Source organism: Apium graveolens, chromosome 7 (assembly GCF_009905375.1).
Source record: "Apium graveolens cultivar Ventura chromosome 7, ASM990537v1, whole genome shotgun sequence".
NCBI classification, from domain to species: Eukaryota; Viridiplantae; Streptophyta; class Magnoliopsida; order Apiales; family Apiaceae; genus Apium; species Apium graveolens.
This window is the reverse complement of record NC_133653.1, coordinates 261,094,790-261,165,330: the sequence shown is the minus strand read 5'-3', so window position 1 is coordinate 261,165,330 and position 70,541 is coordinate 261,094,790. Positions and strand designations below refer to the sequence as shown.

General features: G+C 35.7%; 7 protein-coding genes across 14 annotated transcripts; 2 read left to right on the top strand and 5 right to left on the bottom strand.

Annotated features, from left to right (window-relative positions):
* Nucleotides 1-18,464: 18,464 nt before the first annotated feature.
* On the bottom strand, nucleotides 18,465-19,846 carry LOC141675119 (GDSL esterase/lipase At4g10955-like). Its single transcript, XM_074481837.1, has 2 exons — nucleotides 19,689-19,846; nucleotides 18,465-19,554 (listed from the first exon to the last, which is right to left on the bottom strand). The coding sequence occupies exons 1-2, from the start codon at nucleotides 19,748-19,750 to the stop codon at nucleotides 18,597-18,599; spliced, it is 1,020 nt and encodes a 339-aa protein (XP_074337938.1). The 5' UTR covers nucleotides 19,751-19,846; the 3' UTR covers nucleotides 18,465-18,596.
* Nucleotides 19,847-23,727: 3,881 nt separating this feature from the next.
* Nucleotides 23,728-25,038, top strand: LOC141672441 (receptor like protein 27-like). Its single transcript, XM_074479045.1, has one exon. The coding sequence runs from the start codon at nucleotides 23,795-23,797 to the stop codon at nucleotides 24,875-24,877; it is 1,083 nt and encodes a 360-aa protein (XP_074335146.1). The 5' UTR covers nucleotides 23,728-23,794; the 3' UTR covers nucleotides 24,878-25,038.
* Nucleotides 25,039-29,035: 3,997 nt separating this feature from the next.
* On the top strand, nucleotides 29,036-33,832 carry LOC141671426 (putative polygalacturonase). The gene is made up of 5 exons (XM_074477673.1): nucleotides 29,036-29,842; nucleotides 30,720-30,840; nucleotides 31,880-32,054; nucleotides 32,579-32,649; nucleotides 32,765-33,832. The coding sequence occupies exons 1-5, from the start codon at nucleotides 29,393-29,395 to the stop codon at nucleotides 33,388-33,390; spliced, it is 1,443 nt and encodes a 480-aa protein (XP_074333774.1). The 5' UTR covers nucleotides 29,036-29,392; the 3' UTR covers nucleotides 33,391-33,832.
* Nucleotides 33,833-34,132: 300 nt separating this feature from the next.
* On the bottom strand, nucleotides 34,133-35,031 carry LOC141671427 (photosystem I reaction center subunit N, chloroplastic-like). Of its 2 annotated transcripts, none has more exons than XM_074477675.1 (3): nucleotides 34,634-35,031; nucleotides 34,398-34,523; nucleotides 34,133-34,301 (listed from the first exon to the last, which is right to left on the bottom strand). In XM_074477675.1, the coding sequence occupies exons 1-3, from the start codon at nucleotides 34,925-34,927 to the stop codon at nucleotides 34,197-34,199; spliced, it is 525 nt and encodes a 174-aa protein (XP_074333776.1). In that variant the 5' UTR covers nucleotides 34,928-35,031; the 3' UTR covers nucleotides 34,133-34,196. The 2 variants fall into 2 exon arrangements, with proteins under 2 accessions (XP_074333776.1, XP_074333775.1); XM_074477674.1 differs by having other exon boundaries at nucleotides 34,133-34,305; nucleotides 34,634-35,027.
* An 890-nt stretch (nucleotides 35,032-35,921) lies between these two features.
* On the bottom strand, nucleotides 35,922-40,950 carry LOC141671425 (uncharacterized). The gene is made up of 6 exons (XM_074477672.1): nucleotides 40,736-40,950; nucleotides 38,661-39,006; nucleotides 37,505-38,156; nucleotides 37,229-37,432; nucleotides 36,911-37,151; nucleotides 35,922-36,810 (listed from the first exon to the last, which is right to left on the bottom strand). The coding sequence occupies exons 2-6, from the start codon at nucleotides 38,939-38,941 to the stop codon at nucleotides 36,026-36,028; spliced, it is 2,163 nt and encodes a 720-aa protein (XP_074333773.1). The 5' UTR covers nucleotides 38,942-39,006; nucleotides 40,736-40,950; the 3' UTR covers nucleotides 35,922-36,025.
* Nucleotides 40,951-50,882: 9,932 nt separating this feature from the next.
* Nucleotides 50,883-57,041, bottom strand: LOC141673056 (GDP-mannose transporter GONST1-like). 5 transcript variants are annotated; one of them, XM_074479790.1, is made up of 9 exons: nucleotides 56,393-57,041; nucleotides 55,654-55,940; nucleotides 55,421-55,560; nucleotides 55,135-55,264; nucleotides 54,224-54,322; nucleotides 53,541-53,695; nucleotides 52,552-52,668; nucleotides 51,426-51,523; nucleotides 50,887-51,331 (listed from the first exon to the last, which is right to left on the bottom strand). In XM_074479790.1, exons 2-9 carry the CDS (start codon nucleotides 55,870-55,872, stop codon nucleotides 51,273-51,275), a joined length of 1,017 nt encoding a protein of 338 aa, XP_074335891.1. In that variant the 5' UTR covers nucleotides 55,873-55,940; nucleotides 56,393-57,041; the 3' UTR covers nucleotides 50,887-51,272. The 5 variants fall into 5 exon arrangements, with proteins under 5 accessions (XP_074335893.1, XP_074335891.1, XP_074335892.1 ...); XM_074479791.1 differs by having other exon boundaries at nucleotides 55,654-55,915; XM_074479792.1 differs by having other exon boundaries at nucleotides 50,883-51,331; nucleotides 53,561-53,695; nucleotides 55,654-57,041.
* Nucleotides 57,042-57,194: 153 nt separating this feature from the next.
* Nucleotides 57,195-62,838, bottom strand: LOC141673054 (mitogen-activated protein kinase kinase kinase 3-like). 3 transcript variants are annotated; one of them, XM_074479788.1, is made up of 11 exons: nucleotides 62,294-62,835; nucleotides 60,817-61,131; nucleotides 60,531-60,618; nucleotides 60,340-60,402; nucleotides 60,022-60,182; nucleotides 59,856-59,931; nucleotides 59,438-59,497; nucleotides 59,182-59,289; nucleotides 58,841-59,077; nucleotides 57,896-58,038; nucleotides 57,195-57,782 (listed from the first exon to the last, which is right to left on the bottom strand). In XM_074479788.1, the coding sequence occupies exons 1-11, from the start codon at nucleotides 62,671-62,673 to the stop codon at nucleotides 57,527-57,529; spliced, it is 1,887 nt and encodes a 628-aa protein (XP_074335889.1). In that variant the 5' UTR covers nucleotides 62,674-62,835; the 3' UTR covers nucleotides 57,195-57,526. The 3 variants fall into 3 exon arrangements, with proteins under 3 accessions (XP_074335889.1, XP_074335888.1, XP_074335890.1); XM_074479787.1 differs by having other exon boundaries at nucleotides 60,817-61,134; nucleotides 62,294-62,834; XM_074479789.1 differs by lacking the exon at nucleotides 57,195-57,782 and having other exon boundaries at nucleotides 58,822-59,077; nucleotides 60,817-61,134; nucleotides 62,294-62,838.
* Between the last annotated feature and the right edge of the window lie 7,703 nt (nucleotides 62,839-70,541).

Here is a 70,541-nt window from a genome sequence, read left to right as displayed (position 1 = left end):
CCCTTATATAGATGTGGGAGTCCTTGAATTGGACTTGGTATAGGAGACTTGGTGGTCAAGTCTCTGAATTAGGATAGACTTAGGAGTCCTAGGGAGTAGGAAGCTGATTCCTTATCCCATGAGGTTCCTTGGAGGCCAATCTACAAGGATTTATATCCTCACTAGGACTTATCTTAATAGTTGTTTATTAATTACGAAATTAATAAATAATCAGGGTTTTTTGGCCTTCTTTGTTCCATCAGGCCTGATCAACATGTTAACCTTTCTGGTCTGAATGTCATACATCTTCTTATTGGGCCTTGCAGCCCAAACTGTAATATTTAATTATGTAATCAGGATTTATTTATCCCTATCATTTGCCCCCCAACTTTTGGGAAACATTGATTAGGTTTCGCAGAAGTTAAGTCTATTCATTCCCTTACAGGGTTTCGTTTTTGCGTAAAGTGTGGAGCGACCTACACGTTTACAACGATTGTTCCTTTTATTCAGGAATTATCTTAATTTCCAGGAATTTTTCCCTTAATTCCAGGATTTTTCCCTAATTTTCTGGATTTTTCACTTAATTTCTAGGATTTATCCTTAATTTTCTGGATTTTTCCCTTAATTTTTGGGATTTATCCTTATTTTTCTGGATTTTTCCCTTAATTTTCTGGGATTTATCCTTATTTTTCTGGATTTTTTCCCTTAATTTCTGGGATTTATCCTTATTTTACTGGATTTTTCCCTTAATTTCTGGGATTTATCCTTATTTTTCTGGATTTATTCCTTATTTCTGAAAATATTAGCATTTTTCAGAAAATATTTTAAGAAATTTCCTTATCTTTCAGTAATTTTTCAGGAATTTTTCCTTCTTTTTCTTCCCCCTTTTTCCTTTTTTCTTTTTCTCTCTTTTTTTTATACAGATTTCGACCAGGAATCCTGTTCGACCAGGATCCTGGTCGAATTAACCTCTGTTGTGCCTTGGTCGAAGGCTTTTCGAGGAGGATGCATTCGATCAGGAATCCTGGTCGAATTTCGGCCAGGATTTTTCCCCCCTTTTCTTTTTTTTTCTTTTTTTTGTCGACTAGGAATTTTTCGACTAGGATTTTCGTCCCTTTCGGTCAGGATTCTTGTGTTTCTAATCGAAATAACCATCTTTCTTGCCTTGGTCGAAGCTATTTCGAGCAGGATTGGTTCGACCAGGATTTTCTTTTGATTTCTAGTCGAATGAGTCTAAATTCTGGTCGAATTAAGCTTATTTTTCAACCTTGATCGATAAAACTTTGACCTTAGGAACTTCGATCAGGATTCCTTCGTGTTTCTTGGTCGAATGGATCTTCTTTCTGGTCGAATTAAGGCTGTTTTTTAGCCTTGATCGACAGGGTTTCGACCTCAAGCCATTCGACCAGGATTTCTTTATGTTTTCTGGTCGAATGGGTCAGGAATATTTACATAATGATTTTTTGCATATACTTTAGATTTGGGCCCTTAAATCTGGGCTAAATTTTCTTGGGCCAACCCTTCTAATGGGTTTTTCTTTTTTACCCCTAAAATCACTTGGGCCTAATACAGAGGCCTTTTTACCTGGGCTTTTTAAATACTTAGGCCCTTAACTGGGCTTGACTTTTTCAAGGTTTTTCTAGAATTGGGCCTCATTTCTGAGCCCAAATTCCAAACTCTTCTAGGATTCTTCCAGATTCTTCCAGAATCTCCTAAAAACTTAATTTTTTCTTTTTTGTTTTTTATTGGAATTCTCTGGATAATTCCATAACCTTCTAGTTTTTGGGCCCAAATGGGCTTTTTTAAGGCCCATTATCCCCCTTCCTTGGCTATATAAAGGTGGGGTGAGAGTTTGATTTCTCCACACCTCTCATTTCACCTCTCTACTCATTTCATAACTTCTCCTCGTCCTTCCCCCTTCCTTCTAACCTTTCCTCTCTCAAATCCCCTCCCTTAGTTTTCCAACTTCAGGCTTTTTCCAGCTTACTAATGGCTGACAAGGGTTCCGAGAGGGCGGCAAAGATAGCCTCGGCTTCAAAACGAGGTAAGGATATCGAGATCCGTTCTTCGTATATGTATTTAATCAATATGATTAACACTAGGGGGGATGAATATCCCTCTACTGCACATCTCGATTCTTTTAATCATTGTAATACTTGGCACAACAAAGATTTTGATAAACTAAATGCACGTTATAATGTCCTTCCTCCTCTTAGATTAGTTCCAGTCTCTGGTGGTGACCGTACTTGCCATTGGAGACCCGACACTCTCTTTATTTACACAGATGCCCTTAATGATGGGTTTAGGTTTCCTTTTCACCCTTTTATTCCTCATCATTTAGCTGATTTACAAATCAACCCGTGTCAGCTTCCTCCAAACGCTTGGAGGAACATTTTATGTTTTATGGTCTGCTGCCTTAGGGAGGGTTTTCCCCTTTCCGTAGCTGTTTTTAGGAAAGTCTCTCAGTGCTATAATAGCTCTTCCAGTATTTGTGGTTGGGTCTATATTAAGCAAAGGCCCAAAAGGAAACATATCTTTAAGAGCGCCTCCATTCCTGACAACAACCAAAATTGGAGGAATAGTTTTGTTGGGTTACGTTGGGAGAATGGTGACTGGGGCACACTCTTCCGATCTTCCTTCGGGAAGGTCAGTGATGGTAGCCTCAAATTCATTCACTTAACTCCTGAGGAAACTATTATTTATAATGGGCTTACTCTGGACAACGGCACTACTACCAGCTGGACTCTCTTAGAGGAGTTCTCCCTCATTCACGTGGGACTATCCTCTGTTTCTCAACAGGGTATTTTTCTTCCCTTATCATCTTTATTTCATTTCATGCATTATTAACATCACTTATTTTGTTTTTTGCCTTGTTTTGCAGCTGCTAAGGAGATTAACGAGGACAATGTTCCTCCTGTTGAAGAGACTGCTAGGATGAAGAAAGCTCGGCTCGCAGGCCTAGACACCCGGGGAAAGGCGACAGAGCCTATCTTCTTGAGAAAGCACAAGGAGCCTATGGGGGAGGCTTCAACTGAAGGAGCTGAGGGCCATAATGCTCCTATCACTGCTGCTGCCCCTGCTGCTGCTACAGGCGCCTTTCAGCCTCTCTGGGGATTCCGTCGAGGGGATACCGTGGTTGGTTCCACGAAGCATGCTTGGGATTGGTCCTACCATAGCATGATTCCCAAGGACTTTACTGACGTGGTGGCCACCCCTGACCTTGAGAGGATTAAGCTCATGGAAGCTTAGTCTCTGGCTTCGGTATGCCTCTTCTTTTTTGAACTTATCTTTCATTCTTGTAGCATTTTCTTGCCTTATACTTTGCTGATTGCTTTGTTTCAGTCTAACGCCTATTTTCAAGGCGCTGTGAGGCAAGCCGAGTCATGCAAGCGGGCTTCTAATAAGGCCGATAATGCCCTTAGGAGGCAACAGAAGAAGTATGATACCCTGGAGAAGAAGCTCAAGCGCAAGGAGGAAGAACTCGGAGAGTCTAACGCCGAGCTGGTGGTACTTTGGGCGGAGAAGGATAAAGCTATAGACAACTATCTGGACTCGGAGGAGTTTGCCCAATCCATAAGGATTAGGGATGATTCAGTCTTTCCCGGGTTTTTTAGGACTGGTTGGGACACGGCCCTTGGGACCGTGAATGAGGCTTGTCCTGATATTAACCCGGCGGACTATGTCTGCCCTGATGACGAGGCTTTGCTACAGAGGTTTCGTACCCGAGTAGTTGTCTCGGATCATGTTCCTCAGGATCCACTCCTTCCTCCTCCCGAGTCTTCTTCCAGACCTGTTGAGGACGATAGATCTTCCTCCTCCGAGATGACAGAGACATCCAGCGAGAGCGGAGAGGACGATGATATGGATGCCGAGGGTACCTCAGCTCCTTAGAGCTTTTTCAGCCCTGCGTGGCTTGTCTTATTTTCGAGACTTTATTTATCGAACTTCTTGTAATATTTATCCGATCTATTTTATTTATCACCTTTTATGCTTGCATCCATGCATTTGGTTTTTACTTGTTAGGCCATAAACATACTTTGAAGAACTAATGAATTTCCATACATTGTCTGGGATTCGTCCCTTACACAAGTCTTAATAAACTTCAAAATAAAACTAGAACATATAAATCCTAAGCAAGCAAAGCTTCAAGGTGCTTTTCAACCTACTCGCCATCTTGACAAGTGAGAATCGTATCCAACTGCCTTACACATAGTAAACCTTCAGGTTTTGTGCATGCCAAGTTCTCGGGACTTCAAAACCATCCATAGTCTCTAGCTTGTAGGTTCCTCTACCTTGAACACTCTTGACTCTGTACGGCCCTTCCCAATTCGGGGCAAGCTTCCCATTCTGTCCTACACCAGAAGCTTCTATCTTCCTCAAGACCAGGTCACCTTGTTTGAAAAATCTTTCTTTAACCCTTAGGTTATAGTAGAATGAAGCCTTCTTCTGATACTCTACTATCTTTGCATGTGCCCCATCTCGCACTTCGTCGATTAAGTCCAGAGCTAACCTTTGCCCTTCCTCATTTTCCTCAGCATTGAAAGCCTGAATCCTTGGAGAGGAATGTGATATCTCCACAGGAACTACTGTCTCTGCCCCATATGCCAACATGAAGGGAGTTGCTCCGGTCGTGACCCTACAGGTAGTCCTATAGGCCCATAATATTGGAAGTATCTCATCCACCCAATTATTTCTTGACTTCTCGATCCTCTTTTTTAGTCCATCCAGGATTATTCGATTTGCTACCTCAGCTTGCCCATTGGCTTGTGGGTGAGCCACAGAGGTGAACCATAACTGAATCTCATTTTCTTCATAGTACTTCTTGAATTCCTCGTTGTTGAATTGTGTTCCATTGTCGGTGACTAGGATACGGGGAATTCCATATCGGCACATAATATTTTCCCACAGGAATTGTGCAACCTGCTTAGTTGTGATCTTGGCCAAGGGTTTGGCTTCAATCCACTTGGTGAAATAATCAATCGCTACAATCAGAAACTTCCTTTGTGCCGTGGCCATGGGGAAAGGCCCTAAAATATCCATTCCCCACATAGCAAAGGGAATGGGCGAGTTGATAGAGGTAAGCATCTCGGGGGGTTGTTTAACAACAGGTGCATGCTTCTGACAGCGGTCACACTTCTTCACATATTCTTTGGCATCAGCCATCATTTCTGGCCAGTAAAAGCCTAAACGAGTTATCTTATGAGCCAAAGCCCTGCCCCCCAAGTGTTGTCCACAAATACCTTCATGCACTTCTTCAAGAGCCAAGCGGGCCTCATCGGGCCTGAGACACCTTAAATAAGGAACCACGAAAGATCTTTTATACAGAATCCCATCTATCAAAGAGTACCTTAGTGCCCGAACAATTAACTTCCGTGCTTCAGTTGCATCGCTTGGCAACCAACCGGTTTGAATGTGAGCCTTAATGGGATCAATCCATGATGTCCCCAGGCCTATAGGAGCCACAAGCTTAACATCTATGCTTCGTGTCTTCAAAACACAAAAGTACACACTTCCTGAACTTTCTTCTATCTCGGATGAAGCAAACTTTGATAATGCATCTGCCTTAGCATTTTCCTCCCTTGGAATGTGCTCAACATGACATTCATTAAATTGGGTCATTACAGCTCTTACTAGGCGGACATACTTAGCCATTGTATCATCCCTTGCCTCAAATTCTCCCTTTACCTGGGATATGATCAGCTTCGAGTCTCCACGAACCCTTAAGTTTTTGACTCTAAGTGTTCCAGCTAGGACGAGACCAGCTATCAGAGCTTCATATTCTGCCTCATTATTTGTGGTTGGGAAGTCTAGCTTCATGGCATACTCAATCAAGAACCCGTCAGGGCTTTGTAAAACCAATCCTGCTCCACTGGAGTTTGTTTTTGATGCTCCATCAAAATAGAGAACCCAATATTCTTTCTCCTTATCATCCTTCTTTTTGTCCCCATTATCGACTCCTTTGTCTTGAGGTATGGTATCTTCCTGCCCCCCGACTTCTTGGTTGGGTATGGTACATTCCACCATGAAGTCAGCTAGTGCCTGGGCTTTTATTGTCGTATGTGGCTTATACTTGAGATCGAACTCTCCCAGCTCTATTGCCCATTTAATCAATCTCCCACTTGCCTTGGGATTGTGAATGATATTTCTCAGGGGCTGATTTGTTAGCACCTCAATCTGATGAGCCTGAAAATAAGGACGCAGCTTTCTCGAAGTCATTACCAAGGCTAAAGCGAATTTCTCAATAGTTGAATAATTCAACTCAGCACCATACAGAATTTTGCTGACATAGTATACGGGTTTCTGGACTTTCAGTTCCTCCTTAACCAACATCGCGCTCAAGGAACTTTCTGAAACAGCCAAGTACAAGAATAAAACTTCACTCAGAACTGGCTTGGCCAACAACGTGGCCTGGGCCATATACTTCTTTAACTCTTCGAATGCCTTCTGGTTTTCCTCATTCCATACAAAGTCCTTGATGTTCTTTAGTGACTTGAAGAATGATAAACACTTGTCTCCTGACTTGGAGATGAATCGTCCTAGCGCAGCAACCCTTCCTGTGAGCTTCTGAACATCCTTGACGGTTTTTGGTGGTTCCATGTCTAGGATTGCCTTTATTTTGTCGGGGTTAGCCTCTATCCCTCTCTTGGAGACCATCAATCCCAAAAAATTTCCAGATCCTACTCCGAAAGCACATTTTTTAGGATTTAACATCATCTTGTGGTACCTCAGGACCTCAAAAGCTTCCCTCAAATGGGTTATATGATCAGTCTTTCCTAGACTCTTGACTAACATGTCATCAACATAGACTTTCATAGTCTTACCAATAAGATCCTTAAAAATTTTATTTACCAGCCTTTGATAGGTGGCTCCTGCATTCTGAAGACCAAATGCCATAACAAGATAACAATAAACACCAAAGTCAGTGACGAATGATACCTTTGGAATGTCATCTTTATGCATCTTGATCTGATTGTATCCGCCAAATCCATCCATGAAACTCAGCATCTCATGCCCAGCAGTGGCATCAATCAAAGTATCAATCCTTGGCAACGGAAAACAGACTTTAGGGCATGCATCATTCAGATCAGTAAAGTCTATACACATCCTCCACTTTCCATTAGCCTTCTTCACCATTACAGGGTTTGCTAACCATTCCGGAAATTGAATCTCCTCAATGAAACCAGCCTCTAAGAGCTTCTCTACTTCCTGCTTTATAGCTTCTTGTCTTTCTGGGGCAAAGTTTCTTTTCTTTTGTTTCACTATCTTCCTATTTGGATCCACGTTTAATTTGTGAGTAATCAGCTCCGGGTCTATGCCTGACATATCAGCTGCTGACCATGCGAACACATCACTATTTTCTTACAAAAATTTCACCAACTTCCCTCTAAGGGGCTCCTCTAATGTGGCTCCAATGAAAGTCATCCTCTCAGGATTCTTGGGGTCTAAAGGAATCGAAACCAAGTTTTCTGTTGGCTTTCCTCTCTTCCCATCATTTTCTCGGACATCCATATCTTCAATAGGAAGAACCTGCCCCCCGACTCCATCTGCCCTCAAAGAGGCCACGTAACAGCTTCTAGCCATTTTTTGATCTCCTCTCTCCTCTCCAATCCCATTCCGGGTGGGAAACTTCATAACTGAATGGTAGGAAGAGGGGACTTCCTTGAAGGCATGTATCCATGTTCTCCCCATGATAGCATTATAAGTTGAACTAGCCTTTACCACCACAAAATCCAACATCTGCGTTGCTTGCCTTGGTTCCGTACCTATGGTGGTTGGCAATTTGATTATCCCTTCCACAGGATATTCTACTCCATCAAATCCATATATCGGCATGTCGGTTGGTGTCAACTGGGAGTCGTTATACCCCATCCTTAGAAAGGCGTCGTGGAGCAAGATATCCACAGAAGCACCATTATCCACATGGACCCTCTTAATCGGGCTATTTCCTATTACTGGTGTTATGACCAGCGGGTCGTCATGAGGAAACTTCACACCCTCTAGGTCAGAATCATCAAAAGCCAATGTTACTTCTGTCCTGGCCCTCTTCGGGGCTTCTCCAACAATATGCATAACATCTCTAGTATATGCCTTTCTGGAATTTTTGGACAATCCAGCAGCAGTTGGACCTCCAAAGATCGTGTTTATCACAGGCCCTCGAGGTTGCAACCCAAAGATCGTGTTTATCACAGGCCCTCGAGGTCGCGGCCCTCCAAAAATTACATTTATAACCGGGCCTCTAGGCTGGGGGTTTCACCCCTGATCGTTTTGGTCCCTCCTACGATCCTCAAAGTTCTTCCTTCCATTATTATTCCTGTCCCCTCCTTCTCCAGTGTATTTGTTCAATCTTCCTTTTCGAATGAGGAACTCAATTTCTTTTTTCAGCTGCCTACACTCATCGGTGTCATGACCAACATCTTTGTGAAATCTGCAATATTTGCTTTTGTCTAGCTTGGTAGGATCAGCCTTCAGGGGCTTAGGCCAATGAATATCTCGATCTTTCTCGATTTCCATCAAGATATGGCTTCTAGGAGCATTCAGCTTAGCGTATTCGGTGAACTTTTGCCCAGGTCCTCCCTTCTTGGGGGTTGAATCAGGGTTTTGCTCGGTTCTAGGATACTTGTCCTTAGCGATATATTCCAGATCAGTTTTTCGCTTTTTGCCTCCAGTGGGCTCATTACTTACTACGGTCTTCCTCATGCTTTCTTCAACTTTGATATACTTCTCTGCCCTCTCCTGAAGCTGCAACATGCTTTCAGGGGGGCGTTTGGCCAAGGACATCTTAAAAAACTTATCCCTAGTTCCTTGTTGCAGCGCTATCATGGCTACCTTATCATCAAGGTCTGGGACTTTTAAAGCCTTCTTTGTGAAACGATTCAGGTAATCTCTCAAGGATTCCTTTGCCCCCTGGACAATGCTCATAAGAGATGCAGAACTTTTCTCATGAACTCTTCCACTGATGAATTACTTAATAAAAGCCTGGCTTAATTCTCTAAACGACCCAATAGAGTTTGGGGGCAAGCGACTATACCATTTTTGAGCCATACCCGACAGGGTTTGAGGGAAGGCCCGACACTTTATAGCATCATTCACGGGTTGCAACAGCAATGCATTAGAGAATGTCCTAACATGATAAGCGGGGTCTCCCGTGCCATCATAGGCTTTGATAGTGGGCATCTTGAATTTTCTTGAGATATGGGCATTCATTATCTCTTCAGTGAAGGGCGGAGTTGGATCATCAGGATCTCTAAGGGGCAGGAGATTGCTTGGATCAGTTCTTGGGACAACAGCCCTTCTCCGTACCGGACCATCCAGGTCTATGATAGGAGGAGGATTTCTCCCCCTAGGAGGTATCTGGGGTCTGGTGGCCTGGTGAGCCTCCAAGTCACGCCTCAGCCTTTGGATCTCGGCCTCATGAGCCCTGATCCTTTCCTGCACTTTTTGGGGATTCGCCCATTGGGTGCTTTGAGGGCGTTGCCTTCCATCAGCCATCTGCTCTTTGCCAGGATGCCTCCTTCTTGGGGCCACTTCATCATCCGAAGATTCGGAGTCTCTCTCAGTATAAGGACCAGAAAATTCTCGATCCTCGGGGATAGGAGCCAATCCTCGTATATAGGGGGGCGATTGCCCTCGTGCTTCACTTCGCCCAGCATGTCCACTTCCTCCAACCTTGGGGTAAAGGGGCATCCCATAAGGGGGGTTAGTAGTAACAACAGTTGAATATTCATACCCGACGGGTCGAGAAGTCACAGGTACATGTACTTGTTGAACTTGAGGATTCGTACCTTGAATAGTCGGGGGAGTCGTCCCTTGTGGCTGAGGTTGAGTTTCCCCTATCTGGGCTTCCCCTTGAGTAGATGCATAAGTTGAGTGGGGAGGAATCTCCACGGTTGACGAAATCACCTGGGTTGTCCCTGATGGTGTTCCTTCCTCCAGAGCTCTAATTGTTCTCCGTGTTCTCGCCATGGTTGTTGTTGTGCCTTCCCACAGATGGCGCCAAATGTTATGGATTAAAAACTAATATATATAATTGTTGTATTTAGTACTAAGGAACGTGAGCTTCAAGGCTCGTTTTGACTTCTCTTGTGTTTCGTAACTCAATCTGCCTTAACAAGATGCCTACGTACCTTGCTGATTGCCAAGGATCAAGTCAAAAAATGTAGTTCTGATTTGTGGGGTGAGACCCCTTATATAGATGTGGGAGTCCTTGAATTGGACTTGGTATAGGAGACTTGGTGGTCAAGTCTCTGAATTAGGATAGACTTGGGAGTCCTAGGGAGTAGGAAGCTGATTCCTTATCCCATGAGGTTCCTTGGAGGCCAATCTACAAGGATTTATATCCTCACTAGGACTTATCTTAATAGCTATTTTTCTCCCTTATTTATTAATTACGAAATTAATAAATAATCAGGGTTTTTGGGCCTTCTTTGTTCCATCAGGCCTGATCTGGTCCATCAGGCCTGATCAACATGTTAACCTTTCTGGTCTGAATGTCATACATCTTCTTATTGGGCCTTGCAGCCCAAACTGTAATATTTAATTATGTAATCAGGATTTATTTATCCCTATCAAAACTGTAGACATATCAAGTTATAGAGGAGTGATTGGATCTTTGCTTTACTTAACTGCAAGTAGACCAGACATCATGTTTTCCAAATGTTTGTATGCTAGATTTCAAGAAAATCCTAAAAAATCACACTTAATGGTTGTTAAGAAAATTTTCAGATATTTGAAGGGAACACCAAACTTGGGATTGTGGTATCCTAAGGAAAATGGTTTTGAAGCTATTGAATACCCAGATGTAGATCTTGCTGGATGCAGGGTAGACAGAAAAAGTACAAGTGGAAGCTGTCAATTCCTTGGTCAAAGGCTTGTGTCTTGGTATAGTAAGAAACAACAATCTGTATCAAATTCTATAGCTGAAGCTGAATATATAGCAGCAGGAAGTTGATGTGCTTAAGTGCTTTGGATTAGAAATCAACTAATGGATTATGGTCTAGTGTTACAAAAGATTTCAATCATGTATGACCATACTAGTACAATATCCAGTGTTGCTAGTCCAGTTAATCAATCTAGAACTAAGCACATTGAGGTAAGGTACCATTTTATTAGAGAATATGCTGTAAATGGTACTACTGAGTTTATTTTTGTTCCAAGAGAAAAACAGTTAGCTGACATTTTCACTAAACCTTTGGATGAAGAAACTTTCACTAGACTTCTAAATAAGATTGGTATGCTAAATTCTTCATCCTAAAGGCAAAAACTCAGATAACATGTTGTAGCAGATTAATTCCTAATAAATCAAAATTAATTTAATTTAATTAGGAATTAACTGGAATATGATCTATAAATATTTCAGATCTACCTGTATATTTGTTTCTCAAAAATAAAATCTCAACTTGGAATTTTCTAATTCTGAGAGCAACTGTCTCACTGTTGGTTCATGTCATTAATATATGAAATTAATGTAAGACATATACAAGGTAGATCAAAAGTATATAAAGATATGAGTTCTCGATAAGTCAAAATGACTTGTCGATATGTTATTTTGTGACTTCTCAATAGAGTTATCAAAAATTCTCCCTTATAACTTCTCGATGGACATCTTGATAAGTCATTTTATGACTTATCGACAAGCTTTGTAAAGATTTCGATATACTTATCAGTATGGAGTTATCTATAAGTTCAAATAGCAGACTTATCAATAACTCAGAACTGAAACTATTTAATTCAGTAAATAATTTCAGTTAAATACTTTTGATATAAAATAATTCTAATTTTATGTTAATTTTTTCAATATAAATTGAAAATATTTAGTCAATAAGGACAAACTGGGTATTTGTACAACATCTCGATAAGTCACTATCTAGTTCTCGATAAGAGTCAAGAAATGGATATCTCGACATGAGTTCTCTATAGGTTATGTGACTTCTCTACAAGCAAATATCAGCCGTTCATTCTTTACTTGTCGACAAATATATATATATATATATATATATATATATATATATAATATACTAGGAAGCATCGACTCCCGGTTTAGAAAATGTTCGCCTTTGGGTCCCCTATACTAAGGGTATACGCCACTACTGCTTATCTCTAGCATAGGTATTATGCAACTAATAAGCATTTGAACCAACAGATATGTAAATCAAGAATACGAAACAGGCATGCATATATACCATATCACATGCTCCAATATATCGCAAGAATTTGCTAATAACAAATATGCATTTATCACAAGATCATGCATATACACATATACATCACAACAACAGTTTATACGGGTAGAAAACTTGCATGAGCGACTGGGGGTTATAAATGGCTTGGGATGAGTCTGGTAACCTATAAACAACATATAAGTTGGAATTAAACCAAAGTCACTTGTAAATCTATACTTTAACCAATTTAGACTCTAACGCTCGCTTTGCGCTTAATGATTCTCTTAAGTCGCTCGAGTACCCTCGGCTCCACCATTTTTAATAAATTAACCATTACGAGTTTTAAGGCGATTCTTTCGCGAGTGTCTTACCAACTGCCTAACACACTTAACATAATTGTTTCATACTCTAATTAGTCATTTAAGGTCTTTAACCAAGGTTTCAAAGTAAGGCGAGGGGTAATGATTCGTTCGTGAAACGTCGTTACTTAAAACGGCCGTTTCTCCTAAACCGTACATCAGAATCAAACGAACCACATATCAAAACGAAGCTCGTAACATGAACTATCTAAACATGGCAATGGTCAAAACCTAGCAGGGAGTTCTCGGGTCCTAATGTTATGAACAAAAGCAGTCTAAAGTAAATCGGACATTACGACGACAATGTTTACGCGATTTCCCAATTTTATACCATTCCAATTCAACCACCAATCAATCCCAATTTATTCATACAACCAACATCCATCCACACTACATCATAACAGCCCCAATCAACTCAACATTAACAATTTATACTTATTCTTAAACTTGAATTTAAACTATACTTAAGTCCTTTAACCAATCAAAAAGATTTCAACATTCAATTCACTACCATTCCAACCCAAACTCTAAACCAACATGCATCAAGCTACTCTTTTACCATAACAATCAAAATTATCCTAATATACAAGTAAAGCTAGGGTTTGGAGATGTTATACCTTCCTTGAAGTGATTAGAGTAGCTAGGAAGCCTTAAGAAGCCTTGAGATGTCTTAGGGATGCTTGGATCTTAAAGGAAAAATAAGAAAAATCAAGTTAAAAATCTTGAAATCACTATTCATTATCTTCTTCATTGATTTCTTGGAGAAGATTGTGAATGATTTGGAGGCTTAAACTTATAGAATAGCCATAACTATGCATAAGGAGTACTAGATAATTATCTTACCAATTTAGGAAGCTTGGAACTTGAATTTTGAAAATTCTTCTCCTTCAAATGAGAAAAAGCCGAGAGCAATGTTGAAGAATGAAATGATTTTGTGTTTTTGATTTGTTTTGCCTAGCTTGGTTGATTTTCTTTTGATTTGTTTTGGTTAGTTACCTTTTTAACCTTGAACTTTGTGTGGTTATCATTCATCCACACCTCCTTCCCCCCTATGTCATGCTTATGTCACCTTGTGATGTCATCATCCCTTACTTGCCCTCTTCTTATTGGGTGGATGACCTCATCAACCCTAACCTCCTTGATTAACTTCCTAATTATTTGCCTAATGACCGCTGATCTGTTATACGATTCGCTTAACTTTCGTTCTCGTTTCTCGTTTGAGGGATCATACCCGGGATCTTATTACTTGGGTTTCCTTAACCTTTCTCAATACATTATAATCCTTTTATGATCCTTTCTTATAATCCTTTAATTTAAATCATTTTTATCTTGTTACCTTATACTCAATTCTTTCCGTATCTAGTGGATTTCCGGGAAAAATCAAAGTGTTCGGAATTGGATTCTAACGATCTTTACATACACTTATATACCATATAGAGTACTAATAAAATCTCAGAATATCAATAAAAGAAACCCTACATAGTGTGGCATGAACAGTTTTCTTATTCAGCAATATCAGTAAAAACACTATTCATAAGGGTTACAAAAAGTTCAAAATTTTGGGGTTATTACACAACTCCCCTCCAATTCCAATGAAGATTCACTTATCAAGTGGACAACAAACTATCAAAACCATAGTTTCTACAGTGAGTCAAACTGTAACACCAGTCACAGGAGTTACATCACCCACCATGCCATCCATTTCCACTCAAACCTCAACAAATCCCAACCAACCATCCACTCCAACACAACCTTCGCACCTCTTAATGGCTGCAAGATGTTCAAGCTCAACCCATCACCATTAATGATCTACTAGTGGACCAGCTTGCAGACCTGGAAAAATATAACCCAACAGCTCCTCACAACTGACATGTCTAATCAAGACTATCAAGAAATTTTGTTGTCATACAAGGAACATGTTGAAGATCAACAGGCCAAAATTATATATGAAGCTGAGCAGGATAGGAATGTGGATGCATGGTTGTCCAAGGACTTCAGCATAGACATGGATGAGGCCTTTGCTAGATTCAGGGAAGTATATGTCACCATTTTGGGAAGTAATGCCAAGGTCCTCACTCCATAAGAGGTGTATGATGTCATCACAAAAGTTTATAAAGCACAACTGAAAGCTTTCTATTTTATTGGAAAAGCATTGGAGAAAACTCTGGATGGTCATCAAGAAAAAGTGAAGAAGCTTGTAAGTGACAGAATTGATCAGCTGGTGTCATCTCAGATTAAGATCAAGAACAAGTTCAATAAGTTTGTTGAGAAAATGGCCACATTTAGCTTAACTGGTGTAGAGACAAGTATCAAAAATCTCAAGCTATCATTTCTGACCATGCATGAAGTTGTTCAACTACAAATATTAAGCAACAATAACACAAAGGTCAAGTTGGAGCAGTTTCACAAGGCCAGATATGAACCTTTAGCTTTAATGATGGAGGAAATTAGAACTGCAGTGCAAAACACTTTTGGTGCTTCTCTCTCCACAAGCTCACAGACAGCTCCTTCTACTTCAACAAATTTGCAAATCCAATCTGTTCAACATCAAGTCACAAAACTCCAACTTCAAATGCTTCTCTAACCAGTCAAGTCTCTCAACTTACTTCCCTTATCCAAAGTCAATAACAGGACATCAAGTCCTTAATAGACTCCCATAAGTATCTTCAGATGCAGATTATTGTGTCATTTGGAGCTATTATGGGTGTTTTGATTATGGCCCTTCATAAATCACCTCAATCAGTAAGGGCCCAGATCCCTCAACCTTCAACTTTGCCTACTACCAAGCCTAAGGGGGAGATGATGGAGCTTAAGCTAAAATACAGCCAACAATTAAGTAAAAATAAAGATGATATTGACCTTGAAATACTCAAGATGGCAGCTGAAGGCCCTTGCTTTGACAAGGAGTTTGCTGAGTTTCTAGAAGTATTGAGAGTATCCCTCAACTTCAATCATTTTTCATACAAAAAGGCTATGGACAAAAATATAAATTTTCTGAGGGTGGTGTTGGTGACAAGACAGAACTTAAAAGAAAAGAGGGTAGTTGTGAATGTCAATGATTCAGGAGTGTACAGGTGTATGCAGGTGTCCCTTTCTTTCCTAAAATCAAGATGGGCATCAGAGCTGGACATTTTTATCAAAAAAGTCAAAGTTATGAGTCCAGAGGACACTCTCATGTTGTATGAGCTTAAAAATGGAAAAATAGCTGCTTTTCTAAAGCCTATCTACAGCCAAGTAAGGAAGTGGCCTACATCTGTCCCAACACAAGAAGATGCAAGCACTTCCAGCTACCCAAATCGTATGTAATGGGGAATAAAAAGTTGATGACGATCTTGGAGACAGACTTGAAGACAAAGAAAAATAAAACTCATGAAGATGTTGAGATGATAAAGATTCTTTTCAAATATTTGAAGAATACAGAAGCCATGCTACCAAGAACACAAATTAATAAAAAAGATAACTTGGATGATGATGAGCAGAAGAAAGATGAACATAAATCTTCTAGCTCAAATCTAAGTCAATCTAGAAAAGGCAGTGGTAGTCATGTGGATGAGAAGAAGAAATGGAAGACAGAAAAGAAGGGAAAGGAGGATAGCAAGAAAAAGAAGAGAGATGGAGGATATGGGAGAGAAACCAGAAAGTCGCCAACAACCCAAATATCCAAAACCCTACCAATCCAAAAACATAAACACCTAGCTAAACACAATCTCAAACTATCCAAACCCATTAGCCCAAGTACCTGTATAAACAAACTGTAAATTCTTAACTCAAATTCACTATCACGGCAAGCCAAACCTTTCTAAAGAAAATTTCCAAACCACCTTCATTCAAGCCTCCCACTAAAACTCATTTCAAGTCTACATGAAGAAAGCCAATGAAAATTCAAGTTGAAACTGGTGCACTTTGGGATTTCTTTAATCAGGATTACTTTCTACCAATTTTTAAAAATATTTTAGATGATGACTATGACAAACAGCTAGCTGAAGAAATAGTCAAAGTCTGTTGTCTCTTTAGGAGAAGTCAGGATCTACTTCTAAAATGGCACATTTAACTTATTGAATACAAAAGTTATTGAGAATTATACAACTGCAAAACTTGAGAGGATGATAAGTTTGATGAATGCAAGGGATTCTTTTACAAGGATGAGGAAGGCTGAGTTGGTTGGGAGATTGAGAGAAAGAAATATAAGACATGCAAGGAAAAAGGCTGAAAGGGAGATGATTGAAAGAAAATATGCTCAGGAGATTGAGATGTTTGAGCAAAGGTCAAGTGAACTGAAATCCAAATGATTGAGCAGGGTGTATCCTAATGGTGTATTTCTGCAAATAAAGACTCATAAGTTATCAAGGTACAAAATTAATTACATTGACAGTTACTCTTGGATAAATGGCTCAAATTAGGTAAAGCTCTAAGAGGAACATAAATTATTGAAGAACTTGAGATTTTAGTTAGACTCAAAGATCTTATTAGAGAACATCCAAACTATGAGAAGTTCAGATAGTCATATAACTCAATTCAAAAAGTAACTGCAAGAATGTATAAGAGTTGTACTTTGTAAATTTGTCTTTCTCATTTTATTTAATTTTAGCCTGAGGTTAATCTTGTTATCAGGCATGAATTTGTGCCAAGTAATCTTCTCACAAATTGAGGGAGATTATTGTGCAAGACATACATGTACATAACAAGACTAAGTCATCTTGACAACGCTAAAGATAAGTTGTATGATAATCTAATTTTGTATTCTGTAATTGTATTACTAGAGGATTTTTCTATGAACAGCCTTCAAACTAAGGAATAAACTCTGAAAGAAAATCAAATCCTTATCATGCCTCAGAGAGAAGTGTAGCAGTTTGGATTTGAATAATAATATTTTAGGAAAAATGTTCGAAGTCAAATTCTACAAGTCACAGATCAATGAGTATCGAGAAGTATGTCGAGAAGTCCAAAATGACTTGTAGAGAAGTCACAAGAAATATCGATAAGTCAATATGCATGTAGAGATCTCAGATATTGACAAGTCAAAAAGTTCATGTAGAGAACTGGAGATATCAACAAGACATTTCTTCATATAGAGATCTAGAGATTTCGATAAGTCAAATCTTCATGCAGAGAACTAGAGATATCGACAAGTCAAAAGTCTATGTAGAAAACTAGAGATATCAGCAAGTCATTCGACATGTAGAGAACCGGAGACCTTAATAAGTCATTAAGACATGTAGAGAACTCAAGATAACGATAAGTCATTTTACTTATCGGTATGTGACATCTCTACAGAACAAAAGAGATTTCGACAAACTATCTCATAATTCAGAATGCAGACAAATTGAAGATTTAAGATTATCAGTCAACAAACAATTCTATCACTGAATTGGAAAGACTACAAATACAGTTTGAAGAATACAAGATCAAGGAACAAGATTCATTGGTCAAAAGAGGGTCACAGAACTATTAAATCTCACAAATTTGCTAACACTGGAAATGGAAAATATACAAAGTAGATTTAAAAACTGTGTTATTCTATTTTAATGCAAGTTTTGTAATACCGTGCATGTTGATCTATAATTTATAAAGCATGTCAAGTGTCCTTTGTTTAAAATATAACAAAGAGATATAGGAAAAATCTTGTATTCGCTCTCTTGTAGCTAATTTCTTAATTTAAAGAACACAAATTTGTAACAAAACAAATTTGATTTTAATAAATCAAGTGAATTTTTAATATTTGATTTATGTGTTCTGCATTAGTATTTTATCTTTACAAATTTATATATCTTTCTTGTTCTAAATAAGCAAACACTATCACAAATTAATTAAGTTAACCTGTTCTGTGTTTCATTACATACCTGACATTTTATAAGAAAATAGACCCTGTACAATGCAATTTTATTCACACTCTCTCGAAATATTTTTTAGTTCTACCTCCTGATTACTTATTCTCATTAGAAAAACCGCATGTATAACATAAAAAAAGTAATAACAAATGTCGGTTTAATTAAACATATGAACATGGTAATGATTTACTAAAAAAGTACACAACATTGCAACTACTGATTGAAGAAAAGAAAAACAAAGAAAGCATTGTAACAAATTATATTACAGTGAGCTAGAAATTGTGTAACTCAAGCTCCCCAGTAAAACTCTCGGACCACCACTGCGACAATTTATGGGATTTCTTAGTCTTTGTCTTGTTCAAATTTGTCACAAGATAAGCAGTTGGAAGCAGATGATATGGTTCTGTAGCTAGTGAACGTGATGCAACAATACTCATCACAGAGACTTGTGTTCCCATATTTCCAACTGTAGAAGCACCTATACTCACCATTGCCTTTCTTTGCTCAAAGTAAGCAACATACTGGGAACAAATTGGATCCTTTGGATTCACAAACAGGTACGGAGTCCACCCCGAAAGCTTGATAAACGGGTTATCGACTTGCGATGCCTGGTGGCCTATTAGGCCTAATGATAATCCTGCCCTGATTACATCCCCAATAAGTCGAGCCCCGAACTTTAATATCTTGTTCTTGATTAGTAGCTCCAGAGGTATTGATAGTGAACTGAATGGCGGATTGAAAAGATATGTTTCCAGGAGAAATCCCATTTTTACCATGTTTCGTCCAACTAATAGTGCAATAAGTGAGCCTAAAGAATGTCCTGCTAGCCATACATTTGCAGCACCAACTTGATCAACTAGTATTTTCACAACTCTCAAGGCCTTTGCAACTCGGGAACTGTTTTGAAGTTTATGCTGAGAAAATACGTAGTGCAAATCCAGTTTAATATCTTGTTTTATTGTGCTCCATTTGATTACTGTACCTCGAAATGCAAGCACGTATTTGCATGATGATGTGTTCAGGGGGGATTCAAACTTGTAGATAGCTCCGAATATCGAGGAATCGGAGTCATCTATGAGCACTTGGGGCTGTGATTGGAAATTGAAAGAACTCCACCATGGAGGTGCTAGAGCATAATGGCCTTTTCGATTGTGTTGACGATCTTCTTCCAGAACGTAGACGCCTTGAACTAAGCTTGCAGCAATGGATCTTCTGTGCTGTGTGTTATCCCTTCAAATTTGTACATGCAACCTTTTGTTAGTACATGTAATGTAAGTTACAAATTAATCAGATGTGAACATTCTATAACTAAAACACAGTGCAAGAATGATGTAGAATAATATTTTTGGGTTAATTTGATCTACCAGTTGGTTGCACTTAAGTGTACAGGTACTGAATATTTGAACTTATCTTTCCAGGATGCCATTGTAACCAAACCAGGTCCTTTTTTCCTCCTCTTCCGCTTGTTTCCCTTTCTTCTCAATTACAAAGCATAAATGCTTTTATAAGAAAAAATATTGGAAGAAAGAAAGAACAAAGGAAAGAAAGTATGTGACTGTGAAACTAATTAATCTGGGCCGTTCAAACTTTCCGCAATAAATCATTGCGGAAGTTTCTCCAATATTTCATTGTATTTTCTTTCCACCTTTTTTTCCACATCCACCTTTTCTTTCCGACGACTTGTGTACAATTTCCCCTCCGGCTGCTTGACTGCTTAATACAATGTGTAACATCTAATACAAGCCAAGTCTGTCTTTATGCAGTCAACTAGTATTTTAAGGTATTATGGTGTCATTATCTTTGTACACTGTTTCCATACTGCATTTTATCTTTTTACTCTGTTTTTTTTCATTCTAGATTAGTTGGTAGTACAAAATCAAATCCTTCCATGCAGCCGCTTTGCCACGTAGAGGAGAGAATGGCCTTGTTGCAGTTCAAACAAGGGTTTGAAATCTTGAAAACAGCCTCTCATGCGCCTTCTGCTTATCCGAAGATCCTATCCTGGAAGCTCCAAGGAAACAAGTGTGGTGAACATTACATCTATGGTACCTGCTTCGCTAAACAACTTATTCTTTCTGTCATCTCTTGGGCTCAGAGGGTGTGGTTTAGAGCAAGTCCAACAATGTCCTACTAGATGCCTTATAAGTCCAACAATGTCCTACCTAGCAAGTCCACTTGTTAGGTAATGAATCACACACAGAGGGGGGTGAATGTGTTTTCTTGTTTTTATGCCTTTTCTTGAATGTTTATGGTTGGTAAACAAAGTGATCTAAATCTTGTAGTAAAATGTGTTAACACAAAAATAATGTTAATAAAACAGTGAACACAAATCTTACAAAACTCACTTAATTTTATATTAAAATTAAGAATGTCTTGCTACAAAATTTCTGGGTTCTTTGTTGATAAAGAACTCAGCTTCTTTCTTAAGAGAATACAAGAGATTAATCTAGATTATTACAACTGAAAGACAAAGAAATAGTGTTTACTTTATAGATCAGTAAACACTATTTTATAAAATGCAAAATCAACCTTTAGATTATTTTTTAAGTGGTTGAATTTGGTGCGTTGGATCTAAATCACGCGGATCGCTGACATGACATTAAATTTAACTGTCATGGGTTGTATTTAGGAGTGTCAATTTATATTTGTTTCACTTAGTTTTACATTATGAAAATTAAAATTATAATACTATGATTATTTAATCATTTGATTATAAAATAATATATTATTATAAATATTAGAATATATATTTAACAACTAGTTATTGTACTAAACAAATGAAATGAAGATTTTGGTTGATTTAACATATAAACCACCGAAAATAGTTTGCGGTATAATTTAGGATTATAATTTATTTCTAAAAAAATATTGTAATTTGTTAATCTTTTTCATAAAAGATTATAATTTTATAATTTATTTTGACAACTCATTATTTTATTAAAAAAAATTGATCGATTTTATGATAAATTCCATTAACAAGAGTGTACGGTGAAATTTAGAATTATACTTAATTATACTTTATTTGTTAAAATTATCGAGATCTAATGATTAAAATATATTTATTTTTCTCTAAAAAAATTATCATATCAATAAATTATATAAATCTTGACGTCTTTACGGTTGGGTCATTCATAAACAGTTTTTAAAAAATCGAAACATCGGTACGGGACTAAACACTAGTAAGAATAACTGGTCAAACTACTAGTTAACTGTTAAAATAACAAACCAAATACATTTATTTTTTTCTAAAAATTTTATCATATCATTAAAATATATAGATCTTGACATCCTTACAGTTGGATCATACATAAACATTTTGTAAAAAATCGAAACATCGGTATGAAACTAAACACTAGTAAGAAGTATTTGTCAAACTACTAGTTGACTATTAAAATAACAAACCAAATACATTTATTTTTTTCTAAAAATTTTATCATATCACTAAAATATATAGATCTTGACATCCTTACGGTTGGATCATACATAAACATTTTATAAAAAATCGAAACATCGGTATGAGACTAAACACTAGTAAGAAGTATTGGTCAAACTACTAGTTGAATGTTAAAATAACAAACCAAATACATTTATTTTTTTCTAAAAATTTTCTCATATCACTAAAATATATAGATATTGACATCCTTACGGTTAGATCATACATAAACATTTTGTAAAAAATGGAAACATCGGTATGAGACTAAACACTAGTAAGAAGTATTGGTCAAACTATTAGTTGAATGTTAAAATAACAAACCAAATACATTTATTTTTTTCTAAAAATTTTATCATATCACTAAAATATATAGATCTTGACATCCTTACGGTTGGATCATTCATAAACATTTTGTAAAAAAATCGAAACATCGGTACGAGACTAAACACTAGTAAGAAGTATTGGTCAAACTATTAGTTGACTGTTAAAATAACAAACCAAATACATTTATTTTTTTCTAAATTTTTTATCATATCATTAAAATATAAAGATCTTGACATCCTTACGGTTGGATCATACATAAATTTTTTGTAAAAAATCGAAACATCGGTATGAGACTAAACACTAGTAAGAAATATTGGTCAAACTACTAGTTGACTGTTAAAATAACAAACCAAATACATTTATTTTTTTCTAAAAATTTTATCATATCACTAAAATATATAGATCTTGACATCCTTACGGTTGGATCATTCATAAACATTTTGTAAAAAATCGAAACATCGGTACGGGACTAAACACTAGTAAGAATAACTGGTCAAACTACTAGTCGACTGTTAAAATAACAAACCAAATACATTTATTTTTTTCTAAATTTTTTATCATATCATTAAAATATATATATCTTGACATCCTTACGGTTGGATGATTCATAAACATTTTTTAAAAAATCGAAACATCGGTACGGGACTAAACACTAGTAAGGATAACTGGTCAAACTACTAGTTAACTGTTAAAATAGCAAACCAAATACATTTATTTTTTTCTAAAAATTTTATCATATCACTAAAATATATAGATCTTGACATCCTTACGGTTAGACTATTCATAAATATTTTTTTAAAAAAACAAAAAATTAGTTTGGGACTAAGCACTAGCAAAAAGTAGTGGTCAAACTACTGATTGACTGTTAAAATAGCAAACCAAATACGTTATTTTTTTTCTAAAATTTACATCATATCACTAAAATATGTATAAATCTTAATATTTGTTTCGTGAACAGCTCGGTTCGCAAATAACTTGTACAAAGTTAATAAGTTACTTAAATAATTTATTTTAAAAAAATTAAATTCCGAAAATAATTAATATTACCGAATGCATTCATAATAAATAAATACAATTGATTTCTACTAAAATTACAATTTTTAAAAAAGCGGGAAATTTCCCCCACTTTTGCAACTAATGTTTTAAAAGTTCAGAAAATTTCCCGTCATTTCAAAATATCAAATTCGACCGAAAACGGTTGAATTTAGGAGTGTCAAAAAAAACGCTGGCGGGAAAATTTCCCTCTTTTTTTTTGGAAAGGCTAAATTCGACCGAATGCGGTTGAATTCAGAAGTACTGCTAAATTCAACCGTATACCCATTTTTTTGGTAAGGCTAAATTCGACCGAATGCGGTTGAATTTAGGAGTACGGCTAAATTCAACCGCATACGGTCACATTTGTTGCTAAATTCGACCGCATAAATACGATGGTAATTAAATACGACCGCATACGGTTGAATTTAGCCGCACCCCTTAAATTCAACCGAAAGGGGTTGAATTTGACCCCCGTTGTATTTAATCGGTTGTATTTAACCTTGTTTTCTTGTAGTGACTGATATAAGGTTGAATGATGACTTTGATATTTAATCCACAATTCAAGTATTTGGCTTTAAGTAATTGCAAAATGAGGAAGTTCCCAAATTTCCTTCAGTTTCAAGATGAACCGGAGGATCTATTCCTTGATGATAATCAAATTCAAGGCCTAATACCAGAATGGATTCGGTTTGGCTTGGAGGGAACCAAATAACAGGATTTGAGCATAATCCAGGTGTTCTACCATGGACTCGTTTAAGTTTGTTGTCCCTTTGGAATAACATGATGGAAATCTGCAATGTGAAATCCCTCGTTGTGTTAGAACTGAGTGACAACAACTTCGTTGGCAAGATTCCTTCATGTCTAGGAAACTTCAGCAATGACTTGATGATACTGGATCTGAAAAGGAACAACTTTAAAGGGAGCATACCTGAAATGAGTTCAAGACTGAAGAAAGTGGATTTAAGAGAAAATCAATTCCAGGGAAAACTACCAAGATCATTAGCAAACTGCACCGTGCTTGAAGTTCTTAATCTGGGAGAGAATCAAATTGATGATTCATTTCCTTTGTGGCTTGGAACTCTTCCAGAACTGCAGGTCCTAATATTGCGATCCAACCTGTTCCATGGTGCAATACAGAATTATACCACCAATTCAGAGTTTCCAAAGTTGCGAATCATCGACCTCTACAACAATTCTTTTGCAGGAGATTTGCCACTTGAACACTTCAAGAATTGTGATGCCATGAAATTTAAGGTAGACAAGCTGGAATATATGAATACCATAATCCTGCCATTAATTGGGGGTTGGATACTCTCTCAAGACTACGATATTACAATCACAAACAAAGGTACCACGTTATTGTATGAGAAGGTCTCTAGCCTGATTACATTTGTTGATCTCTCCAGCAACAAATTCACTGGAAAAATTCCAAACTCCATAGAAAACTTTAAGAATCTTCACTCCCTCAATCTTTCAAACAATTTTCTCAGTGGTTCTATCCCAACAGTCACAGGAAACGTCACTGCTCTAGAGTCATTTGATATTTCCAAAAACAATCTCACAGGTAAAATTCCTCCACAGTTAGCAGGTCTGGGATTCCTTGAAATATTCGACGCGTCTTTTAACCATCTTACTGGACCTATACCACAAGGGAAACAGTTTAATTTATTTCAGAACGACTGTACAAAGGAAACATGGCATTATGTGGATCACCTCTATCCAAAAAGTGTGGAGAACAGCCAACACCTTCACCACCGTTAAGCTCTAAAGAAGACGATGATTCTGATTCATTCTTGAATGTGGTTGATGTGATCATTGTGTCAATTGAATTTGTAAGTGGGTTAATAGTACTCGGCATTATATACGGGAGCAAGCTAGCAACAAAGTGCTCCGAGTGTATAATTATTTGGTTCTTGAAAATCTATATATTATAAATTGTTTGAAATCTATATTTTGGTTCGGATATGATTTTTAACTTTAATTTGACGAGTGGACTATCCATTTTTAGGTTTGGTATCAATATTAAATTTATAAAAGATTCATGGATCAACTTATTATGACCCATTTTAATTATAGAAACTTTGCAATACAATTTTAAATATGAATTGTTTTACTTATGGTAAGTTTTTAATATAAATTTGAAGTAATGTTTAAATTTTAATAAATCTATTTATAGAAATAATCTCATAAAATATATAACATAAAAATAACATATGTAACGAAAGTAGTTCTTAAATAAATTTATCATAATATGTAGATGCAATACACTTATTATATAGATAATTTAATCTATCATAATCATATTATTCAATTTGAATTATAAATTTATTTATTTATTTTATTAAATAATTTTTGAGATCCCGTATACATAGCACGGGTTATAAACTAGTTACCAAATGAAAAAGTAAAGCTACGGATGATCAACCTGTAAACAAGTCTTCTCAACAAAATTGTTAACTCAGATGTTTCGTTGTCATTCATGCATGTATTCAGTTCTTTCAAAAAGCGCTTTGTGATTTCATGCAACTAAAGCCCCTCTTCTTTATGCTGTATAGTATATATCTGCAAAATTATTTGTTATAGCAAGTACCGTACTAAATGTAAAATGGTTATAGTTATTATTATAATTTGGTATTAAAAAATATTTTTCTATATTAAATAGAACTTCAAGATGCTAATTGGATTTTGAAATCAAATAATTTCAAATTTAACTCATTTTTATTTTTTTTTACTAAATATTATTTAAATTTTATCATTATGCATCATTTATGATTACTTAATGATGTATAAATGTATCATTCATTTTAAATTTAGAATCATGCATACATATATCCATTCTTGCATACAAGAACCCTTTTGAAATTGAAACTTTTAGCATTTGATTTAAAATTTTGAAATGACATAATTATAACATGAAACTTGCTCTCAGAATTTCACTTAAAAACCTCATTTCATGTTAAGTTAGATACATGCATTATTTTACTACAATTGGGTTAAAAAAATTATAAAAAGGTCGTATATGCAAATGGGGCATGTCTACTAAGTGGTCACATGCATTCATGTAAAATATTTATAATCACTACTGTAATATAAATATCCGAATTTGTGTCAGATTATCATAAATTCTTCTCCAACAATGATCTAAATAGTAATCTAAATTTGGATTAGTGAAAATTCAAATTTGGATCACCACTATTCATTAATCCAAATTTAGTTTAATATTAAATAATAGTTTTCTTATTAATATATTTAAATTTATTAGATTAAAATTAATTTGTGATTAATTAATGAATGTAAATGGTATTTTATATCTTAATTAATGAAATGAACGTGTTTTTCGTTAATTAAACATATAATATTTAATTATTTTTACGTATATTAAAAAATGTTATCCTTGATTTAAATAATTTATCAAATATAATATAAATAGTTGATAATGGTTAAACATTAAATTTAAAAATAAAGAGTTTAATATAATATTTGTGTATTATAACATGTAGATAATTTGGATCACGCTGTTAGAGTTTGGCGGAAATTTGGATCAGAGTTTGGATCAGTTCATAATCCAAATTTGAATTTTTGGATCAAAACTGTTGGAGTTGACTGTTCTAAGAGTGATCCAAAAAATGTGGGATATATTATCTCAAATTATCCTTCAACAATGATCCAAATATTGATTCAAATTTTATCGATCTAAATTTGCATCGTTACTATTCACTAATACAAATTCAGTTTAATATAAAATTATCGTTTTCATATTATTATATTAAATTTATTGGATTTTAAATTAATTTTTGATTGATTAATTAATGAATGTTAATGATGTTGTATATCTTAATAAATGAAATTAATGTGTTTTTCATTAAGCATATAATTTTTAATCATTTTTACGTATATTAAAATTTTTTGTCTTTGATTTAAATAATTATCAAATATAATATATATAGTTGATGGTTAAACATTAAATATTAAAATAAAAAATTTAATATAACATTCGTGTATTATAATTTGTAAATATAATTTGGATCAAAATTTGGATCACGTTGTTGGAGTTCGTCAAAAATTTGGATCAGAGTTTTGATCAACTGATAATCCAAATTTGAATTTTTGGATCAAAACTGTTGGAAATGGCCTTATATACTTCCTTTGTTCGGTTTGCCCATCGGGAAACGGGGTGTTCGACACACATTTTAATATTCCTTTAAAGTATAGTTATGTAAATTATTATATTTTTTTTTCTTTTGAATAAAAATTTAATATTTAAAGTTTAATATAGGAAAAAAAAATAAAATTAAATTACGAAAGTATATTTTACGAGTAGTACCCAAAATTAGATTCAAAAAATTGTTTCAAAATGATGTGATATGGGTGATGCAGCATTTTTGGCTATTTTGATCGGTAAGATTGATGTGAATATATGAGCTTCAATCTTATTAATTGTATGATGATCAATTAGAACATGTCATGAGGCATTTTGAAACCAATTTGGGATATAATTTTGGATATCTAATTTTTCTCCTAATTTATATTTAATTTAAATGGGTTCCGACTTCCGTGTATTTGAAAAAAACATGTATTGAATTAAATGGTAGAGGGGAGGGAGTACTTTTTTATACCTAATTTTGTAACTTTGAGATTACTCTTTTTACAAATCAAATAAGAACTTGAATTCTTTAGTCACTGGATCCAAAATCATGTTTGTTCTCCGAATTCCTGGCATAAATTTGCTAAACTAGTTCCATTTAATTTGTGCAAATTAAATTTCCTGACAAGAATTTCGTTAAAGTAGTTTCTTTTTAATTGTTGAAAAGAAAAATTATCTTCAAAATAAATTTATAGATCTTAAAAATAATAATAAGGGATATATTAAAAATATTAAATCCACGGCTATTTTTTAAATTCAGGGGCAAAAAATAAATGAAAAGGTTAGATTTACCCTTAGATTAATTTTTTCTAGGATCGTGCAAGGCTATTTTGATCTTTTCAGTGGGCTCTAAATTTAACATTTTTCTAAAAAATGAAATTTATAAAAAAATATATCAATTGACCCGTGAGACCGCATAAACAACTGAATAATCTATAACTTGACCCGTGAAGAGCGGCTTCTATCCACCCCCTTGGTGATAAACGAAGCTTCCTTGGTTCCTCTTGTGTGCTTGGTAGTTCTCTCCGAGTAATCCATCCGAGTTTTTAACCCAATTTATAATTGGGTATTTTTAATGTCTGTGCTCAAACTAAAAATCTTTATAACTTTGTCGGTTACTAGAATAAAAAATGTTAAATTTATATATTACTTGTTATAACTCAAAAGTTTCGCTGTCATTAAAATATTCGTAATAATAATAATTATTACGCTAACTTAAAAAATAAATTTGCTGATGAAACTGATTAGTAAAGTCAAATGTGTTGGTTTAAACTAATTTAGAATAAAAAAGAAATGTTATTTTTCAGGGGTAATTGTAATAATATTTTTGGCTCTTAAATTTATATTGCAAATCAACCGAGAAAGTAAACAGCATAATATCAGCCATCCAAAGTAAGTCCCCAAGATCCACCTTTTTGTCTTTTCATAACCATCCAAACAAAACCAAAATCTTTTCAAACCAGAAATATAATAAATAAATAAAATAAAATAAACCCAACATATAATAATAAATAAAAATTCAATATATATATAAATCATCTACGATCAGTATTACAGATTTCGAAAATCGGAACTATTCGGTTAAAATATCGATTTACGATTTATCGGACGATTTTTAAAAAATTAGATATTTAATCAACGATTTATCAAAAATCGATTAAATACAATAAATATTTTTAATCAATTTTTAAATAATTTATCAGCAATTTTTGAAAAAACAGTCCATTTTTATAACAGAGTGATCTATCATATCAGACATATGATCTCTGCTCTGTTTCATTCTTCACACAAAAATTTTCTCTCTCTCTCTGTTTCGTTCTTAAATCTTCACACAAAAACCATCTCTCTCTCTCTCTGTTTCGTTCTTCAATCTGCACACTAAAACCATCTCTCTCCCCCCCTCTCTCTCTCCCCCCATCCCTATAAGGCTATATCACAAGCTTCTTCATGCATGTATAAATTTATAATCTACACACATATACACGGATATGTACAGTAACACACTGATTCTATAACAACACACATACACACAACATACATACATGCATAAAAACACACTGATTCTATAGCAATAAAAACATCATCTATCAATACACCATGTAATTCTATACACACACAAATATACACACAACATGATGGACAATGAAATCCCCTACACAAAAAGACTCATGGCAACCATGAACACAAGACCATCATGGGCCTTTCTACTTTTACTCTTCACAGTGGTTTCAATCCTCACGCTTCAAATCAAGAATGAAAAATCAGTCCTGCCCATATGGCCAGTTCCGGGTCGGGTCATCGGGTTTTCGGGACGGGTCAAAAAACCCACTTGTGTTGGGTTCTTCAAGAATGTCCCGGAGAGGAAAATGGTGAAATCAATAAAATATTTTGGTGGGATTGGAGATGGCAAGACTTCTAATACGGCAGCGTTTTGGAGGGCAATGAGTTTTATGGGGACCTGGCAAGAAAAAGGTGGGGCCCAGCTGAATGTTCCTAGAGGAAGATGGGTCACTGGGAGTTTTAATCTTACTAGTAATTTTACCCTTTTTCTTGAAGAGGGTGCTGTAATTTTGGGGTCTCAGGTATGTAAAGTTTTGATCTTTTTTACAGTTTCTTGAATTTTCTTGATTTTAATAAAGTTGGGATTTTTGAGGTTTGGTGGCCATTTTCTGATTTATTTGAGCAAATTTACCCTTTTTCTTGAAGAGGGGCATGTAAAGTTTTGATTTTTTTACATTTTCATGAAGTTTCTTGATTTTGAAAAAGTTGAGGTTTTTGAGTTTAAGTGGGCTGTTTTTGATTGGTTTGGGTGATGTTGTATGCAGTTGTGTAGATGTTTGTGTGTGTATTTGATGTTGTTGCAATGGGTTGATGTGTTTTTACTTATTTTTACTGGCCTTATTATGATCTTTTTTAAAAGTTGAGCTTTTGGATTTTGAATGGTCATATTTTGAGTAGTTTGAGTAATGTTGTATGCAGGTATATAGATGCATTATATGTATATAGTTTTCTTGTGATGGGTTATACACTTTTTTTACTGGCTTTGTTATTATCTCTTATGCAAAGTAGAGCTTTTGGACCTTCAGATAGGCATATTCTATTGAATTTGATGTGTATATAAATATTCTTGTCTATATTGAAGGTTTAATTAGCTTTGTTTGTGACATTGGAAGAATCTAGAAATGATTTGCTGGCAATGAAAATGTATTTGTTATTTAAGGTGTTATGTCAAAAATGGTATTTTGAAGTTTTGTGTTTGTCCACGACTCCATGTTATTCATTAAATTACATTTCTGACCTATTCTTCAGTTCTTTGTCTTTGCTATCTGGCTCTAACATTGTATTTTAGTAACCTATCTCAATCCCGTGTGTGAAAGTGTGTTTGCACCTGATATTTGTGTTGTACTTCATAAATTTTGTCATGTGATCATGTGACAATATTCATATGCTCAAATGCAGAATCCAGAAGAGTGGCCTATTATTGAACCATTACCTTCTTATGGAAGAGGGAGAGAAAGATTAGGAGGGAGACATATAAGCCTTATTCATGGAGATGGTCTCACTAATGTTGTCATTACGGGTATGTGAAGATGTATTATTATTACTATTATTATACCGTTTGGGAAGTGGAAGAGCGCCGATTCTTGAAATGGGGTGGTGAGTAGTGGCTGTCGTTAATATATAACCAAGATATCCCATCTGGGAAGTAACATGTAAAAAATGGTTTTACCCATGGACTTGTGAAAGGACATGATTACTTTAAAACGATTATGAAGTTACATTTTGAATTTATTTAAGTTGGTATAAAGATAAAACAACCTAAAAGGAAGTGAGTCTTTAGAGATTGTGGAAGTCAAGTACTCAACTAATAGATAGTCTTTTTTTTGGTAATTAACTAATAGATAGTTGATCTTAAATAATATGTAGTCTAATGATAGTGGGAAGGAAGATCTTGGGCATCATCTTGATGCAGGGAATCATACCTTCTAATGTTAGGCCTACTAATTGTTTATGTGTAAGCAGAAGGGCATCATGCCCCTTTTATTAGAATAAATTGATTATAAACCTTTTGCCTTCCACTGCACTACATTTGGCATATTGAATGAAAAAATCAACAAATTTAATATTTTCACTTTCTCTTTATGCTTTGTGGTCCACCTCTTATAGACAATCTACAAAGTCAAACATTTGGCGAGAAACGCGTGATAATCTTTTACTTTACAAAAAGAGGAAAGTGTATTAGTGTTTTAGGCAATAAGATCATAACTGGATTGCTGGATCCTTGGGTTTGGTCAAATTAATTATTAAGTAAATCTTAAATCTGGCACCTTTTTTTCACATATTTGGTCTAAAAGATTAGAATTTGCACAATGGATGCTTTTTGATGTTTATATGCCTCTTCTCATTGGAATCTTTTGCTTTTTACAGATTTGTAAGTGGCTTTTAGAAATCTTGTATAAGCATTTACATCTAACGGAGATAAAATATATATACTTTTAATCTCTTTGTCTATATTAAAATTGATTTTCTTGTGTATACACTGTGGTGTTGAGTGTCCTACTTCATGGTAAAACCAATTTTGTACTAAATGTTATGCTAAGTAGTCTGCTTGTTTGCAGGGGAGAATGGCACTATTGACGGTCAGGGACAAATGTGGTGGGAACTGTGGTGGAATAGGACATTAGAACATACCAGAGGGCACCTTGTTGAAATGATGAACTCACAAAATATACTCATTTATAATCTCACCTTTCTCAATTCACCATTTTGGACCATCCATCCTGTTTATTGCAGGTCCGATATATTGTCTTGCACTCACAATTTTGATATGATATACTTTATAAGATTTGTGGAAATAATCATTGCTACTTGTTAATATTTAAAGTTCCTTTTCTGCAGTATTATGATTAAAAATCATTAACTTGTTTGAGAGTGGAGCCTAATCTTCCTAATTGTATTTGTATACCTTACCGTTTGTCCTTATAAAATATAAATGGATAGGATTACTAATTGAAAATGGTGTCCAGGTTACAAATTGGGTATTATCTTGACTTTGACACCCGCATTAAATGAGCTGTGAAATGGTATTACATTCCAGAAGGAAAAGAAGCAAGCTTGAGGACTTGTTTATTTAGGGAATTACATCATTTTAACAATTAGGGGCTCTGTTAAATGCAATGATCTATTGTTATCCTATCTGTTAAGTGAATTATGATGCTGATAAAATTTCAACTTTAGAACCTTGTACGTTTGGTATTTACTATAAAAGCATGCTCTTGAAGTTTATACATTTGAAACGTTGTCATTCTTTCTTACAGTAATGTAGTGATAAAAGATATGACAATCTTGGCTCCTCTAAAGGCTCCCAATACAGACGGTATAGACCCAGGTACATTGTTTAGAAATAATAATTTTGCAGATGGTGTCCTCAATTCTACATTTCTAATTTTGTTAAATTGAGCTTGATCACAAGCGAAGGCTTAAACAGATTTTTCTACTTACAGATTCAAGCATGAATGTATGCATTGAAGATTGTTATATTGAGAGTGGGGATGATCTTGTGGCAGTGAAGAGCGGTTGGGACCAATATGGTATTGCTATGTCTCGTCCAAGTTCAAACATAATTGTTCGCAGAGTGTCAGGCACAACGCCTACGTGTTCTGGAGTTGGAATTGGTAGTGAAATGTCTGGTGGTATTTCAAATGTGATAGTGGAGGATTTGCATGTGAGAAATTCAGCAGCTGGGATTAGAATAAAAACAGATAAAGGGAGAGGTGGATATATTGCAAATATCACCATAAGCAACATTACAATGGAGAGAGTTAAGGTGCCTATAAGATTTAGTAGAGGTGCCGATGACCATCCTGATGAGAAGTGGGATTTGAAAGCTCTCCCAAAGGTAAAGGGTATATCTATTAGCAATGTGGTCAGCTTCAATTCATCCAAAGCCCCATTACTTGAAGGTATTGTGAATGCACCATTTGAAGGGATATGCATGAAGAATGTTAGCATACTAGGCCTGCCACCATCTGCAAGGTGGACTTGTGAATTTGTTTCTGGCTCAAGTGATGGAATTCATCCGCCACCATGTTCTGAATTACAAAACAATGGCTCTTCATCTTGGTGTTGATTAGTTTGAGTGCTTTGGGAATATGATGATACATGGTTCAAATGTCTGCAGACACGTGAAATATGGCTTCAGTGGTGGTTATCTGCTTTGAGCAAATTGGCCGAATGGGCGTGTTTCAAAGGTTTTCGTCTCTTTGACTGAAATGCCAAGGAATGATGCATGTTCTTGAGGCATACAGCTATATTCAATATTTGACACTTGATGTGCACATAGCTGCTCAATGCTGAGACACAGGGTTTGTTACCCATAAGCTTACACGCACCTCAGGGGTCAGGGAATAGAATTTGGACTAAAATATTGTTCTTTATTCTTTAAAATGTTTTTTGGAAGACCATTTTTAAATGTTTATCTGTTAACATAAGGATGTACAAGTAGTTACTTTGTAAACAGGCCTTTGATTTTGGGTTGAAGACAGAATATATAGAGAACTTTTTTAGTGACTTCTAGTTTTGTCTATTGATATCATTCTTGCACAACCATGTCCCCTTTTTCATCAGCTATCTTTTTTACCCTTGACAGCCAAAGTGGATGGCAAAATCAATTTTGCAGCTGTATCTTAAAAATTCTGCTCTTCATGCCTAAGCAAAGTCTTTGTTTAAAATATATATCCAAATGTTGCTTGTTCTTCAATAATTAGTAAGAAGCTCTTAAAAACCTTGATACCTTATGACTTCTCTTTCATTTATTTTGCTATTTCTTATTTTCTTTGAGTTAGGTGCTAAATAGAATAGGCACATAAAAAGATCACAGAAGAAATATATTATTACTTGTTAATTTAAATTTAAGATACATGAGGGAGGTGGAGACTAGAGGGACTTGCAAGCTTCACCATTTCCAGAACACATTGGAACCACACTTGTATTTGTCCTTTCCTTTGCACTCCAACTCCAAGTCATCAGAAATGAAAGGCACTTTCTGCAATATTAGCCATGACCCAGTTAACAGTTATGCTATTTTTCTAAATTTTTCTTGATTTTTTTTGGTTAATTTTTACTGTATGCACTGACCTTTTGCCTGGCAAGATCTTGGCAGCCGGTGAAGTTGTAAGGGAAATTGCATGAACCAAATTGCACTGTGTATGCCCTGTAAAAGTTTGCTCCACTTGTGGCCAATCTCTTCTTGTCATTCAAATCCTGTAATTTAATAACATAAATACAGTTTGTCAATACAAACTAGACAAGTCAAGTGCATCAATAACCAGTCCTTACTGATCATGATCAAACACAAATAAATGATGGCAAACCTTGTTAGTTTTCGATCTCTCGAGTGCATCCTCGATTGGGCCAGCATTGGCAGAAGAAGTAGCAGTGGCGAAAAGAGCAGCTCCAAGGAAAAGAAGTGCAGCCCTTCTTCCTTGGCTGCCGTCGTTTCGTGATTCACTAGAATCAGAAGCTTTAACACTCTGAGCCCTGATAACTGGTGTTTTAGCAGCCAAGGAAGGCATTGAAACAAACTTAGGGCTCAGGCTAAGTTCCGATGATCCGGTACCTGCTATAGCATAGCTGCATGCAAGCACACTAGAATTCATGGATGCCATTGGTATCGAAATTCTGCAATATTTTGATCAGAAAGAGCTACAAAGTTTGGATTGCAATAATTGGGTTGTGGTGGCTCGTTTATTTGGTTTATGGATAGGGCATTACAAAATGAAATTATATGTTGTGGAGGAGGATGGATAAGGTGAGATTTCCACACTCCCATTGGCAAGTTAAGGTCTTGTAGTGGTCCACTCTGCTTGTGCTAGCTATGTAAATGTGTGGTGAACTTGGTTTTCTTGGACCTACCATGTTTGTAATCAGCATATGTGATTCATACAATCTGTTCTGCTGCATTATCTGGCAGTGAAAAATAGTGTATTCCTAAAAAAAAGGCTATATTAAAACATTTGTATAAATCAGCTTAACAACCTACAAAACATCGAAAAAATATCAAGAACAGTGAATTATATACTTCAGGCATTTTCAAAGTTAGTTGTGTACTGTGAGTGTTACATGTAGCAACTGTCCTAAAAGATTGCTTCACAAACCTTTTACTCTTGTCTCAAAAGAGGCCAGCTGCACAGGACTCAATTCAAACAAAACAGAGTCTGCCTCTACAGAATAGACTTGCTTTTGTTAACAACAAAAAGAAAGTATACCCACAACTTATATATATTGCTACATGACATGATAACAGATTAACAGTTGCCTAGAACGAATCCGAAATGCGAATCAGCAGACCAAGATTGCTTACATAAACCTTTAATGCAAAATTTTAAAAAATATCGGAACAGGGGCCAGTCTACCTTTACACTGTTTTCCTGACAATGTAAAGATTTTTTTTAAAAAAAATATCCCTAAGAACAGATACTTGACATTGAGATGTTAATCTTAAACAAAAATGAGAGCAAGTCTGCAGACAGATATCTAATGATATAGTAATAACAGAAGCAACAACCATATCCAGATGATAAAAGCTACAGGAAAGGTAGAAGTTCTACACTTGCCCGGGGTGTCTGCTGGTGAAAACTAACCCCTACTTTACGCAAGAAGGATTAAATTGTATACTGGAATTGGAACTCCGGATTATTTTAGTAAACCAATAAGAAACAGAGTTGGATACACTTGTGGATCAACTATTGGGTGGTTTTCACGAGTCACCCTAAACGTGACAGTCTCCTTCTCTTGCGATGCTTTTTAGGTGCAGGTGCATTCTCCGTATCATATGGCAATGCAAGTGTGGAATGTGGCTTGCCGGTGAATGTTCTACCTTTCTTAGCAACCCATTTTAATGGCAGATTATTTACTACACTGCCAATATCAGTTGCATTATTAAGTTCAACAAGTTTTTGTATTTGATCAAGCATCTGCTGCGTCCAGGCCATCGACAGATCCAGAGAAATCGAACCATCCATTGGCTTCTTATACAGATTTGCTAGAATCTCCCTATAAGACTGAAATGACATAGAATTCTGGTAGCTTTGACATTTTTCACAAATCATATTGACCTTGATAACATGCTTGCAAAGATTGCCTTGTAACGACCACTCACAGTCACAGAACGCAAATTCAGACCCCGGGTTCCACACGACATGTTTCATGCTTCTCTCCTTTTGGCTCAAAACCTTCGCAAAGAGGTGATCCTTATCATCGAAGGTAACAGCAGTATCAGGAATTTGCATTGCACGATACCAGGATGTAGAAGCTACATATTCCTCCTTGACATTTTGAAAAGAATCACTTTCATCTGCATATCGGTCAAGCCAGTAAATTGAGTGCAATTCCGTCGTCAACTTGTGGACCAACCAATCAACTCTCTGGAGTGCACCAAGATGAGAGTCATCATACAATTTGACTTTTAACTTCACATGATATGCTTCTATAGCACCTGATGCCTCCTGGCTTGCTAGTGGGAGGCTTTTCATCGTGCTAAGCCACATTTCTACAAGAACAAAATGGACAAAGTAACTAGTGAAACTAAATAGTTGGAATTGAGCAATTATCTTTGGAAGGGAGGGGGAAGGGAGAGAAGGAGAACTAACCAATCTTAGGAACCCAGGTAGCAGTAAAATATTTCATAAAAGCGGTTTGATCAACAAAATCTTGGGTGAATTTATTCAGAGCAATAAAAGAATCCGCTCCATTCCAAATGCTGTATGCTACCTGTCCAAGTCGTTTAAAAATTTCTCGCTGAACTTCTATATTAGTACATGTTTTAACAATATTCCTCAACCATGATCTACGAACACGCCAGAGTGAAAATAACACGGGACATGAAAAAGACTCCCTGAAATTATGACATTAGTGAATCAGTTTATAGATTTATACCCAAACAGAAACCAGTAAAAGGTATAGCAAACATGCCTTATCGGATCAATCTCTGCTGCTGCATCATCAATCAAGAACCCACTGACCTTCCATCCCGGCTCGACAGCAATAACACGATCTACTAGAGCTTTCATCCATTTAGACACATCAAACTTGGCAATGCTACGAGTGATGATCCATGCAACAGGGAGTGCATGTTGCCGTGAATCAAACACAAGAAGTGTACACAAGGGATACTGCCATTCAAAAAGATCATGAGTATAAATAATCAAGGAAAATTTATAAACCAACAGGATCGGTTTGAGTACCTTAAGTTTCTTAATACCAAATGTTGAATCAGCTGCTATTAGACTGCGATGCCCAAAACGTATCATTTGTAGGAGTTGCCATTCAGTTTGAATCCCCAAGATGAAAGGATCAGTCTCTGAAGCATCTTGGTAAACGAAAACAGATTTCTTGTTACGCTCAACCCATAATCGAACACTAGCCTTATCATCAAGATCCAACTCATGTGTAGAGCGCTTTATGATCATCCCTAGTTTATGGACATACTGTGAAGCAAGTCTATCTACTTTCGCATTGGAACCACAGTACCTCTGGATCCCCTCAATGTGCTTCTCCACCACATTCTCCTCAGGAATGCCAAGATAAATCATTGACATAGTTTGCTGTTGGATCTCATTGCATATATATGGGATTTTTTTGGCCCCGTGTCCAATTGCATCTCTGTCAAGTGGCCCATGGCAGACGAATCCAGCTTTATTTACGTGGCGCCTATCATTGTATATTATTAATGCAAGATGTTGTCGTGCATACAATTGCTTCACTATAAAATGACATGTACAACCTCGCATGGATTGGGGTCTAGGGGCTCGGTTCCGAGTGTTTAGTCGATATCTTCGGCTGGGTAATATATCCCCACCTTCCCCATAATTCTCCGGACCAAAGGAACACCAAAACCTTCAGAGAGATAATTGAAAGAAAATATTGACAAAAAATTAGACAAATTGTTATCCTTGATATGTGATCCCGCTCCAAAAATATATTAACAAAAAGAGCCCAACAAACCTATGTTCTCCAGTTTAACAAATTTAAGCTTATACGGAAAATAATACCTATTAATTAACTTGATGGTATAACAGACCATGCAATATTGATTACCCCTATCCAGAGCATGCTAAGCTAGCTACTGATGAAAAAAATACAGCATAAGATTCAAAGAAAGGAATTAAAGCACAGTAACCCTCTGTTCCAAAGTGTCAAACTTACAAAATTTTGCAAATATTGGAAATATAAGGCTTATTTCCTCTCATTTTTATCCCTTAACTAAAGATACAATTTTATTAGTCGTAGCATGATCAATGTCTTTATCATACAATGATTAATTGCAATGTAAATGTTCTTGCAGGACTATTATTTGTTTTACAAAGAACTCTCTTGTGGAACACAGAACGTAAAACTTACATTCTATATTCCAGGTACTCATCATTCTTGTACTCCTTATTTTGCAAGCTTCCATTTACACGTTTCCTTCCCCTCTCAATATGGAACTGTGTTGGGCACTCTACATTGGAAGATTCTCCATCTATAAATGCATCAACACGTTCGTAAGGAATAACTGCTACTTCATCATAACGGTCAGCACTTCCAAACTTGGTCCAATGTAAGTCAATTGATGAGAAAATTTCGCCTTTTGGTTTTGGATCTTGCACAGGAATACTGAAAATGGAGGTAGTTATATCCATCTGCAGTAGACGTACTTAATATTTAGAGTTCATTCAGATTTTCTTGCATCCACCATCAATAGCACCTGGAAGAAAAATGCTCCACTGATTAGATTATAATAACCATGGATCCCATACATTTTATACAGTATCAAAAAATGTAATAAGGAATTTTTTTGTAAATTAAGTAGCACTAAATCCAATTGAAAGCAACAATCACATATATGTCATGAAGATTGTTGCTATATGTGCTGAGAATTGTTGTTGCGTATTGTGTACACGCAAATGACAGTAGTGAACATGGTCGGGTAGGATCCGCATCAGTGCTTCAATATTTCCTAATTTCCCTTTTATTAATCATTCAACCAACCACTGGCAAAGCCATAAATTCGGTTACGAGGGAGCCAAAATCCATGCTTCACAAATTTCTCATTTTTTTTAATTCATTTAATCTAAAAATTCAATCAGGGAAACAACAAGTAGAAGTGAAATAAAAACATATATAATACAAGCCGATAAACAGCAAAAAAAACTGTAATTTGAAAAATATAATATGTAAAAAAAAAACAAATTAATGCAATAAAATAGTAAATCTTAGAAAAAATCCGAGAACTTGTTAAGATTGTTACTAAGAAGTGATATGACGATGTATAGATATTAAACATAAAACATGTATGAGGCCTCAATAGCATAATCAGGGACTATAAAGTAACAGTGTGAAGAGGAGACAATCAGAGACTATACTGAAAGAATCTGCTTAAAAGTCGTCAAAAGCCTAGATCAATGACTAAAGCAAAGGAAGCCACACAGAGATTGTCAAGTCTAAGCCGTCAACATGACTTCAAGTGCATTAAATCTCCTACTATCAAAATCTGATTTTGTAATGTTGGAAAGACATGAACACTCATTTAAAGCAACAAGATCTTCACAAATAATGTCATGATTTGGTCGAGACAACAACTGCATGAGGTGGAACTAGGAAGCTATCAACACAAAATCCAAGGTGGAAACTTTAGAAACTTTTTTGAACATGTTACATCTAATTTTATATGCATTGAACCTTAGATATGTTTAGATTTATATGAGTTTAAGTTTAATAAATTACTTTTAATTCCAACAATTCCTCTAGCCCGTTCCAAAATTATGGTACAAAATTATAAAGTTAATTAGCTAAATATGGTTTGTTTAAATTAAGATTAAAAATGTTCAAGAAACTTTATAGGTGTTTATTTTAACAAACTTTTAGTGGGAATCAGTTCATACACATTTACATATATATATTATCCAGCCCACATATACGGGTACATATATATTTAATTGAACATATCCTCTAAAATACATATATTTCGATAAACATAAAAGCTACACTTGTAATACATAAAACATTGAAACCTGATGTATACTACAGCAAGAGAACAGAATATCAAGTTTAATTTTTATTTACGTATCGAGGTTTAAAACAAAATTTACTAGTAAAATCGTGAATTCATTCATCGAGATTACTCCTACAACATATATACATACAGCAAAACCTAATCAAGTTAAATTATTTAACTTTACATTGCCCTTACAAGGTCAATACATTTAAACCTCTATAAACAAATAGTAAAAACGTCAATTCATTCATCGAGAATTGGAGATTATTCCTACAGCATACATACAACATATACACATATCACAGCATATACATAATCATGTCAATAATCTCAATCCACGGCTTAATCAGAAAATGATGCGACCTTTAATCCACATATACACATACATACATATAATTGTAATGAATTAATAAGAAATTAAAGAGAGTACAGTATGAACCTGTGATAAGTGAGGATGAAAACGACGCCGTATGGTTCAGAATTGCCCGTAGCCACCGTGCTTATATATATATATGTATGTATATGTAAATATTAGTGGTGGACGAAAGAAAAACCCAGAGAAAGGAGGAAGGGTTTATCAGTTGCGACTCATTCTGGTAAAGATTAGTGTTTTAGGTTTGTGTTGTGTGTGTGTGTTCTATTTTTTTTATTTTTTTTCTTAAATTATTAATGTTTAGTGTTTAGGTGAGACTTGAGAGAAGTTATAAATAATAAAAATTTAAACTTACTTTTAAACTAGAAAATGAACGGTGTTTAGATACCAAAATAAAATTATGTACATGTTTCCTTATGATACCAATTCGTATCACCTCCTTTTGAGCTGATAATTATATAAATTTGTATCATATTTTGTCACGCTGAAGTCTGTCGTAATAAAAAGGTTAAGACTAAAAACATGTGGATACAGTAATTGTGTAAAAAAAAAAATTGTACCTCAATGTCCGCAAATGATCTTTATATATTTATTTTGAATCTATTTCAATTATGTTAAACTAAAATTTTAATTACAAATTTTGGTATAAAATCTTATTTATTTTTCTATACCTTCTCTGTTTTAAATCTGTAACTTGATTATTTCTTTACCCAAAATTTGGGAACTTCTAAAGAAAACATAATCTTTAATATTTAGATCAGAGAAATTACACTATAATATTCAACTTGTATAATATAAAACTCTAACAACACCCCAAGTTCGTATACAAAATTCATAAACAATTGCAAAAAAATAATCACAGAAATCAAATATGCTAATATATTCAATTTGACGTGATAATAATAGCTTTTAATAAAACTATAGACATAATCAAATAGTTACGTAATTTGATTAAATTATTCTTTTTTTGAAAAGCAAATATATAAGGGATAAAGACCAAACCATCCAACATTATATATGTTAGAACTTATAGAGACGGGCTCAAGAAGACATAGGAAAATAATAATGTAACTCTTATTAATAGGCTCAAGAAGCCCACATTGTAAATAAAAGCCCACCTGGGACCAACTAAGGTGAAAGAGTTGACGGCAGAGATTGTCGCCGACCCCTCGACCCACGCTAGTCATGAACTGCCCAAACAACCGGCATTAAAGCCGAAATGTTTGTTTCCTCCACCTGAAGACCCTCCTGAGGGCCAGCCGTTGAGCTTGAAAGATACACGTCAAAGAGACAAGAAGAGAAAGTTCGTCTCAGATCAGCGTTTCAGAGTACATACCTCCAAAGGTAAGAAGGTTCTCTCAAGCGACATACGACTACATCTAGAAAAGAAAGAAAGGCTAAATGATCAAAACCAAGAAAATCCAGAAGAACCAGAAGAACCATTTGATTCAGATGAAGAACTTGAACTACTAGAACGTGAAACTCGGAGGCTGCAGGCCAAACTCGAGCGAAAACGTGAAATCCACCGTCTCCGTCGAGAGCTCCAACAAACAACAATACAGAACAAGGAACAAGATGATGAGTTTTATGATGAAGACGACGCCGCCGAATACGAATATGAGCCATTGGCAGAGTCGACATATTCACAACCGTGCGAGCGTCGACAGCGGACAGTGTCATCCGCCGAGGTCTCGCATCAAACTGAGTCCACGGAGTCTATTTCCCATGAAGAGTTCGCCAAAATGCAGGAGGAAATCGCCCAGATGCGCACCATAATGAGAAATCAGTCAGGGTTTGAAACCATCTCCGAGAGCCCCCTATCGTTGATCCTCGAGAAAGCACGCATCGACAGGACGTTGAAAACTCCTGCCCTCGATCATTTTGACGGATCCTCAGACCCGTTAGCATTTCTCAACACCTTTGACGAGTGCATGGCCTTCTTCGGCCACTCAGAAATCGCCCGGTGTCAGTTTTTCTCCACTTGCCTCCAAGGCACAGCCCTTCGATGGTACAGCAATTTTCCCCCTCGATCAATCGACTCATGGACAACTGTCAAGAGCAAGTTTCAAGCTCGATTCTCCAGTAACTACAAAGGAATAAAGGTCACAGCTTCCCTAATAACAATGCACCAGCGTTCAGGAGAAAGTCTCCGAAGCTTCCAAACCCGATTCAGAGAAGAAATAGCAGAGATTCCAGATCTAATTGAACAAATGGCAGTCAACTTTCTGACAGCAGGTATTGATAAATCCTGCCATGGATTGCTCTTAGAAGACATCTTTGAGAAAAGACCAAAAACCTTGCAAGCAACATTTCAAATCATAGAACACCGCATGATGCTCCAAGAGGCGGTAAGTTGCATCCAGTCCCCTAAGCGCTCCTCTAGATACGAACGGCGCCGCAGCTACAGTTCGCGATCTCCCGCGCGTGACAAACGTCAAGAGCGTCGCCGATGGCCACCTGGTCGTACAGTCGACCATCCCCCAAGGGATAGAAGAGAGAAAGATTGGCAACCCCGCAGTCGACCAGAGAAAGAGTTCACCAAGCTTAACACTGAAAAAATGACCATTTTAGCGGTCCTGAAGACGGATCCGGACTATCGCCCACCGAGACCCATGAAACCGGGTCATCCTCCGAGCTCTAGATACTGTGATTACCACGAAGATACAGGTCACACAACTGAACAATGCTTTCAACTCAGTAACCTCATCGAGGGGAAGATTCGTCGAGGGAAGCTTGTGCATTATGTACAACGAGAGGATTCTCCTCGACGTCATAGATGAGATGAAGAAGAGCGGGTAATTGACGTTATCTTTGGTGGCATAGCTGTTGGAGGGCTTTCTCACAACTCCCGAAAAATCTATGCCCGAGAAGTTTTTAATGTCAACCCATCAGCAGCTAAACGCCCTCGAGCAAACCCTTCTCCTGTCATTTCCTTCTCAGATGATGACTACCGCCCTGGTCTCATCGAGGGCCATCAGGACGCCCTTGTCATCACCACTCGAGTGGGAAATAACACGGTAAAATAAATGTTAGTCGACAATGGCAGTTTTGTGGACGTTCTATATCACCATGCCTTCTCCCGGATGAATCTCGGGGATCGACGCCTGGAGAATGCTCGAACTCCTTTATACGGGTTTACTGGGAATGAGGTGCATGTAGTTGGAACTGTCGACATGTCGGTCCTCTTTGGTTCTCCTTCATTTCAGATTTGGGAGATGGTCAAATTCCACGTGATCAGCGCATCCTCAAGTTTCAACGCAATATTGGGCCGAGCGACGATCACCGCTCTTCGAGCTATAACTTCCATCTCCCATTTGAAAATGAAGTTCCCTACAGACTTTGGTATAGGAGAAATGGTAGGTGATCAAGCAACAACTAGGCAGTGTTATCTAACCACTGTTTCTCCAAGGAAAAAGACAGATGAAGATTTAGAGGTCAACCAAGTTCTCGACATCGACCCAAGGGAATTGATCGATACACCTACGAGCAATTCATGCTCCCCTCTCGAAGAAATTGAGGATATAGAAGTATTTGAAGGAAACCCCGACAAAACCACAAGAATTGGCAAGAATCTTCCCGCAGATCTCAAGAAAGAAATCACGAACCTTATCCGGGAATTCTCCGACATTTTTTCCTGGAACCCAAAGGACATGCCCGGGATTCCGGAGATCGTAGCTCGACACTCGCTACACATTAGTAAGGACATCAGGCCTGTGCGACAAAATCACCGAATATTCTCGGCTGAGAAAAGAGCCGCCATTGACCAAGAGGTCGATCGTCTTCTCGACGCCGGTTTCATCGAGCCTGTGCAATTTCCCACATGGATATCAAATGTGGTCCTAGTCAAGAAAAATAATGGGAAGTGGAGAATGTGCATTGATTATTCGGATGTTAATAGGGCGTGCCCCAAGGATTTTTACCCTTTGCCGAATATCGACCAACTCATTGATGCTACAATAGGAAATGAACTCCTCTCCTTTATGGACGCCTTTTCAGGATATAATCAAATTAGGATGGACTCCCACGATTGGCAACAGACTGCGTTCATCACGCATAGGGGAGTCTTTGGCTACAAGGTGATGCATTTCGGTTTAATCAATGCGGGTGCCACATTTCAAAAGATGATGGATAGAATATTCTCCTCACAAATAGGAAGGAACATGCTGATATACGTCGATGACATGATTACAAAATCCAAAATTTCCTCAGAACAAGTAACAGACCTTCGAAAAACGTTAAAAATGCAAGGGCAAACAACATGCGACTGAACCCAGCAAAATGTTCGTTCGGCCTTACGGCGGGTAAATTCTTAGGGTTCCTGGTCACCCAGAAAGGCATCGAGGCAGACCCAGCTCAGACAAAAGCAATCTTGGAAATGGAAAACCCAAGATCTATCAAAAACCTACAAAAACTCACCGGATGTATAGCCGCGCTTCGAAGGTTCATCCCTCAATCCTCGAAGAGATGCCTTCCCTTTTTCTTTGCAATGAAGAAAGCTTCCAAGTCCCCGCATTTTGAGTGGAATGATGATTGTGAAAAGAATTTCATGGAATTAAAAACATTCTTGACGAATCCTCCAGTTCTAACTCGGCCCTTAATTGGCGAGCCTTTACGAGTATATCTCTCTGCCTCCGATGAAACTGTTGCGGCAGTATTGGTCCGTGTCGATGAAGGAAAAGACGTCCCTGTGTACTACATTAGTCATTCACTGCGGGAAGCAGAACCAAGGTATCCACAAGTCAAAAAACTCATATATGCTCTTGTGGTCGCGAGTCGAAAGCTTCGGCACTATTTTCAAGCAAGAGAAATCCATGTTCTCACCAATCAACCTCTAAAAAGAATTTCACACAAGCCCGACATAACGGGCAGACTCGCAGCCTGGACAATCGAGTTAAGCCAATTCTACATCGAGTACAAATCTCGAACAGCGATCAAGGCCCAGGTTCTCTCAGATTTTATCGCTGAATGCCAGTTCAAATCCAAGGCACAAAAGTTGGAGGACGACCAATCGCGCCCGTGGCTTTTGTTCGTAGATGGGTCCTCGACATCCAACTCCGGGGGAGCGGGGGTTATATTAATCAGTCCAGAAGGATTCAAAATCCAACAAGCGCTCAGATTCGGGTTCTCTGCCACAAACAACGTGGCCGAGTACGAGGCACTCATCAAATGACTAAAGCTCGCATCCGATTTTGAGGTAGAAGTCATCGATATATTCGGGGATTCTCAGTTGGTCTCTAAACAAATAAGCGGAGACTTTAAGACACATAATGAAAGGATGGCCCAATACTTGACAAGAACACAAGAGCTACTTAAGAAATTCTCTTCATGGAAAGTGTCGAATGTCGATAGAGAGGAGAACCAGTGGGCCGACTCTCTTGCCAAATTGGCGTCATCTAGTCTACCCGTTAACCCCAGCCCGATATACGTCGATGTCTTAGCGGCTCCCTCTATCGATGAAGCATCGATTAATTAGATCCAGACTAGCCTCGACTGGTGTCAACCTCTCCTCGACTATATCATCGACAATAAGTTGCCTGAGCATAAAACTGAGGCTCGCGAACTTATGTTCAAAGCCAGAAACTACTGCGTTGTGGGCTTCATATTATATCGACGTGCTCTCTCTGAACCACTACTCCGTTGCTTGTCTCTAGAAGAAGCTCTTCAAGCAATTATTGAGGTACACACTGGAATTTGTGGTGAGCATCTTGAGGGGAAGAACTTAGCCATTAAGGTGATCAAACAAGGACTATACTGCCCCACAATTCGAAGGGATTGTGAAGATTATGTCAAAAAATGCCAAGCATGTCAACTCCACGGAAGTGTAAGTCGTCGACCCACGACCGAGCTAAATTCGGTACTTAGTCCATGCCCCTTTTTCCAGTGGGGAATAGATATTGTGGGTCCCTTCCCAAAATCCAGAAATCAATGCCAATACATCGTGGTCGTTGTGGATTACGCAACCAAATGGGTCGAAGCAAAGCCCCTCTCCAAGATCCGAGAAAAGGAAATGATAGAATTCTTTATGGAATATATTGTCTTCCGCTTCGGGGTTCCTTGAATCCTAGTTTCTGATAATGGCACACAATTTGTTGGGACACAGTTCGAGAAGGCCCTGCTTGACTTAAAAGTTCAACATATCAAGGCATCTGTAGCATACCCCCAAGCTAATGGGCTTGCAGAGGTAACAAACAGAACCATCATGCAAGGTCTAAAGAAAAAAATTGAAGAAGTACCCCGTTGTTGGGTCGATGAACTCCCAAATGTGTTATGGTCGTATAGAATAACCCCCCGAAGCGCAACAGGTGAAACTCCTTTCCGCCTTACATACGGCATTGATGTTGTCCTACCCGTCGAGGTAAGTTTAACTTCCCCACGGGTCGAGGTGTTCGATCCTATCCTCTCACTCGAGGGTTTACACCTTCACAACGACCTGCTAGAAGAAACAAGGGAAGAAGTCCGAATGTGGATGGTCGCCCAGCAGGAAAAAGTCGCAAGATACTTCAACAAAAAGGTCAAGTCCAAGGGCCTCAAGGCCGACGACCTCGTTCTAAGAGATTCCGCGGCATCACAACCCACTATTTCAGGAAAATTCAAACCAGCGTGGGAAGGGCCTTATCGGGTCTCGAAGGTGGTAAGTACGGGGACCTATGAAATTGCTCACCTCGACGGCAAGCCCATCAAAAACACCTGGAATGGGATTCATCTCAAAAAGTTCTATCAGTAGTTTAATTTCATCTGTAGCTTGTTATCTTGAGGCAGTTAATGTCATACCAAAGACAAACCCTCGATGCAATGAGGGTCGTTATAAGACCCCCATCGAGGGATGATTAAGTTATGACAAATGAATGCTTTTAACTTATTTCAAAAAATAAGAAGTACAAATGTCTATTTACTTCATCTCTTTCAGAAACGGCAAAAACAAAAAGCTACCTCGTGAAGATTTGTATCAGGATAGATAAAGAAAATCCTTTTTGTTTAAAAAGAATAATAAAAAAAAATATCTTTCTCATAATAAGGAAGAAGAACATTCACTTCAAGATATTTTCTAAGTATGCAACATGATTAAGCACTTGGAAAGTTCGACAAATCAAATCGAATTTTTTTATAAAATTCCATCATCGAAATCCAGATGTAAATTCGATAAAAAAACGAGCAAAGACGGTGAAAATTTTTAAGCAAGTCTAGAACATAATTAATACAAATCCATCATCTGACGATATCAATGAAATACTTAAGTTCACAAAAATACTTAATTCAATTACAAAGGCCTAAGGGGCATACCCCGCCTTCATGCAACATTACCCTTCGAGCAAGATCTCGAAGGCATGACCCTCGACGGTGAAACCAGCCTCCTCCATTTGACGATAACATCTTCCATAACCATCGCCCAAAGCATCGGCAATCTCCTCCACACTTTCTGCACCTCACGCTTCAAATTTTCATTCTCCTCTACTATCAGTTTATACGAACTATCCATCCCTTCAACTTTTCGATCCAACCCCTGACGCTTAATCCTCTCCTCATCACGTTCTTTCTCGACTTCACGAAGTCGACCCTCGAGCTCTTGAACCCTATCACTTAATGTCTTCTCAGCAACTTCAGGCTCCCCAACTTTCCTCGACAGCGCAGCATTGGCTTTAGCCAAGTCACCCGCCCTTTTCTCGAGCTCTGCAAAACTAGCTCCGGCTTTCTTCCTTTCCCCCTTCAGAGCAGTAATCTCAGCCTCCAACTTTGCACAAACTTCACCACCAGCATCAGCTCTGTAGTCCTCCATAATATGCATAAAATCGGAAAGGAACTACATCAAAAAATGTATGTGTAAAGTGGTGTATAGCATTCAAATAGTAAAAAAAATAAGGGAAGAAAAAAGAGGGTAGGAGGAAGGAAGTACGCATACCCGTCCAGCTCGACTTTTACATCGATCAGCAAGGTCCTCGCGGCGTCGACCCTCATACGCCACCGAATCCTGAGGCAGATTAAAAAGATTAAGCGCCCTCAAGGGCACGGTGGTTCCACATGTCCATCGTTCGGTGGGCTGAATCTCGACCATCACCGCCTCCTTTTTAGTCCGTGGGTCGACTGTATTCCCCATAAAAACCCTATTTCCAGCAACCGTCAAGGTCTTGTTTACACCCTCAGCAACAACTTCCTGATCACCAACCAAACCCTCGTCTTCTTCCCGTCGAAGGCGCTTACGAGGGTTAGCCTCTACTCGAACAATGTCTGACACAACCCTTTCATGATCCTCGACCACTTTATTCCCTTGATCATCGAGCAGTTCTATAGAAACCGAATGATGGACTCCCGACGGTCCAGGTTTAGACGCATCAGAAGGCTTCCTTGTAGCACGTTGCAACAAAAGCATCATAGCCTTGTCTATTTCTTCTTGAACCCCGCCGTCTAAAACTTTTTTCAAAGAAGCTCCTGCCACTGAAACACAAGATAAGAAAAAGTGGGTCAAAGACACTGTATATATACAGTAAAAAAAAGAGAGAAAAGAACAAACTAACAAGAACATATGGTAGTAACAATAGGAATAAAACAAACAACATAGACAAAATAAGGGCAACAACAAACATACATCCCCCTTACAATCGTTCATTTCCAAAAAGCCAGAATCCTTCAAGTCTAAGTGTGTATATAACGATCTCGACCCATAAAATTCATCGAGATAAGCGGTATCGTGCTTCTCCAAGTTGTTCAAGTAGTCGATCGTACCCTGACTAACCTTCCCACTAGGTTTTACAAATACCAAATCAAGACCCCCAACGTACAACCATTGGGCGTGATAACCGGAGTTCGATGATATAACGCTAACAATCTTCATCCTCTTATGTCGAGAGTCGAAATACACTTGCCCACCATAGTAACGCACACCATAAATAGAGAAAAACAACTTCAGAGTCGGCGGTCGACCCTTATCACAACATAATGCCACGAATCCGCTTAACTGAGCAATAGAGTTCGGCGTCAACTGTCCAAGGCCGCACCCGATGGCCTCATACAACGTCAGGAAGAAGGGATGCATCGGCAGTCGAGGACCAAATTGAAACATAATCATCGTAACCCCATGCATCTCGAACTCTCTCATCAGCTGTCGGCACACGGTACCGATAACCATTAGACAAGTCGATATAACTTTTCAACTTGCTCACAGAAGGGTCGGTGGTGATGTAATAACTAAGATAATTCAAGTTGGGCTTACCCTCAAACTCGACCCTACCTAATTGAAGGCTCTCCTCGACTACCCTATTCCTGAAATCTAGGGTACGAGGACTTAAGGGAGGAGAAGACAAAGGACCATCGGGCATACCTTTTAAAAAATCATCACCCTCCAGAAAATCAAAGGATCCGCACTAACCTAAATCCGGAATTTCCAGGTTATCCAAATTCAAAACGGATTCTTCATCGCCCTCCTCTAATGGTCTATTCCCAAGGTCCCGATTAGAAGCACTACGCGAAGACGACGATGAGGAAAAATCGGCCATCTTAAATTCATAAACTACGGACAACACGACAGACACACACAAGTAGAAAGGAAAAAGAGAAAGAAGATGACTTACAGGGAGGTTGTGAACGGAGAGCGTGCAACAGCGGCCAATCCCCTTTTAGATGGCCTTGGAGGAAGCCGAAGAGTCCAGTCCGCCAATCTGCAAAGAAACTCGAAAAAATAAATTTAAAAAAAAAACACACGAATGGCTATATATATGTCCTAAAAAAACATTATTTTTTTCTATTTTGAGTTTGCAGTTGCTTTTGTTTTCTTCCTTATTTTTTCTTATCGTCTTTTCCATTTTATACCCCTATCCGATCACTAACTTCATTTAGGCACCGAAGCAAAATCTCAAGATTCAAAGCGCAAAAGTGAAGAAGTGAAAAAACACAAATCTAAATATATTGCGCAAACTGAGAGGAGGACAAATGTTGGATCTACAGAGATGGGCCCAAGAAGACATAGGATAATAATAATGTAACTCTTATTAATAGGCCCAAGAAGCCCACATTATAAAGAAAAGCCCACTTGGGACTATCTATAAATATAAGGGTTCAACCCCATTTGAAGGGGTTGGCAAATTAAAGTAAAGAGATTATCTCCTAAAATTATAGTTTTAATAATATAATAATATTATAGGCCTATCAATATATTAACCCAATTGGAAAATGGACTTATATATTAAAAAATTAATTGTATCATCGTGTACTGTAGCATAATAAAATGAAGTTTAAAACTATCAGGTATCACATGTAAACAGCAACAAACACTCACTTCAGCTTGTAAATAGTTGCATAATTTTTTTTTAGAAAAAAACAGTTGTTGCTTGAGTGGTTGAATGTCTGATGTCTCTTAACATAAATTCTTCTCTTAGAAATCAATCTTTTCTATGTTAAGAACATAATCATATACAAGTATGCCCTCTTCCTCAACTAGCAACTACGAAACTCGAAAAATATAATCCTGCAAGGAGTCATCTCCAAACTTCTGTAAAAATTCATCATTCTTTTGCTTTGTTTCGCTGTCTGTGACTGGTGACACGAAAGTAGATAATCAAGTCCATTTATCTTAGTTAAGGCCAGTGTAAATATTGTAGCAGCAACTAAGTTGTCAAGATTGTGATCTCTCCTGCACCTTGGCCCTTGCAAAGAACACTCCAGCAACTAGGCCTGCATATCACAATTCAAGTTTATAGTTTGTGAACTTAGACATAACACTTCAGCTTTTCAATTGTAAAAGGTTTGGTCTGTAAATGAAACTAACCAATCAGAATGCTCGCAGAATTTTCCAGACTGGTTGGGACTTTGAAAAGAAAAATGCCAGCAATCGAAAGAGGTATCTTGTTCAGTGATCCCACAAGACTGCAGAATGCAAAAGATCGTTTTGATTACAATGATGTATCTGCATATCTTAATCCTGAGGAATTAAATCTGAGATATCTTTTCTCTTAACTGTTCTCACAATCCATTTTAAACATCTATCAACAATTAATTAAAAATAACTTTGCAGATCTAAAGCAGAAGGGAAGCACTTTGTTGAATTTCAATTGCCTTCATTAAGGTAACTTGACATGTTTTTAACATTCATAGCATGTCCTAGGATAAGTTCACACCATTGGCACCTAAAGACACCCATGAATAAGGTCCAGTACCTAGAAGCAAGGCAAGAAGACCCTATCTTTTTAAGAGATATTCACGGTTGACATGGAATGCATTGATTATCCCTATCTTTGGACTCTCCTAATTCGGTAGGATTCTACAACACATTTAAATGTTTCAAGTGATAGGCTTGAAAATCATATATTGACAGATTGGTTTAGCAGTTGAATCTCTGTCTTTATTACCAGAATTTTTACTTACGTAGAGTTGACTGAGGTCATCTTTTAACTAAAAGTAAGTACCCGACTGCTATAGTTACAAGGATAAGGTAAACAAGAGGAAAAATTGATATCCTTACTAATCTTTTTATGTTTTTCGCTTCGTTTCCCGAGAAGAAAAGACATGTATGACTTCAGAGGACGTCTACTTACATCGCATAACCTTATTGACGACTTGCAGTACCGTCTTAAACTGCTTTTTCACGTTTTCTTTTATTATCATCAACTGTAAAGGATAAATATTTGGCTCCTTTATTGGGAAAAATATTGCATTTTTTACTCTGAAACCACCGAATTTAATTAAGACTTAAAAAAATAAACAGATTAAGACTTCATAATAGTATTTTTGGTCATAACTTCAGAATGGAATAAGTTGTGATATGCTCTCTCCAGATAATAAAATGAAAATTGCAACAATAATTAGCCAAGTAAATATGGCCTGAAACAGATGTGTGTTACTGAGTCAGAAACAGTGATCAGCAACTCCTGTAATAATAAGTCAAATCATCTAACCTGTAGGTAGTAGCACTTGTTTGATGAAGAAACCACATAGAAGTAAAGCTGATGGCTAATCCCAATAATCCACTCAAAGTCATCACCAACCAGAAGGTGGGTTGCCTCAGAAGCGGCCTGACAGTCATCACAAATAAATGTAAGTTCTAGGAGAAAAAAGAAATTTCCAAGTATTTCTTTTCGAGAGAGACTAAGCATAATATAACCAAATGACTGCAAATGACAACCACATATATTAGAATCAGAAGGCTGGAAATGAAAAACAAATGTTATTACAAACCTGATTTAACCCTATAAATCAAACCAAAAGACATCCCAAACTTACAAAGCCACTAGTAAGTATTACAATCACGCAGAGGACATTATTAGTAGTAGTTCAACTGAAAACCTTGCTTACTAAAAGTAATTTTAGAGGTCTGGGTAAAGTTAAGGTACAAGTGGGACTCTTAGATATGCTATGTTCCTTATATACAAGAGATTTCACATTCTAATTATTTTTCTACAACCATTTTATCCATTAAAATATTTGAATACAAGTAAATTTTGTTAAAGGTATTTATGAACAGTTTATTCTGTATCGATGAATGCTCTCTCGTGTATAGGTAAACACACTCAAAGAGTTGGAAATGAACATGGATGTTTACAAATTGTTCAAAGAGTTGATCAAAGAGTTGTGAGTACATATTTATGATGTTTTTACTCGATTGTTAAGAATAAATTTGGGTTGATCAAATAAATGTAAAAGATGTTATATGTATGTATCTGACCAGAACAAGGAGCACGCATACATGAGTTGGATGACTTTGATCATTAAAAACCTTTTGCATGCTAAATTACTTCATAGTACCACGAAGGCTGTATCGAGATTTACCAATTATAGTTCTGAAGAAAATATGTTATGTTCTCAAAAGCCTACTTAATAGAACTGTTAATTCATGCAGTGACAACTTATGAAATAGTGTTATAGGTTGCTATAAAACACAACTCACGTTGTAGTAAGATAGTCCACCTCATTGAACACGTATATAAGCACCAACCCAAGGGGTAAGGAGAGAGTGTTATTTAGCAAGACCATCGAAAATTCATTCAGGTTTCCTGATTTTGTGACTAGCTTTGCTGTTTCCATGACCCTCCGCAATGTTAACTGCAGCACAACCATTCGAAAAGGACACAAACAAAATTCATAATCTATAAACTGAAGGCAAAGGATCGATGTGAAAAAAAAAATTATTTGACAAGAAATATGAGCAGAGTCATTGATGAGCTTCAAAATGCTTCAGAGCAAAGGCTCATTTATTGACTATCAGATACATTCTAGGTCTTACGTATTGAATATTCTGGAACATATTGGATGGTGTTTTAATTAAAATTAGAATTGCACAGTATTGAAGCTATAAATTATTTATAAAGTATTCTGCAGCATATTGTCGTATTTTAACCTCACTTTAGTTGCTAAAGATGTGTGTCTTGTACATTTTGTATTTCACACTACAAAAAGCTCGCAATTCCTAATGTCATCTTATGACTCCATAATTGTGTTACAGCACATGTGAGAACTGAGACCAAACACCATAGACCGTGTTTGAGGAAAAAGAAAATATATAGTCATAGACTTGGCACGAAGAGAGAACTGAGAACAAACATCATTGTAATACATAAATGAACCACCTACAGAATATGATGCTGTCAGGAAACAGTTAATAAGCTGCCATGTGTATCCAACGGCATGAAAAGATAGATCAGTAAAACCGCCAGAGATTGCTGAAATGATCTGCAAAATGAAGAGAACAAGTTTAAGCTTGACTTATGTTTTACCCTCCGAAACAACACACAAATAGCTGTTAAATAACCAGGACAATCTAAAGCAACTTCCATTCTAAAGTAAAATGAATCTGGCTGGATTTATCAAAGCATCAGACATCTTGTATAGTAAATCAAGTCAACATTCTAAGTAATTTCGCAACAATCCATAGTACTTGACCTGTAAATGTTTGCTGCTCCATATATAGACTCCGCAGAAATCTTTAAATAGAAAATGACCATATGCCACCAAAATTCAAAATCATAAAAAAACTGAGGAGCATAAATATTCCCCAACAATAGAACAGAGACTACAGATATTCTAAATTCCTTTAACACCGTTCACAGGATACAGAAAAAATATCTATGGGGAAATTTTGAATTTCTGAAAGTACTTTTTAATCACTGAATGTGCCAGAAACAGGAGGTAAGCATCTCCTTTCAGACAATCATCATTTTTGGATTAAGGGAAAGCTTATACGCATTACATAAGGCACTTAATAGTTAATACCGGATATAGGAAAAATCAGATGAATACAGCCTTGGCTTTATTTATAGAAGTGGCTATTTCAGAGACTTGTGCATGTGACTAAATCATTCACAGATAAGTTGACCATTAAACGGAGCACAACTTTCTTTTAAAGGAGGTGACATGAAATTAAATTAACGCTGGTCAGAACTATGTATAATTTCTTGTACTATCTTCAACCATTTAAGGAATCAGAGTAATTTTGAAATATTTTGCTCAAATGTTCAAGATAGTAATGTAGCCACTTAACGTACCATTAGAAATAGTGCAACCCAAACTCTGTTGTCATGATGCTTACTGACCAGATACATTTCACCAACTGCTGTTATCACGTTTGTGACATTCTTCAGAACCGTGACCATTGCAACATTAATGTACCTTAGACTGCATAATATCCAACTTTAAGAAAAATTCCAAGAGACTAAGATAATAAGCCCAACAAGTTGCCATAAACAGACACCCGTAACATCAAGATTTAGGGCAAAAACTGAAATAAGTAGATAAGCATTGGTTGTAGAAAAAATAGGAAGAAATTCATACCTGAACATGCTTGTGATTAGCATTCCAACAAAAATTACATTAACAGGTAACCACGCCTTGATCAGTTTCCTTGTCAATGCCTCTGTCGATATTACACCAAGAGTACTCAGCATAGACACAATAAAAACCGAAATAAAGTTCTGCAGACATGTAAAACATTCTTAAGTACGCAGAGTATTTATAATACACAGAAGTTATAAACACATTTAAGCACATCAGAAAAAAGTAATAACCTGGTAGAGCATTAAAGATATTCCGGCATTAAAATCGTAGCTGGAGAGAACATACTTGTTAACCAGTATCATGCTACATGATGAAAGGCAATACGATAAACCAGATAAAAATGCCTGATTGTTTTTTTGAACTGGTCTAGCACTTGGTATCAGCTTTTCTCTTTCGCTATCAAACTTTCCACTTTCTACATCCAACTCTTTATTGCTAGATGGCTTCATAGAAAAATATGGGGATTGGGGCTAACAAGTTCAATTCAAGCATCTGAAGTTAAATGCAGAAAATCAATCTGCAAGTATAAGAACTCATCTGAAAATCTATATACTCAAAACCCAATTTATACACATCGGGTCATGTAGCATGTTAAATCACAAAATATTTGATCCCTAAATTCTTGACAAACCTGATTATAAAACACCTAACACATTAGTAAAAATCAATCATCACATTATTACAAATTGTAATGCCAACACAACTACAGTTTTTAAGTTTCCCTACTAAAAGGTATCTATTCAATCTAGATTCTGAAATTAGATTGTATTAAAACAAACACCTACGTATCTATTATTAGTCATGTTCAACCCTATTTTAGTCTACAAACCTAACCCTAAACCTACATAAGCCTAAAGTAGTTAACATCTGCAACATGAAAGTTAACTATTTCACTGATTCGAACGGAAGATAGTTTGTAATGGAACATAAACGTGCATGGAATATAATAAAGCAGGGCAGGGGCGGTACCTGAAGTTTACGAAGACTATGAAAACATTGATCTATATATTCGAGATTCTGTGTTACAGAGATTAACAGAAGTGTAGGTTGTCTGAAAGTGATTCAGTACGGCGGTCCAACGTGGCGCTGCCGGACTGAAATGGAATATATTTACAGGGAGGATCGCATTGTTTACGTAACTGTCATGCCTACTATTTTATTTTTTGTTCCAGCCTATCTTAACCTAGCAAAGACGTTTAATTATTACATCACCACAGTTGATTATTTTTAATTTTGTTGGTTAATGACAAATTAACATTACTATTAAATTATAGCATTGATTATTGACTTCAGTTGTCTTTTGTTTGTTTGATTGTTTGCATCAACACAATTTTTGCTAATTAGAACATGAAGGGTACAAATCTTTCTGCTTTAACCATGTTCACGCCAACTTTTTCCTTCAGATTTTTTGCAGTATGAATTTTTATCGATTTACACTTAGAAGAAAATTCATTTGATGCCTTCTGTAGGATAGATTTTAGAAGGCTTTCGCAATCATTTGCATTTAGAAGTGGATTTGTTCTTGGCTTTTAAGTGTAGGGGTCACAAACACTGTCTCACTAACAGTCTTCATCGTCTGCTCTTCAACTTCAAGCATGGTAAAGTACCAGTTTTTCCGAGATTGATAGTTGTTTGTTTCACACTAATACGACACCAGCCGATCGCAAGGGAACTACTTTAAAGTATATATACTGCATTATCTATATTCTCTCGGCACTTCTTGATTCTTGAACTATGCATTAAAAGAAAATTGAAAAAACAAGATTTGACAAATCACAAACTCTTTTCCCCTACCTAGCTTCCTCTTCAATGTCCATGTGTTCCGGAGACAAATTTCTGTATGTTCGAATACAAATGTAAAGATCATCCTATTCACTTTGCATTTACATTCCCTTATTATATAAGGGGAGACGACATTCAGTATAGATACTGGGTGTCACAAGAAAAACCACTATTTCACATCCAGATTCCTATTAGGCGTTAGAATCAACTGAAGGCTCACTGGAGAGCAAAAGGAATAGCAGATACTTACAAATACCGTGTAAGGTGTGATACCACTTAGCCAGTCAGCAACCTATATTGGAGTGTCAGTTCATCTCGTGCTCAAATAGGTCCTCTTCTTGGAGATCTGTTAGGTGGTGTTTGAGACCTGTACTGGGGGATTTCAAACCATGGATCTAGCAAGTTTTTTGTGTTGGATCTCACAGAAAATTCGTTAGAATTATAACTGCTCTGCCCTGCCATAGCAAACGATGGGTGTGGAGGAGATAAATAGCAACTCTGATAGGCAGGTCCATACTGTCGTAAGGGGCTTGAAGTAGGAGATACTGGCAGAGATATGATTGTTCTTGCATTATTTCTGCGAAGAAAGAAAGAGAACCTGTTACTTGATGTAATGGACTAAAATAAATACCTAGCAAAAGAAATCATAATGAGTAGAGCTTAAGTAATATAGGATCTAGTTAGGCTAACCTTGGGATGATCAAATCTCTTGATGCAGTGAATCCTGTTTTTGCACGGAAATGATCTACGTCGAAAGAAGATTTTGTTGCACGGAGATGATCTCCATCAAAAGGACCAATATTTGTTCTGTTGGACCGCATCTCTTGTGCAGTCTGGTACAAGTAAAAGGTAACACATAATTGGCAACATTTTAACCATGCAGACGCAATTAAAATAATAATAAAGAACATATAAGGTGTTAACTACACGCATCTCCTAACAATCAAAGAAGGATCAGCTCATTTAACGCCATTATCCAGTATCTTCTAGTTTGAACAATTAAGATAGACAGCAAGCCAGCAAAGGCTTCTAAAAATTGCAAACTTTAGGCAAGTGAATAGCACATGTCTAACAATTCATTACGGAGATACAATTGCAGAAATATCAAACAATTCATGAAGCAATATCACAGATTTTATGACATGTTAAATGGGCGCAAAAATGAATCATAGTAAGCCACCCAAATGGTATTATGTAGTGTTATTCTAGATGCATCAAACTCTCTTATCTAATGGCCATTAATAAAAATACTTTTCGCAGCAAACATTTAATATGCTTGATGCTAAGTCTTATAATGGGGGACATTCCCTTTACCACATTGTGATTTTTCTTTTGAACTTTTAATTCATTATCCATTTTATAAAGCTCACACATGCCATTTTCAAGCTGACGAATGACTTTTCAAGCAACCAAGATTTGGATGCTATTACATCTATCACAATTAATGTGAAAAGATTAGTGACATTCATGCAGTTCAGGTTGAATCAGTGTAGAATCCTCCTGCTGCTAACGCAAATTCAAATTAAATTATATTGAGACTGACATTTTCTTTCTATCATAAGCTGCTGTTGGGATTAAAACTTTAAGTTGGCTTTGTAACAAGGCTGAATAAGTACAGGGCTCTAAGAGATTTACTGGTGTGCGGCTCCCGTCAAAAGTGTGGGGGAACGCTTCCTTCGTTATGTTTACATTGGCAACTCTTGTAGTAGCTTGGTCTCTGACAAAAGGGTGATCTAATAATTGGGAGGCAGAAGGTCGTGAAGATGGGTCTCGTTGCAAACATTGTCTTATAAAATTTTTGGCCTCAGCAGATAGATGATTAGGAATTTCAGGAATCTCTTTGCTATTTCCAATCTTAAATATAGCAGCCACCTACAGAACATCAAACACAAGGAAAGATTAGTCCCAGATCCCACAATGTCAATCTGAAAAAAGATTTTTAATCAGATATAACCACAAAACCACAAATAACTTACCCCTTCATATTGGCCCCATGGTGGTTTTGATGTAGCCATTTCAAGAATTGTACAACCTAAGCTCCATATGTCAACCGCAAGGTTATATCCATTTGAGTTCATTACAACCTGATACAGACATGAACACGAGCATCCAAAACGAAGAAATGTTTTAGATAGATACAAGGCCGAGTAGAAGGATTTTTAAGAGAGAAAAAAAGAGAATAAAAGGGAGTTTGTATGCATATAGCTTTATAGAAGAGACAGAGTAAGATACCTCAGGGGCCATCCAGTAAGGACTTCCTTTGAAGGAAAGCATTGAAGTACAATTCGTGATCTGAGTTTAAAACGCAATATAAGAATCAATACGCCTTCTTTCATCAGACATGTAGAATTAACTTTTTTTCTCAAATTTCTTCAATAACATCAGAAAATTAATATTTTTAGCAGATTTACTGGTCCTTTTAACAATTATTGGTTGTTGGAAAGAGGGAACTTTATGGGATTAGCCATAATCTAGTTAAGAAAGAATATGAATTGACGGTGACATTTTTTTTATCCATACTGTTTCTTATATAAACTTATGGGTTATAACTAACGTGTTTCCGATTCATCTATTAGACCTGTGGAATTCCATTTCATTCAAAATTCAGTAGAACAAAATTATTTTTAGTCAGATGGATAAAATTGCATACATGTTTTGCCATGCCAAAGTCTGCTAGCTTGATTTCTCCATTGGGATCTACCAATATGTTTGCACCTTTAATATCCCTGTAAAACCGTACAAATGTTTCGGTCAACTTTAATTTGAAATAAACAAATTACACTAAATTGTCAATGTTGCACCGGGACAGCCATTACCTGTGTACTGTATTTCTTTCATGTAAATAGGCAAGGCCGGAGAGGATTTGCCTAGTGTAATTTTGTATAACCGGCTCCCCAAAAGCACCATACTCTTGAAGTAATTTATGTATGGAACCACCAGAAACGTATTCCAGGTAAACAGAAAGTGTTTCTTCACCCTAAAAGGAGTAGTGAGAGTATAATGAGTGGTGAGAAAAAACAAGATATTACATTACATAATGCATAACTATGCATATTAAATTTGAGGATAAACTTCTGGACTTGAACACATAAATTTTCAGAAAGAAAAAAAAATTGAACATTTTATCACTATACCAGTTCACTTCCAAGGTATTGAACAATGTTTCGTTGTGACAGCTTACTAAGCAACGCGATCTCCTGCTCACAAGAATTAAAATTCTTAGAATTCCATGCACTCAATTGAGTAGCCGCTGGAAAACATATTATATTTCATCCTGAGGTACAGTTAAATGAAAAACCAAAGTAGCAATACCATGGATGGATACCTGGTTCAGTTGCTTGAGACATTCTTTCGAAGTTTGGTCATCTATAACCAACTTTACTTCCTTTATTGCACACATTTGCCCACTCTCACTGTCAATTTTGACACACGGCATCAGTAAAATATACTATAAACATCTGATTCAGTTAAAGCTACACAACTAAAGAACATCCATGAAATTGCTAATAAAAGTAAATGAAGCATACATCACAAAATACTCTAACAATCACATTCTTGTTTACAGCAAAAGAAAAAAAAAAGGAAAAATTTGCATTGTGAAATCCAGTTACCTGTTAAATCCAAGGTACACATGGCCAAAAGTGCCTCTTCCTAGTAGCTTTCCTTTTTTCCACTTCGACAACTGACATGGTGAATGATCTCCCGTAGCAGGAGTTCTTAATTTAGGCAAGCTCGAAGGGCTAGTAGGAGATCCTGGCGGAAGGGGCAGAGGATGACATTCGATTTTTCCATCTTCCAACTTTTCAGGAGTATCCAGACTTGTACCAGAAAATCGTGGATGACGGGGTGACGAAGTGGTGGTTGCCACTCTAGATCCAGGACCTGGGCTTCTTGGTGGTTGGAGGAACTTGGTATCATCATGCCCTCTGCTGTAAGTATACAACAGAGTAAAAATTTACGTCATGGGGTGGAAATAAAGTAAAGGAAACACAATTTTAAAGCTCTTTTCATATTATTGGTAAATCTAGCATAAATGCCAAGTAATTTGTGGTCTACATTGTTTTCCAGAAACCAGTCAGCTATCATACAAGCACCTCAATACCATTGTGAATAAACTTCATGACCTATATAATAAGTTTTCCATCAAGCGATCAAAATCTACATTTCTGCAATGCTAAAAAATACCAGCTCTCACTTATATCCATATCTCTCCCGGAAAGGTGACATTTTTGACCATCAATCTGGAATCCTAACATCGATCAATTGGGAAATATCGAGATAAATATATAACTAATCAGGATATTGACATATCTATAATAGCAAACACATGTATGTTGTAAGATACTAACAAAAGCACAAAACACACACCCTTAAGTCTTGATTTAAAATGAATTTTACACACCAGAAAAAACACAGAGATAAGAATCTTCTAAATTTTGAATCAGACATTACTAGACACACACACACGTAGTTCTATCCATTAAAAACAGCAACCAGCAGTCTTACAACAAAGCTAATACATTTTCAAACCAAAATTACCATAAAAGGCAATCACTCAAGTCAAAAGATAAAACACAAAGAAATAAAAATCTCCCCTTTCGCATCAAGTGATCAAAATCTACATTCTTTTCAATGCTAAAAAATACCATCTCTCAGTTATACCCATATCTTCCCCGGAAAGGTGACATTTTTGACCATATTTTTTACCTTCAATCTGGAATCCTAAAATCCATCAACAGCAAAATTGGACTGGCCAATTAGGAAATATCGAGATAAATATAATCCTAATCAGGAACCAACAGAGATAAGAATCTTCTACATTTTGAATCAGAGATTCCTACGCTCAGAGTTCTATCCATCAAAAACAGCAACTAAAAGTCTTACAACAAAGTTAATACATTTACAAACCAAAATTACCATAAGAGGCAATCACTTAAGTCAAAATCAAACCCCAAACAATAAAAATCTCCCCTTTTTCTGAGCTAAAAGTTCTAGTTTTTACAAGTCAACCCATCACCAAAAACCACAAAAATAAACATACACACAAAAATACACACAAAAAAGAAGTCAAGAATCAAGAAAAGCAACCTGAAAATCCCAAACTGAGAATGATCATCAGAGGATCCAGAAGAGCTAACACTGGAAACTGAACCCGACCCAAATCCTAATCCACCAGTTTGATCAACCCCAAGTGAAAAATTACAAGGTCTAGGCAAAGGATGGGCTTTTTGATCCGACTCAAAACCCGAAAACCCGGATGACCCACTTCCATTTTTATTGATTTCTTTGCTAATTCTTGGAGACCCCTTGTTAATTAACACTTCATCAAAGCTTCTTGGCTTGGAATCTTTAAAAAAGACATCTTTTTTATCTCTGCTCAAGTTTTGATGTAAAGTGTTTGTGTTACTGTACTTGTTCTTTTGATCTTCTTTGGTTTTGCTTGATTTCTTGTTCCACCAAGGTGGCATTTTGAGGGGTTTAAGATTGACCCAAGTGAGAATTTTGAGTGAATTTTGGATATTTTATGTGGAAATTTGTGTGTAATTTGAGTGAGTTTGTGTGTATATGTTGAGGGGGTGGAAATGAGGGAGAGTTGTTGAAGAAGAAAAGGTTGATGAAGAAAACAAAAGAGTAGAGTAGAGAGAGGGAGATGAGTGGGGTCCATGGTATTAAAAACAGCTGGATTAGAAGCAAGTGGATGGGATGGTATGGGATCCGACCCGAACTGAATAATCCGACCCGGGTAAGACACAGACCCGATTTGGGTACTGTGAATCTATACTATACTATAATAACCGGAATGGGGTATAATTTGTAATTTGGTTGACCCCTCATTTTGGTTATTCTTTTACATCACGACCGTCGGATCTTCTTCATCAAATAATCAGAGCCGTTAGATCCACATACTAAAAAAATACACTCCACAAGTTCTTAGGTTCGAATCCCGTAAACAACAAACATTTATATTATTAATTATAAAAATACATATAAGTTCTCAGGTTCGAATCCTGTTAATAACAAATATTTATATTATTATTTATAAAAATACATATAAGTTTTCATATTCGAATCTCACCAACAACAAATATTAACATTATTATTTATGAATAAGATCTCATCACATCAATCTTATATTGTTTATACTATTTGAAATTAACTTAAAATTATACATAATAAAATTATAATTATATAATCATTATTTAATATTTAATTATTTATATAAATATTAATCAAGACTCGTGCATCACCGTAAACTAGTTTTTTTAATGTGTTGAGTTGTGATTGATAGATTTGTGTGGTGGTCATGGAGCATGGTAAATGAGGTGCATGAAGCTGAGTTTTGAAGGTGTAGTATTTCAGTTTATCTAGATTTGATGAATTAAAATTTAAAATTTTATTGAGCTAGTATTTTTATTTGAAGATGATTTACTAAGATACAATTTTGTTTACCGATATATTTTATAATTTTATGTATTTTTTTATTTGAACATGATTCATTAAGAGACAATTTTGTTTACGAATATATTTCATAACTTTGTGTGTTTACGAACTAAGAATAGATTTGAATGAGATACTGTTACTAGGGAGGATAAATGAGGAAATAAATTGGTCAAATTCGGGGGATCTACTAAAGTTGAGAAATAAAAATATATTCCTGTAAAAAAAATACTTTATTTTAGAGAATAGACATAGTTAAAGAAAATTGGTGAAACAACTTTTTTTTTTGGAAAACGAGATTTGTAAAATCCACTTTGGATTGGTCTTCGTAACAAAAAAATCTAACCTAGCAAGCTACAATAGCAGCAGACAATGGTAGGAAAGGGATGTAAGAAAAGCGTGTGGGTCTGACCTGTTCACTGACTCACCGGTGTGCGCTCTACCGCCACTCCCCATATTTTACACCTTTGTTTAGGATGTAGTACTCTTGTTCGGCTATATCCAATTATCCAACGTAATAACGCTGCTCTTACACACGTGCGTGCGTCATTTCCCATGCATGCACAAATATACGCTAAATTGAGTAAATTACATGGGTGTTTCGTATACTTTTACGAATAATCTATATTGTAAAAGAGAATACATTGATAGAAATTTATCGATTTTTTTAACAAAAATATTCTTTTGTAATATTAATGATACAAGTTGATTGTTGAAAAAACAAAAGATCTCTAACAGCCTGCACTTCCGGACTATTAATTTTAAAATCAAAAATAAACCAAAATATAATTACTAATCCAAAATTCTATTACAAAGGTGTCTATTACAAACGCGCAGCTAACGGAAGTCCAAAATCAATCTGCTCCAGCATTAAGTCCTCGAACTCCAATGCTAACCAACTCGAAACTTAGACGCAACCTTAAATTGTAAGAATGAGCTATATAGTCTATCAAGAGACCAATCGATCCAACTAGTTGGCTAAGTAACATGAACACATATAACAAAATACGATACAATATACAACATACGAAACAAACACTTTCGATACACATTCTTATTTTTTTTATTATTCAATACGCACAATACACATAACACATAAACAACAATAATTTGAAATTCATAATTCATGTCACGACCACTACAACACGGTGATAACAGTCCTAAATTTTCACAAAACTGTCACTACAATCTGTTGACTTAAGTTCTTATTCGATATTTTTACAAACTATGGCACAAATCAGAGATCTAAAATTATCGTCTAGACAACACACATCTACATCGATACATATTCTATTACACATAATAATATCAAATATATCATCACTTAGCCAAAAAATTTATAATCAAAGATACAGACGTAACACATAATTTTGAAAAAAACTAGCAAAATCGATCGAAAACTTACCTCAAAACCTAACCAGGTCTGAAATTAGCCTTTTTAACCCTTTAAACGACGTTAACTTGAAAAGCACGAAACACGAAAGTTGTAGATAACGAAAAAAGCTTTCCAAAACGTCCAAGATCACTAAATTCTGAATTACGATGAATTTTTTACGAATTTTACAAAACTGCTAATTTATGCTGAGAAAAACCCTACAAATTTTATGAATAAAAACGAAGAAAACGAATATGGTGTATTTATAACGATACAAAATTTTAAATCTTAACCTACAAGTTATCCATATTACAATCTGATCATCAGTCCAATCCAATTTTAAATCCTAATTCTTATCCAATTTTAATCTTTTTTATTTTATTATTCAATTATTAATGTAATTTTAAAAATTATGGGATATTACAAGATCGAATACAGAGCCGGCGATTACACCCTCTTTTCCTTTCCTTTTTTTTTACAATGCTGAGTAATTTAATCAGCATACAGAGCTTTCTTCTCTCAATTCCCTCTCGATTCTTCGAGTAATCTTCAAATTATTATCAAATTCTTTCAATTCAATTTATTCTCAATCGATTGGTACCCGTAATTGCGCATTTCGTTAATCCAATCGAATCCCAGATCTATGGTTTCAGATTTTGGTTTTGCTCATCAGATCTGACGGTGATTTAGACTTACTATTGCATTAATTGCAAATCAAAGCGACTATAAAGCAGCACTATATAAAATCATATTTATGTGTCATAAATTCATTGAAATGGATGAAGAGTTTCGCGATTTAGATAAGTCTCATGTGGAACAGAATCATGGGATAAGTCATGAATTATATACTCAAATTCATGTTGATTAAGCTCTTACAATACATTATTTTGATTTAACATTATTTTGATTTAGCATTATTTATCACTTATAACCTATAACACACATTCACGTGCACACACACTAACCTATAACACACATTTACGTGCACACACACGTTGGTGATTTTTAGGGAACACAGTCTCTTCATTTTTTTGAGTGAGGGGTAAGGGTGCGTACAATATACCCCCTAAAAACTGCTTTATGCGCTATTTACTGGGTTTGTTAGGTTGGATGGTTGGTACATGAGTGTGGATAAAGTTTACACAAATTTTTAAAAAATGGTTGAATTTTTAAATTCACAGAATGATGGTTCAAATTTTTTTCTGCCTTTCAAAAATGTGTATGCCGTTAAATACCTCTAACTAGGGGTGTATGCGAATCGGATCAGATCGGTTTTGGGGTAAAAGTCGAAACAAGCCGCGAAGAGCCGTTTTAGAAAATTTACATCCGCAATCGCATTTGCGGTTAACCACATCATTTGCGGTTGCAATTTTGCGATTATTGCGGTCTGGTTTGCGATTCAACCACTTACTATAAAAAATTAAAAATCACAAAAATTATAAATCAAAATATTAATAAATTTAAGTTCGTGTAGCTTTTGATAAAGCTAACTTTCGGAAATTTTAAAAAAAGGAAAAAAACCTCACACTATTGAGTATTAACTAAAATAAATTACCGAACTACTTCAAATTTCGGTGTTCTTGGATACCCGAACATGCTGCTAATAGCAAAATATTAGCAGTAATGTACTAGGCTCATGAGTTTGAACCTTTGAGTCAAGTAATGGATTATACTCTCTAAGTCATAATAAAATGATTGTTAATCTATTAATCTTGTAATATTGAATAATAAAAAATTAAACAAAATAAATGTGTTTACTTATTAGTTTATATATATATAATATATTTTGTATTATAAATGTATTTTGCGATTTACGGTTGTAATTTTGTGATTTTTAAAAATTTAAAACCGCATCCAAAGCTCAAAAAAGCGATTATTAAATTTTTAATCCGCAACCAACTCGCATTTCGCCATTATCCGCAAAATGCGGTTCGATTGCGAGCGGTTTGAACGGTTAGTCTGTACATCTCTATCTCTAACTGTACACCTCTACCTCTGACGATTCTAACGGAGTGGAGGGTAAAATTGGATTTTTATATTTATAATATTTATTTTTTTTACATTTTTATTAACATCTTCTTCTTTATATATTTTTTGTTTACGTGCTTTTTTTCTCTATCATCAACTTTTATAATTCCAGAAAATCAAAATCCTCAATTGATTGAGTTAAACTCATCCAACAGTTTCCTCATCGAATCCTAATTCTTCTTTCAAAAAATTTATCACTTGAAAAACATTAAACTATTTCGTATTAAAATGTCCCAATAATAATTATTAAAGCAAGTGAACAAGATCAATACTATATGCAGGACTCATACTTCGATCAAGAAGACAAACAAGAACCATATGTAAAAAAGAAAGAACAGGGTCACAATCAAAAAGCAAGAGACAAAACACGAAAAACAAGACTTCGAACCGAACCAAGAAAAATCCAAGACCAAAATACATAGAAATCATTAAACAAGCAGAGATTTATCCAAAAAATTAAAAAAAAATGTGACGGTGATTTTCCGAAGACCTCGAAATCGAACACTACAAATCCACACATACACAACTACAAATCCTTAATTGTTTCGACCCTTATTTCACAATAGTTTCCAAAAATTGTGTAGGGGATCTATTTAGGAAATAAAAATGATTTTAGTGTGCCTTTTCATGTTTAATCTTTTTACGTGAATAGATGTGTATTTTACATAAACCCCCCTTCAATTTAATTTTTTAAATTAACTTAACGGAGCAAATTTAACGAAATTAACAACAAACACATTTTTGATAGGCGGAAAAAAATTTCAGCCAACATTACATGAATTTTAAAATTTGACCAATTTTTTGAAAATGTGTGTAAATTTTAAATATATCCCTGTAATTTACTCTAGTAAAATTTGTGCAGCCAGCTGTATGATTTTATTTCTAATAAATCAAAAAGAATTAATAAAAGAAATTATTTCGTATCATGTTGTAAATTAACGGGAAGTGGGGACTAATCGATTGAGATATCGATTAAAAATTAATTGATAAATCGGGGATTAATAGAAATAAAATCTGAATATATTTTAAAATTTATTTAATATAAATCAGAGCAAACCAAACATATGCATTATATCCGATTTAAACATAATAGCTTAAAACCCGTGCTATGCACGGATAACACAATTTTTTTTAATATTATATATTTCTTTAAATAATATTTTATATTTAATTATTAATTTTGTTCATTTAAAACTTTAAATGATATGATTTATGATAATTATATTAGTAGACGTATATGTTCATTAGTTTTTATAACATTTAAACTTATTTAAAGTGATAGCATTAGTAGGGGGAAAATATAATGATAACAAAATTATTATTTTATTAAGGGTAAAAATATAATGTCTTCATTATATTGGAACCTTAAAAAAATATTATTTTAGCATGGTGATTACTTAATCGATTAACTATAACTCTATAAAAGATATTTTAAAAAGATAATATTAATGAGTGAACGATATAGTTTTATTGATAATTATATGTGTATTTTTAAAGAAAAAGTAATATTTATGTTTTAATTAAAATTTAATTTTTTAGTTCACATCAATAGGTTACAAATTATACTTAGTCTATATTAATTTGATTTATCTCGGATCAGTGGTTTAAATTATTTTATTTTAACCCGATACTCAATACACCGACCAAATCAAATTAATTATTTTTAGCTTAACATTTTTTTAAAGTCTAAATTAATAAAATAATTTTGTTTTAGACTGAATAATTAGTATTTATGATTTTATTTTTGTTGGTCGAATTGTATTTTTATTTTAGTTTTGTGTTAGTCTGAATCAATTGTATAATATATTTTTTATCCTGGATTAATAAAATATATTATTTTATTTATCCAAGTTCATTAGTATATTTTTTAGGAGGATTGATATTATTATTATTTTATCTTAACCCGAGTCACATTATATCAACTAAATCTTAATAATTATATTTAGTTTGTTTAAATTTAATTTAGCCCTGTAACAAATTAGAATAATATAGAACTCGATATAAATTAAAATTTAAATTGGTAGAAGAAGTTGAATTTAATATAAATTATAATGATATAGAGTTCGATATAAAATAGAATTAAAATTGGTGAGGTAATATAGGAAGTTGACTTCAATATCAATTAGAATTAGAATTGATCGATCGAGTAATTAGAATTAGAATAACTAAGTAAGGGTAATTAAGTAATTTCAGCAAGTACCGACCGAGCAACTACCAAACTTTTAATATTTCGTCTATTATAATATAGTATAGATGTTAATATCTATATGTTAGCCATATTTATAATGTATAAAAATATTTGAATTTCAAAAATAGAATCATTAGATATCTTTGTAGGATTAATAGAAGATTATTTAAAGGTTTTTTTTAAAAGAACTCAGGAAGTTTTGAGAAACTGCTCAATAAAGAATGAGTAAATTTTATTACTAACATCTAAAAATCTTCTTTACTCGAATGTATACAAATTCTCCCTTCAACGTAGACATTTATACCATACCTTTATTCAGTTAGAAATCATTAAAATATATTATAAATAAAAAATATAGAAATTATCTAAAAAAAATATATCTTTAATGGTATATTTCCCTTATTTATAAATATAGCCAACATTTTGATATTATCTATATTTGTTGAACCACTCAGACCTGAAAAATTTTCTGTAAAAAGAATTTTATTTATTACCATATCGAAGTAATATATTCTATTTATAATAAAATAATATTTTAATAATATATTATTTTTAAAATATAACTAACCAATATCCAATATCATCTAAGTACAATGCATTACAGATTTCCAGGTTCAACAAATTTTATATATTGTCTTATAAGTTCAATTTAGCAACTAACACCATTGGACGTGCTCTTAAAAACGAATAATTTATATTTGACAACATATAACCGACATCTAGAAATCTTATTTACTTTAATAATGTACTCCAAATTCTCCTGGCTCGACTTAGATAGAAATGATACAATATTCTTATTTTACCATTGCTTAAGTAATTTGCTAATATACATGTTTAAGAAAAAGTAATGGAGGCAACTGAGGCAGTGACCTAGAGATGATCTCAAAAGATAGTCACTGCTTACAATACTTTTTATTTCACTTGCGTCACTTTGTTAAAGAAATGTTTAATATTGTATGTGAGGCGGTGACAGATTTATTAAACTAGTTTAATTTACTGGCGCTGACTTTATCATATTTTTTATTTTTAATTAGCTTTTTATTGGAATAAATAACAAGTAAATCTCAAATGTCAATTATCCTGCTAGAGCTACTATACTATACTTATACTAAAGTAAAAGCACATTGACAGATGATTTCACAAAAAAAATCTTACCTAGTAAAACTAATCCAATAAATTAATGTCAAAGTACTCGACAAGCTTCCCAAGTTCACTTTTTATAATATATACTAGCTTCGAACCGTGTGTAGTATACATAGTATAGAACGTGCGATGCAAAGTTTTTCTTAATTTTTAAATATTTTTAA

What these genes read in the sequence shown, in the direction of transcription:
- LOC141675119 (XM_074481837.1), bottom strand. Translation starts at nt 19,750, where the DNA reads ATGGCATCCTGGAAAGATAAGTTCAAATATTCAGTACCTGTACACTTA. An exon ending in CACTTAAGTGCAACCAACTG is followed by an intron (nt 19,555 to 19,688) that starts GTAGATCAAATT and finishes ACAAATTTGAAG; the next exon opens with GGATAACACACAGCACAGAA.
- LOC141672441 (XM_074479045.1), top strand. Translation starts at nt 23,795, where the DNA reads ATGGATTCGGTTTGGCTTGGAGGGAACCAAATAACAGGATTTGAGCAT.
- LOC141671426 (XM_074477673.1), top strand. Translation starts at nt 29,393, where the DNA reads ATGATGGACAATGAAATCCCCTACACAAAAAGACTCATGGCAACCATG. An exon ending in ATCCATCCTGTTTATTGCAG is followed by an intron (nt 32,055 to 32,578) that starts GTCCGATATATT and finishes TCTTTCTTACAG; the next exon opens with TAATGTAGTGATAAAAGATA. An exon ending in TACAGACGGTATAGACCCAG is followed by an intron (nt 32,650 to 32,764) that starts GTACATTGTTTA and finishes TTCTACTTACAG; the next exon opens with ATTCAAGCATGAATGTATGC.
- LOC141671427 (XM_074477675.1), bottom strand. Translation starts at nt 34,927, where the DNA reads ATGGCATCCATGAATTCTAGTGTGCTTGCATGCAGCTATGCTATAGCA. An exon ending in AGAGATCGAAAACTAACAAG is followed by an intron (nt 34,524 to 34,633) that starts GTTTGCCATCAT and finishes ATTAAATTACAG; the next exon opens with GATTTGAATGACAAGAAGAG. An exon ending in AAGATCTTGCCAGGCAAAAG is followed by an intron (nt 34,302 to 34,397) that starts GTCAGTGCATAC and finishes TATTGCAGAAAG; the next exon opens with TGCCTTTCATTTCTGATGAC.
- LOC141671425 (XM_074477672.1), bottom strand. Translation starts at nt 38,941, where the DNA reads ATGGATATAACTACCTCCATTTTCAGTATTCCTGTGCAAGATCCAAAA. An exon ending in GAGTACCTGGAATATAGAAT is followed by an intron (nt 38,157 to 38,660) that starts GTAAGTTTTACG and finishes ATCTCTCTGAAG; the next exon opens with GTTTTGGTGTTCCTTTGGTC. An exon ending in TTGGTATTAAGAAACTTAAG is followed by an intron (nt 37,433 to 37,504) that starts GTACTCAAACCG and finishes TTTGAATGGCAG; the next exon opens with TATCCCTTGTGTACACTTCT.
- LOC141673056 (XM_074479790.1), bottom strand. Translation starts at nt 55,872, where the DNA reads ATGAAGCCATCTAGCAATAAAGAGTTGGATGTAGAAAGTGGAAAGTTT. An exon ending in TCCTGACAGCATCATATTCT is followed by an intron (nt 53,696 to 54,223) that starts GTAGGTGGTTCA and finishes GTTGTGCTGCAG; the next exon opens with TTAACATTGCGGAGGGTCAT. An exon ending in GTGGACTATCTTACTACAAC is followed by an intron (nt 52,669 to 53,540) that starts GTGAGTTGTGTT and finishes GATGACTGTCAG; the next exon opens with GCCGCTTCTGAGGCAACCCA.
- LOC141673054 (XM_074479787.1), bottom strand. Translation starts at nt 62,673, where the DNA reads ATGCCACCTTGGTGGAACAAGAAATCAAGCAAAACCAAAGAAGATCAA. An exon ending in CTTACTGGATGGCCCCTGAG is followed by an intron (nt 59,290 to 59,437) that starts GTATCTTACTCT and finishes TGTCTGTATCAG; the next exon opens with GTTGTAATGAACTCAAATGG. An exon ending in CATGGGGCCAATATGAAGGG is followed by an intron (nt 59,078 to 59,181) that starts GTAAGTTATTTG and finishes GATGTTCTGTAG; the next exon opens with GTGGCTGCTATATTTAAGAT.